The 72,089-nt window shown below is 51.2% G+C and overlaps 1 protein-coding gene across 1 annotated transcript; it reads left to right on the plus strand.

The window, feature by feature from the left end:
- Positions 1-3,295: 3,295 nt before the first annotated feature.
- On the plus strand, positions 3,296-59,853 carry LOC142280597 (uncharacterized). Its single transcript, XM_075332757.1, has 5 exons — positions 3,296-3,380; positions 26,566-26,892; positions 46,212-46,559; positions 58,657-58,707; positions 59,271-59,853. Exons 1-5 carry the CDS (start codon positions 3,332-3,334, stop codon positions 59,390-59,392), a joined length of 897 nt encoding a protein of 298 aa, XP_075188872.1. The 5' UTR covers positions 3,296-3,331; the 3' UTR covers positions 59,393-59,853.
- The last annotated feature ends 12,236 nt before the right edge of the window (positions 59,854-72,089 follow it).

Here is a 72,089-nt window from a genome sequence, read left to right on the forward strand (position 1 = left end):
GCTGGTGCCCAAACACCGAATTACACCATCACCACCCACAGCAAGTTAGGAGGGGTGGGCTCCATGTACAGTAACTGTAAAGGGGGAATAGAAGCATAATGGAAAGATACTGCAGACTGGGGCCTAGTGACAACCCACAAGCCTGCGCGACACACATTCACATACGCTGGGGGGTGAGATACACTGGGCCTGAGATATGCTGAGAGGTGTGAGTTACATTTGGATATGAGTTATTTTGGGGTGTGGGTCATGTTGATGTGTTGGTTAGGTTGGGGTGGGGGTTACTTTGGGTGTGAGTTATTTAGGGATGTAGGTTAGGTTAAAGTTTGGGTTACATTGGGGTGAAGGTTATTTTGGGGTGTGAGTTGCATTGGGGGTGTGGGTAATGTTGGATTAGGGGTTATGTTGGGGTGTGGGTTAAGCTGGAGTGTGGGATATTGGTGTGTAGGTTATGTTAGGGTGTGGGTTATGTTGGGGTGTGGGTTATGTTGGTGTGTGGGTTATGTTGGGGTGTGGGTTATGTTGGGGTGTGGGTTATGTTGGAGTGTGGGTTATGTTGGGGTGTGGGTTATGTTGGGGTGTGGGTTATGTTGGGGTGTGGGTTATGTTGGAGTGTGGGTTATGTTGGAGTGTGGGTTATGTTGGAGTGGGGGTAATGGAGTGTGGGTTTTGTTGGAGTGTGGGTTATGTTGGAGTGTGGGTAATGGAATGTGGGTTATGTTGGAGTGTGGGTTATGTTGGAGTGTGGGTTATGTTGGGATATGAGTTATGTTGGAGTGGGGGTAATGGAGTGTGGGTTATGTTGGAGTGGGGGTAATGGAGTGTGGGTTATGTTAGAGTGTGGGTAATGGAATGTGGGTTATGTTGGAGTGTGGGTTATGTTGGAGTGTGGGTTATGTTGGGATATGAGTTATGTTGGAGTGGGGGTAATGGAGTGTGGGTTATGTTGGAGTGTGGGTAATGGAGTGTGGGTTATGTTGGAGTGTGGGTAATGGAATGTGGGTTATGTTGGAGTGTGGGTTATGTTGGGATATGAGTTATGTTGGAGTGGGGGTAATGGAGTGTGGGTTATGTTGGAGTGTGGGTTATGTTGGAGTGTGGGTAATGGAATGTGGGTTATGTTGGAGTGTGGGTTATGTTGGAGTGTGGGTTATGTTGGAGTGGGGGTAATGGAGTGTGGGTTATGTTGGAGTGGGGGTAATGGAGTGTGGGTTATGTTGGAGTGTGGGTAATGGAATGTGGGTTATGTTGGAGTGTGGGTTATGTTGGAGTGTGGGTTATGTTGGGATATGAGTTATGTTGGAGTGGGGGTAATGGAGTGTGGGTTATGTTGGAGTGTGGGTAATGGAGTGTAGGTTATGTTGGAGTGTGGATTATGTTGGAGTGTGGGTAATGGAATGTGGGTTATGTTGGAGTGTGGGTTATGTTGGAGTGTGGGTAATGGAATGTGGGTTATGTTGGAGTGTGGGTTATGTTGGAGTGTGGGTAATGGAATGTGGGTTATGTTGGAGTGTGGGTTATGTTGGAGTGTGGGTAATGGAATGTGGGTTATGTTGGAGTGTGGGTTATGTTGGGATATGAGTTATGTTGGAGTGGGGGTAATGGAGTGTGGGTTATGTTGGAGTGTGGGTTATGTTGGAGTGTGGGTAATGGAATGTGGGTTATGTTGGAGTGTGGGTTATGTTGGAGTGTGGGTTATGTTGGAGTGGGGGTAATGGAGTGTGGGTTATGTTGGAGTGGGGGTAATGGAGTGTGGGTTATGTTGGAGTGTGGGTAATGGAATGTGGGTTATGTTGGAGTGTGGGTTATGTTGGAGTGTGGGTTATGTTGGGATATGAGTTATGTTGGAGTGGGGGTAATGGAGTGTGGGTTATGTTGGAGTGTGGGTAATGGAGTGTAGGTTATGTTGGAGTGTGGATTATGTTGGAGTGTGGGTAATGGAATGTGGGTTATGTTGGAGTGTGGGTTATGTTGGAGTGTGGGTAATGGAATGTGGGTTATGTTGGAGTGTGGGTTATGTTGGAGTGTGGGTAATGGAATGTGGGTTATGTTGGAGTGTGGGTTATGTTGGAGTGTGGGTAATGGAATGTGGGTTATGTTGGAGTGTGGGTTATGTTGGAGTGTGGGTAATGGAATGTGGGTTATGTTGGAGTGTGGGTTATGTTGGAGTGTGGGTTATGTGGGAGTGTGGGTTATGTGTGAGTGTGGGTTATGTTGGGGTGTGGGTTATGTTGGAGTGTGGGTTATGTTGGAGTGGGGGTAATGGAATGTGGGTTATGTTGGAGTGTGGGTTATGTTGGAGTGTGGGTTATGTTGGAGTGTGGGTTATGTTGGAGTGTGGGTTATGTTGGGATATGGGTAATGGAGTGTGGGTAATGGGATTTGGGTTATATTGGGGTTTGGGTTAGGTTGAAGTGTGGGTTATGTTAGGTTAGGTTGGGGTGTGGGTCATTTGTGGTGTGGGCCATGTTGGGATGTGGCTTAGGTTAGGTTGTGGGTTACGTTGGGGTATAGGTTATGTTGGGGTTTTGGTCATGTTGGGGTATGAGTTACATTGGGGTGTGCGTTATATTGGGGTGTGGGTTATGTAGGGGTGTGGAACATGTTGAGGTGTGGGTTACATTTAGGTGTGGAATATGTTGGGTTTTTTTGTGATGTTGGGGTTTGGGTTATGTTGGGATGTTGGTTATGTTGGGTTGTGGGTTATGTTGGATTGTGGATTACGTTGTGGTGTGGGTGATGTTGAGGTGTGGGTTACGTTGGGTTGTGAGTTACGTTGTGGTGTGGGTGATGTTGAAGTTTGGGTTATGTTGGGTTGTGGGTTACGTTGTGGTGTGGGTTACATTGGGATATCGGTTACATTGGGGGGTGTTACGGACCTGCAGATTTTCCCTGCAGTTTGCATATTGAGTTCTGGATAGGATTTTTTGATCTCTCCTCCACACGCCGTGCAGAAAATCTGCAGCCATCACTGAGCGACTCTGCTGGATGCCGATATCTACAGCTCGTCTTCTCCACAAATGTCTCCATTTATGGTGGACACCAGCAGACTTTCTGTGCGGCTTTGGTGCAGAGCCCAGTGCTGTCGTGTTTGGATGTACCCTCAGGAGCCGTCATGGACCCCACTCACTGCAGAGTTTCCGGACCCCCAGGTATGAGAGTACGGTCCTTCACATGAGTGATTTTAAGAGCTGTGAACATTTCACACCTGAACTTCTAAGAAAGCAAAAAAGATTCTGAAGAAAATCACAAAAACCACGTCCACCGGAAGTGCCGGACTCTTCCTCTTGTGTGCAGCAGACACCACAACGAGTCAGATCAGCACTGATAGATGATGAAAGCCGTCCTGCTCCACGTGTGCCTCATCACCGGGGCCAGCGGTGAGTAGATTATAATAAGAATGTTTATATTTCTATGGCGCCAACATATTCCGCAGCGCTGTACAATTCAGAGGGGACATGTACAGACAACATGAGACAATACAAAATTCAGATACCAGGTAACAGTCTATGAGGGAATAGGGGGGCTCAAAGGTGGATGTGGGGAAGCTTGTCATAGATGGTCCAGCCATCGATTTAAGAGGGGATTCACACCCAGCTGCATGGACCCTTCACCAGCCAGAATTTATACAGGTACAGAGTGTAAAAAATACATGGAGAGGAAGGAACCAGAAGATCCAGGGGACGAGAACTGGAAGGAAATGTTATGAAGGGCAGAAAGGGACTGGATTAGATCAGGGTAGTGAGGTGATAGGCCGGTCTAAAGAAATGCGTTTTTAGGGCCCGCTTAAAGGTGTGGATGTTGGGAATTAATCGGACTTCTCTTGGTAGTGAGTTCCAGAGCATAGGCGCAGCTCGTGAGAAATCTTGAAGACGGGAGTGGGAGGTTCGAATTGTTGAGGATGTCAGTCTAAAGCGGGCTTTACACGCTACGATTTCGCTGCAGCGATCTCGTTGGGGTCACGGATTTTGTGACCCACATCCGGCCGCTGTAGCGATCTCGTTGTGTGTGACTCCTAGGAGCGATTTTGGATCGTTGCAAAAACGTCCAAAATCGCTCCTCGTTGACATGGGGGTCCACTGCCAGTTATCGCTGCTGTCGCTGGGGCGAAGTTGATCCTCGTCCCTGCGGCAGCACGCATCGCTACGTGTGACGCCGCAGGAACGAGGATCATCTCCTTACCTGCCTCCGGCCACAATGCGGAAGGAAGGAGGTGGGCGGGATGTTACGTCCCACTCATCTCCGCCCCTCCGATTACATTGGGCGGTCGCTTAGTGACGTCACTGTGACGCCAAACGGACTGCACCCTTAGAAAGGAGGCGGTTCGCCGGTCACAGCGACGTCGAAGGACAGGTAAGTGTGTGTGATGGGTGTGCACGATTTTGTGCGCGACGGACAGCAATATGCCCGTCGCGCACAAACGATGGGGGTGGGTCGCATGCTAGCGATATCGGGCCGGATATCGCAGCATGTAAAGCCACCCTTAGGTCATTAGCAGAAATATATATATACACATATATATATATATATATATATATATATTTTTATTTATTAGTTATATGGCACTCATGTAGCACCCAGGGGTATGGGGTACTCAGTTCCGGGCAGTGTCTCTATTGGGGATGTCACGGTGGTGGCCGTTACCCAGTTCCGTGCCCTGGGCCCTTTTTGTAATGGGGATATTTAAAGGGGATTGGTGAATAAAGTTTATTCGTGACGCCACTTGCGGTGTTGCGGCCAAGTGTAGGGAGCCGCCGCTGCAGAATGTCTCTACTGAGGTTGGTGGTATTGGCGGCTAGTATGGTAGTCCCTCCGCAAGTAGGGTATTGCCCCAGCGGGTGTATGGTGCAATGAAAGTCGGAAGAAGGGAGTCCATACAGGTATTCAGTGCAACTGGTTTACTCGTCCCAGTCTGGATCTCTGGTACCTTCTTCCGCTGCACCTGTCTCTGGTAAGTGGGTCCCCGTGGTATAGAATAACTGGGGGTCCCAAGGCTGAGGTTTGTCCACTTCTGTCCGCCTGACAGTAGTGTGAACCCTGTGGGGTTGGAGTCTCTGGTGCTGTCCCCGGTTCTCCCTTTGCTACTGAGTCTTCGGATTCTTTAGGGTCCCCTTTGCTGTGCAGGTGTTAACTGGTCGGCTTGAAGCTCTTTCCTGTACTAGGGTCCTGTACCCCGTCGGTGCGTAGTTCCGGGAGTACTCCATCATACTTCACCGGCAACTACCTCTCCTGGGTACCAGGTCACCGTTAACTCAAGACAGGACGTTGCTCAGTAACCGCCTCCACCTTCACCAGACTAAAGGGGGCTTTACAGGCAGCGACATCGCTAGCGATATCACTGCCGATTGCACCCGCCCCCGTCGTTTGTGCGTCACGGGCATATCGCTGCCCGTGGCGCACAATATCGTTAGTCCCCGTCACACGTACTTACCTGCCTAGCGACGTCGCTGTGGCCGGCAAACTGCCTCCTTTATAAGGGAGCGGTTCATGCGGCGTCACACGGCAGCCGTCCAATAGAAGCGGAGGGGCAGAAAGCAGCCGAAAGAAAGTGACGCCCACCTCGTTGCCGGAGGACGCAGGTACAGTGTTTTTCATCGTTCTTGCGGTGTCACACGTAGCGATGTGTGCTGCCTCAGGAACGACAAACAACCTGCGTCCTGCAACAGCAACGATATTTGGGATTAGAACGACGTGTCAACGATAAACGATAAGGTGAGTATTTTTGATCGTTAACAGTCGCTCGTACGTTTCACATGCAACGACGTCACTAACGAGGCCGGATGTGCGTCACGAATTCCATAACCCCAACGACATCTCGTTAGCTATGTCGTTGTGTGTAAAGTGGCCTTTAGACTGACTTCTGACTACTCTTCACAGTCCGCCGCTCCCACTTGGTCAACTAGTGGATTGGAGTGGCTCCACCTCTAGGCGGCCATCCATTGGTCCCACCCTAGCTGGGTACCATTCTATGGGATATTTGTTGGGGAAAACTGGGATTACCTGGGTTTTTGGTGTTACTGGCACTGGGGTTCTGGGACCCTAAGGGGGTAGGCCCTGCATCCTGGTGGGAATGCAGAACCTTGTAGTACCTTGATGGGTTCAGGGGTGCTACACTCACATATACCATAGAGCTGTGCTCCTGTTTTGTCACTGTGTGCAGTGCGCCCATCTCTGCCGGGTGCCGATGTCGTGCTGAGCCGCCTGTGATCAGGACAACCATCAATGGCTGCCACCTGCCTGCCTGCCTCCAAAGCTCCTTTCTCTGGCTGTAAAGCGTCGTCGGCCGGGGGGTGTCGCGTACATGCAAGTTCAGCTAGAGAGAGGAGCACCAGAGCAGGAGGAGCCTCTGTATGTGTGACGCCCTGGACTAGTCAGGTCGTCCCAGGTAGTCACACACAACACCACACCCCCTCCCGATTAGGTAACACCAGTCAAACAAAAACCCTTGTCACCACCCTCCAGGTTTGAATTCTACACCAGGGGGTTGGGCCAGGCGGTTGGCTCCGCCCACCGAGGAGTTCACTGGCTTGGAGGCGGGAAAACACTGGAGTCTAGCTCAGGTTCTAGAGGAGTGAAGTTCAAGGACCGAGGTAGAGCAGACAAGTTCATGGGCAGTCCTGTGTCCAGGCTGCCAAGAGACTACCAGGTGGCTGGGTCAGGGCCCAGTCACCATTGGCAAGGAGGCAGACAGTGGTGGCCGCCTGCAGGAGACCGAGAAAACAACCGGTGGAACCGTAAGGGGCCGGGACAGGGTAGTGGCCCGCCGGAACCGAACCGGGGAGCCAACTGGATACCGGAGCACCAGGCGGGGTACTCAGACCCAGTACAAAGCCCTGAACCGACAGGGCCGAGTCGAATCAACTGATTGCGGACTGGACTTTAGGACCTATCCCACACAAGTCCCTTTAGAAGACAACAGCCCAACCATACAGGGCAGAGCCACCGCCAAGGCATAGAGACCCAAAGGGCCAGTGTCTGCGGGCAAACGGGCTCCTATGGCATATACCAGTCGGGGAGCGGACTACCGGTGACTAGGCATAGGAGTCAAACATTTACACACAGAGGTGCAGGAGAAAGGCGGAAACCACCTACCTATACCGGGAGAAGCTGCAGACGGCTGCGGGCCCTGTTCATCACTCCGTTTGGTTTACCAGAGACTCCAGTGTCTTGTGTCAGAGTGAGTACACCAGTGCCATCAGGCACCGCACCGCACTGCACCGCAACACTCCACCCTGCACCCCGGCCCTCGCCTATCGGGCCCTGGGACCAACACCCCCCTACCCACGGAGGGGTCAACACCTAGCTGCGCCATTACATCGCTCCCGGGAACCCCCATACCTTCACCGCAGCGGTGGTGTCTACAATCACCACAACCCGTGGGTGGCGTCACGAACTATCATCCCAAACCAAACATCCAAATCCCCGCATGTAGCGCCAACTCCCTTGCAGAGCGACGTGACCCCGGGTCCGTGAGAGGCTCGAGCCACCACCCGCAGTACGAGCATGGATCCAAGCGGCTCGGCGGTCGCAGCCGAGCCCGCGGGGCGGTACATATGTGCCGCCCCCGTGCCAGCAGCCGGGCTGCTCGGATCCGGATCCGCAGTGTGGCTTGAGGGATTCTACCGGACCCGGGGGTCGGGTGGACACTTCAAATAAAAGGGGACGTATTTGTACGGGACTTGCCGTAAACTGTCTGTGACGCCACCCACGGTGTGTGGTGAAGTGTGGCACCACCGCTGCTGTTGTGGGGCTCCCGGGGGCGATGGGATGGCAGCTGGATGTTAACCCCTCCGTGGAAACCCCGGGGCCCAGTGTCTCTTATGCCGAGGATGGTGATTGCAGGGGCCGGCCTAAGTAAACTAAGGTCCCTGGTGGCCGGCCGCCGTGGTCGGGTGTATCTGGTCTCACACCCGGGCTGATGGTCTGTGTCACTTTCCTCTGCACTCTATGTTTTGTGTGGTGGACTTCCCGGTGTGAAACACGGGAGTCCGCTCCCGGGCCTTTGGTTGGGAGCCGTGCCCGCTGGCCCGTGGGATCTACCGGGCCCTGGCGGATGCCCTATCCCCCGTGGTGGGCTATTGTCTGCTTTTGGGACTTTGGTTGGGACAGGACCTATAATCCTGCCCTCAATTGGTTAATTAGCTAGGCCGTTGGTTCCGGTCCTGGCTTCAGGGTTCAAGTACCCCCACAGTGCACAGTTTCCAGGTCGGTTCTCCGGTGTCGGTACCGGCGGGCTCCAACCCTGCCCTGGTCCACCTCGGATCTCCGGCAGCCGTCTTCCCGTCTCCTGTTAGACACGGACCATCGTCTGCCACCTAGCCAGCACGCCGGGGCTTCAACCCCGACGCCTTTCCTTTCTGAACTTGAGCTTCACCTCCTCACTACGCCACTCCTCTCCTCCTGAACTTCAGACTTCGACTCTCTGAACTGAACTCAACTCAACTGACTCTTTTCCCGCCCCGGGTTCTCCAGGCCCCTAGGTGGGCACACACACTGCACACAAACACACAGCACACATACACACACACACAAACACACAGCACACATACACACACACACACCACACATACACACACACACACATATATACACATACTGCACATACACACACACTGCACATACACACTGCACACACACACACACACTGCACATACACACACTGCACACATACACACACCACACATACACACTGCACACACACTGCACACACACTGCACACACACTGCATATACACACTGCACACATACACACACTGCACACACACACACTGCACACACACTGAACACACAGACACACACACTGCACGCGCACACTGCACACACACACACACTGCACACACACTACACACACTGCACACACTGCACACACACGCATACACACTGCACACACACTGCATACATACACACACCCACTGCACACATACTGCACACACAGACACTGCACACACACTGCATACACACACATACATACACACACTGCGCACAAACACAGACATACACATACACACACACTCTGCACACACACACTGCACACACACTGCATACACACATACACACACACTCTGCACACATACACACTGCACACACACACTGCACACACACTGCGTGCGCACACTGCACACACTGCATACACACATACACACACTGCACACACATACACACTACACACACTGCACACACACACATACAGACACACACACACACACTACATACACACACACCCACTGCACACAGACACTGCACACACACTGCATACACACACATACACACACACTCTGCACACACACTGCATACACACACACACACACTGCGCACACACACACATACAGTTCAAACACATACAAACATACACTGCATACACACAGACACTGCACATATACACACACTGCACACACACACACACTGCACACACACACACACACACTGCATACACATACACACACACACACTGCACACATACACGCACACACACTGCACACATACACACACACACTGCACACACACACACTGCATACACACACATACACACTGCACACACACACACACACACACACACACATACACACACATACATACACACTGCACACACACACTGCACACACACACACACTGTATACACATACATACACACACTACACACACACACACACTGCATACACAGATATACACACACACACACACACTGCACACACACACACACACACACACTGCACACACACACACACACACACTGCATACACACACACACACACACACACTGCACACACACACACACACTGCACACACACACTGCACACACACACACACACACACACACACACACTGCATACACACACACACACTGCATACACACACACACACACACACACACCTGTCTCCTCTTCAGCTTTCCATTCCTGCACTGACATTTGGTCACATGATGTGATGTCACACAGGTCCTTGTGACTGGGTCCTTCTCTGATATCACACAATCAACAGAGCGAGAGATAAGTGAAAAATCCAAAGAACATTTAATCCAAGCAATCCAGAATGACCATCAAATAAATAATCCACCACACAGAGGATAAAAATAGTCCAGCAATGGGATAAATGTCCCGGGGATCAGTCACACTCCTAAAGCAGTCCGTTTCCAGGAAAATCAGGGTTTCTCAATGGCTCTCTGGGGTGCTGCCTGTAGCCGCAGCTTCTTCCCCAGAGGATCAATCTTACTGTTTCTCTCTTGTCATTCCCAGAATGAATAATCTCAGGTAAACAGAGAGTTTGGTTGTATTCCAGGCCCCCTTCCCCCACACCTAGGGACAGAAACACTGCAGGGGGGTATTAACCCTGCAGACAGGACAAATAATACATAGAATGGACAGAGCATTATGCCTAAAATACAAACCTACACAAAATTATACACAACCCACAATATCCCACCAGCACAGTCCTCTTGCAGTGTTATTATCAGGATATAAATCCTGGGCCCCTAGGAGAATGGGAGCCCTTTGAAGTTTCCCAATTTGTTCTCCCGTCCCTCTAATGCCAGTCCTGTGTACCAGCCTCCTCTTCAGCTCCTTTAGACTCCAGCAATTAGGAGACCTTTGGACTTATATTTCAAGTATACTCAAAAAATCCTGTAAAATCATGCTAGGGCTAATCTTCGGGGAAACACAGTAAGTGAACTCCAAAGGTAACAAGGGCATGTCATGTACGGTGCGGAGACCTGTATAACAAATAGGGCGATTCCAGTAACGCTGCATGTACCGGTCACTACACGCAAGGTGCTACTGGGTGCGGAAGGGTGTGGGAAATGATGACAGGAGTAGAGGCGGACATACCATTGTACAACCTGTCCTGCCACACAGGGGCCCAAGAGAGGAAGGGGCCACCTCCAAAGAAGCCAACATCCATAAGAGAAAACAATGATCCTCACATCTCAAAGAACTGCTGTGAGCCTATGTAATAGCATAGCTTAGGAGCCGGAGGAGTGTAGACCCGTGTCAACAGGCGGCAGATGTGCCCCAACGCACATTTCACTGCCTGCAACTGGCAGCTTTTCAAGGGGGACAATTGTGTCTCAACTGCACCACAAAGAGGGTTTAAATAGCCCATAAGAGCAGGTGCAAACATTGTGCACTGGCCGCTCACAGCAGCTCTCTGAGATGTGAAGATCATTGTTTTCTCTTATGGATGTCAGCAGTGCTGTGGACACTGAATGTGAGTGGCTCCTTCTGCTCCACACTATTAGGCGCACCATGTTTTTATGCTTTTAGTGTTTTGTATTTTTTGTGAATTTTTCTTAACCTTAATACAAAGGATTTTTTTCTACGACGTCTTTGGTGCTTACACTTCAGTTTCTCCTATTATAATATTGAATAGAAGACGCCTGATTCCGGGGAGAAGTTAGGAAAGGAGAACAGGGAGGAGTGAGGTTAGTGACAGTCTAAAGGAGCGCGAGTTACAGTATGTGTAAAACTAGAACTGCTGGGAAATAAATCGAGCAATCCGGGGTATAGAATATCACCACCACCATCATCAGCAGCAGCAGCAGCAGCAGGGAGGCACACGACGTGCATCGCCACTCTACACTTCCAACCACCAGAATGTCGCATCCTCACCGCAGAAACATCAGCAGCAGCAGCAGCAGCAGCAGGGAGGCACACAGCGTGCATCACCACTCTACACTTCCAACCACCAGAACGTCGCATCCTCACCGCAAAAACATCAGCAGCAGCAGCAGCAGGGAGGCACACAGCGTGCATCGCCACTCTACACTTCCAACCACCAGAACGTCGCATCCTCACCGCAGAAACATCATCAGCAGCAGCAGCAGGGAGGCACACTACGTGCATCACCAATCTACACTTCCAACCACCAGAACGTCGCGTCCTCACCGCAGAAACATTAGCAGCAGCAACAGCAGCAGCAGCAGGGAGGCACACTACGTGCATCACCAATCTACACTTCCAACCACCAGAACGTCGCGTCCTCACCGCAGAAACATTAGCAGCAGCAGCAGCAGGGAGGCACACAGCGTGCATCACCACTCTACACTTCCAACCACCAGAACGTCGCGTCCCCACTGCAGAAACATTAGCAGCAGCAGCAGCAGGGCGGCACATGACGTGCATCACCACTCTACACTTCCACCCACCAGAATGTCGCGTCCTCACCACAGAAACATCAGCAGCAGCAGCAGGGAGTCACGCAGCGTGCATCACCACTCTACATTTCCAACCACCAGAACGTCGCATCCTCACCGCAGAAACATTAGCAGCGGCAGCAGAAGGGAGGCACACAGCGTGCATCACCACTCTACACTTCCAACCACCAGAATGTCGTGTCCTCACCACAGAAACATCAGCAGCAGCAGGGAGGCACACAGCGTGCATCACCACTCTACACTTCCAACCACCAGAACGTCGCGTCCTCACTGCAGAAACATTAGCAGCAGCAGCAGGGAGGCACACAGCGTGCATCACCACTCTACACTTCCAACCACCAGAATGTCGCGTCCTCACTGCAGAAACATTAGCAGCAGCAGCAGCAGGGAGGCACACGGCGTGCATCACCACTCTACACTTCCAACCACCAGAACATCGCGTCCTCACCGCAGAAACATCAGCAGCAGCAGCAGGGAGGCACACGATGTGCATCACCAATCTACACTTCCAACCACCAGAACATCGCGTCCTCACCGCAGAAACATTAGCAGCAGCAGCAGGGAGGCACACGATGTGCATCACCAATCTACACTTCCAACCACCAGAACGTCGCGTCCTCACTGCAGAAACATCATCAGCAGCAGCAGCAGGGAGGCACACAGCGTGCATCACCCCTCTACACTTCCAACCACCAGAATGTCGTGTCCTCACCGCAGAAACATCATCAGCAGCAGGGAGGCACACAGCGTGCATCACCACTCTACACTTCCAACCACCAGAACATCGCGTCCTCACCGCAGAAACATTAGCAGCAGCAGCAGGGAGGCACACGACGTGCATCACCACTCTACACTTCCAACCACCAGAACATCGCGTCCTCACCGCAGAAACATTAGCAGCAGCAGGGAAGCACACGACGCGCATCACCACTCTACACTTCCAACCACCAGAACATCGCGTCCTCACCGCAGAAACATTAGCAGCAGCAGGGAAGCACACGACGCGCATCACCACTCTACACTTCCAACCACCAGAACGTCACGTCCTCACCGCAGAAACATCAGCAGCAGCAGCAGGGAGGCACACAGCGTGCATCACCCCTCTACACTTCCAACCACCAGAACGTCGCGTCCTCACTGCAGAAACATCATCAGCAGCAGCAGCAGGGAGGCACACAACGTGCATCACCACTCTACACTTCCAACCACCAGAACGTCGCGTCCTCACCGCAGAAACATCAGCAGCAGCAGCAGCAGGGAGGCACACAGCGTGCATCACCACTCTACACTTCCAACCACCAGAACGTCGCGTCCTCACCGCAGAAACATTAGCAGCAGCAGGGAGGCACACAGCGTGCATCACCACTCTACACTTCCAACCACCAGAACGTCGCGTCCTCACCGCAGAAACATTAGCAGCAGCAGCGTAAGTGACAGTGTAGCGCCCAGGGAAGGGGTTACTCGGTCCCGGGCAGAATATACCGTTAGGGATGTCACTTTGGTGGCCATTGCCCGTTTCCGTGCCCTGGGCCCCTTTTTGTAAGGGGGGTATATTTACAAGGGCAAAATAGAGTTAATGTCATGTGACGCCACCTTCAGGTTGCGGTTAAGGATGGAGAACCTCTGATGCAAAATGTGGAAACTCCCAGAGCTGGTGCTGATTGCAGCAATGGTGTTAGGCCCTCCGCAGGTAGGGCCGTGCCTGGGAGATGAAGAGGGATAATATTGGAGACCACACCAAGTTGTCTTTGACAGTCTCTACTCACTCAGGCCCTTGGAGTATCAGTGCCAATGTAGTGACCCAGGTTGCTCTGTCCCCAACACTCTCTGTTGGTTGGGTCCCCGTAGCGTGGAGCTTTTGGGGCCCGACTGTCCTTTTTGGGGTACAGTCTCCTTCTCCGTATGGCGGGCAGTGCAGACCCTGTGGGGAGGTAAGTGTCCGAACCCTGATCCTAGTTTACTGCTGATGCCCCCGGATTATTTGGTTCGGTGAAGTCTGTGAAGGTGTCCTCACCGGACAGGTATTTATCAAACCGTGTAGAACTGGCACCTGATCTAAGGCCCTGTGCCCCGTGCGTGCTCCGGTCCCAGCGGTATCTCCGGGGCCCGACCTGGCGACCTCTCTCCTGTGCCCCCGGGTCACCGCTGCACGGACCCAGCTCAGGCCCATCCGCAAACCTCTCCTGTGTGCCACTCTCTCTTCTCTCTGACTGACTGCTGACTCCTCCCAGTAGGCTGGCTAATCCCAGGGACTCTTTGCTTTCCATGGCGACCATCCCCTTATATGGTTAACCCTCTATGCCCAGTGTGGAGTGGATAACTAGGATTTTGGTCGTGCTTTGGTGGTATCGGCACTAATACTCCAGGTCCCAGGGATAGGTCCTGCATGCCCAAGAGGATGCAGTTCCCTGTAGTGCCCTGAGGGTCTCAGGGGCGCTACATTCCCCCTTGGTTAAACACAGCTAAAATGCTAATAATCATATAGGGCTGGACACCTAATAATTCACCGATTATGCTGAGCATACCAGTGGCCATCGAGGACTGGATCATAACTGAACTACTTACTACCAGGGACTATACTGACTATTTTCTAGATTCATTTTACAACACTGATCACCAGGGACAGGATATTAATCACCCAGAACTGGAGATGATGTTACCACTGACCACCAGGGACAGGATAGTGACCTCGCAGGACTGAAGATGACGTTACCACTGACCACCAGGGACAGGATAGTGACCTCCCAGGACTGGAGATGATGTTACCACTGTAACCAGGGACCTCACAGTATATGCAGCCATGTCACTATACAGGGGTTGCTGTTATATGTGGGGGTCCTTCCTTTACGGCTGATGTCGGAGCTTTGGGTCTCTTCGCTTTGGACCCTTGATGACGCCTGTGAGCCGTTCTATGGAAAGTAAATGTCCGTCTTCACCAGCGCAGAGATCTTGTTGTTCGGAGGTGTTTGGGGTGTGAGGCAGGATGTGGTCACAGCGGAGGAGGCACTGAGGTCTCTGGTCACTCCGATGACGACAGTGTCGGAGGGGGCGACAGAATCTGGACTCTGCGCCTGCAGCCGGGAGACGTCAGTTTATGCTGTCACTCTATTGCATTTCACAGTAGATTGGTGGGGGCCGCCCCATTATAGTGTCCTCCACCCACCAGGCGTCACACTTCCCAAAAGTGATGAGAGTGAAAAGCTGCAACATTTTGTGTAAATTTGGTGTAAGACAAAGTAGGTGATTTTAAACTACCTCATATCTCCCCCAAAGTCCAGGAGGATGATGCAGTAGTATTCCTCCAGAGCTGCGCTCGCTTCCATCTGTTCTCTCCCTCAATCTGAAACTGAATCTCTCCTATACTGAACTCCTTGTGTTTCCCCCTCTGCTAACCTTCCTAAAGGTTTTGTTCTAGTTGTGGGACGTATGTATGAGCCTCAAATTAATATCTGCAAACTAGACCATACCAGCCATGCCATGTTTACTATCTATGATCTGCTAAAATCATGATAGGAAATATGACGGCAATATCTTCCGCAGGGGACGCTCAGAGGCGGAGATATGAGGAAAGTGGCAATTCCATAACTCTCTGGAACCTGAAGCCATGTCCCCTGTCTGGACCTGTCAGCGGTAACCAGAGAGGGATCTGTGGGGGGGACATAAAAGTGCCACATTATAATCTGGGACAATGCCTAGAGGAATACATGCTGTGTATAGGATCGTCTGCATTCTTCTGAGGTGCCTCTCCCCTATATCTGAGCCATAGCCGTGATCGGGTGAAGTCATTTTCTTTCATTTTTTTCCCGTTTTTTTTATTGGATTGTCTATGTGTGTTTTACTGTCTTGTATATTTTATAAACACTGCCTATTCTTTTGGATTAAATATATGAAATTTAATAGCTTTGTTCCTCTTGCAGTATATAAACCGAGAGCCTGAATACACCTTATGCTATTGTCGCGGGCGGAGGAGGGGACGCTGCGCTCTCCCACTGCTCGGGTCCGGCTGCCGCTGCGGCCGCTGCTGCTGCTCGGTGGTGGCTCGAGCGGTGGGCCGGATCCCGGGGACTCGAGCGGCGCTCCTCGCCCGTGAGTGAAAAGGGGATTTGATTGTGGGGATTTATTGTCCGTGACGCCACCCACGCTTGTGGTGATTGTAGGGACACCACCGCTGCTCTAGACGGGGATCCCGGGAGCGGTGACTGGGAGCAGCTTTGTTGTTATTTCTCCCCTCCGTGGGTAGGGGGTTGGTTGTCCCGGGGCCCGGTGATGGGGTAGGGCTGGATGGCAGGCGGGTTGCGGGGCCTGGTGAGGTGCAGGGTTGCAGGAGCAGTGCTGTGCCGCGCGGCACGGGGGTACTCACTCAGCCTGAGACGATGACACAGTTCTCGGTAAAACACACGGCTGGATGGACGGGTCCCCCAGACGGCTGTGGTTGTTTCTTCCCCGTAGGTTAGTGATGACTGTCTCTCCCTGCACCTATGTTCTATGTTGATTCCGATGGGTTCCCACCGGTAACCCGCTCCCCGACTTGGATGTGGGCCGGAGGAGCCCCTTTTGCCCGCAGGCGCTGGCTCTGGGAAACGGTTGCCCTTGGCGGTGGCGGTGTCTCCCCTTCACGGTTGGACGGTTGCCTTCTGTTGGGACTTGACTGTTTGGAAACCCAGGGGGTCCCCTTCACTAACGGATTTAGCAAATTCACGGCGACTCCTAGCCTTGCCGGGGTCTGAAAAGCCCCTGCCAATGGTGCTGGCTTCTCCTTGTGTACCGGTCCGGTACCGCCGGGCCACCGCCCGTCCACGGTCCTTATGTCAAACCCCGATAGGCCACTCCTGCAGACGGTCACCACCGTCTGCCAACCTTGCTGCTCCGTCCGGGCCACACACCCGGACTCACTTCAGTCTGCTCTTTTGCCACTTCACTACTGCTCACTTTCTCTCCTTCCACTTTCACTGTCAAAACTCAACTCTTCACTCCTTCACTTCCCTAGCTTAACTGAACTTCCTTTTCCTGCCTCCAGGACTGTGAACTCCTCGGTGGGCGGAGACCAACCTCCTGGCTCCGCCCCCTGGTGTGGACATCAGTCCCTGGAGGAAGGCAACAAGGGTTTTGTGTCTGGCTTAGATGTGCCTAACCGGGGTGTAGGGTGTGGTGGTGTAGTTACCTGTGGCCCCTGGCTTGTCCAGGGCGCCACATTCCCCCTTAGCAAAATGCAGACCATCCGCGGGCTGCCCGTCCATCACCGGTTTTATTTTCACCAACTGAAAAAGACATAAATAACGGTAAGAGACATACAATTATAATAACATCTTCCCACATCGGGAGGTACTCTTACTTAAACGTTGCAACGGTAAACGGTTACGGCTTCCACTCTCTCCCACCCAAGCAACCTGACCTAACCTGCCCCTAAGCAAACAGGCAGCACCCCTTGACCCCAGTCCTGCACAAGTTGCCCGAGCAGGTTCTGTCCTTTTCAGGGGACCCACGTCCATGGGGAGCCCCTGAAACCCCAAGAGGATTGCCACCGGTTCCGGTGGTGGCTGGACCCCAGCCTACTCCACTGCGGGCCCTTCCTCCAATCTGCCTCTCCGGAGGCGGCAACGGTGGGAGCTGTAACAAAATAATTATTTACAGGCCACAAGTTTGTGGTTGCCCTGCAAGTTCTCAGGCATGTTGATAGTAGTTCCTATGTAAAGTGGTGAAGGGGGTCCCAACGGGGACCAGTTGCCGGCTACGACCGGTTCCAAATCAAGGTGAACAATCAGGTGACTTCATCGGTTTCATTCACTTATCATCTTTTGCAAAACTTTCCAAACTTTAACACACACTGGTGGTCCCAACGGGGACGGTGACAACGGTGCTCCGCTGCCATCACTCGGATTCCTCGGCGTCACCTGAGGGAGGGGGTGCGGTGCTCACACGGGCCTCCTGGCTGCCCCTCAGCTTCGCATCCAGCGCAAACCACCCCCTCTCCCCACAGTGCCGGGTGTACTGAACCAAGTCGCCCGGCATCAGATTACGACCGGGGTGCTCCTCTGGCAGGTGAGCATTAACATCCCGCCGGGCTATGAAAACTTCGGCCTCCAGGCCCGGTTCGTATATGAAACCAAAGCCCCAGCGGACATCAAATCGCCTCACCTGCCCTTCATACAGGGGGCCCTGGACTCGAAAGGTCGCCTGCCTCAGGTTCTCCTTCTCTCTGATTGTGCGGGCCACCAGTTCCGCCTTCTTCTTCTCCCTCTCCGCGATCTCCGAGCCCAACGGTGTAGGCTCCCTGTCCCAATATGGTGCTGCTGCGAGCTCCGGCGCACGCGTCGGGCCCCGCGAGACCTTCTGGACGCTGCCCACTGCTGGTGATCTGGGCGGAAGGTCCCGCGGTGACTTGGCCTGGGACGCCGCCTTGCAGCGACAACCCGGCGCAACCTCAGCCGAGGTGTGGGGGATGGGCACAGGGGCCCTCTTCCGCTGGGCCTTCGGCATGGAGCGGCCTGTCGGCTCCGGCTTGGGGGAAGTCTCTGTAGGTGCCTCCGGTTCAGGCTTCGGGGCTTTCCACGGCAGCACATCCGGTCGGCTACGAGCTCCGGCTACAGGTCGGTCCGCCTGGGCGGACATGCTGGGTATAGCTACCGGTTGCGGTGGTAGCGGGCCTAGTGGCGGGGTCACGGCAGCCGGGACGGATGGCGAAGGAGGCAGTAGGGCGAGGGGGTTCAGACCGGGTCCCGCAGCCGCGATGACCGACCCTTTTGGGGTACCGGGGCGTGGGTCACTCACCCTCCCTTCCGCTACTTCCTCCTCGCGTCTCCGCACGGTCGCTATGACCTCCGTCATGTCGGTCTCCCACTCCTCTAAGAGGAGCTGCATCTTAACCTGCAGCCTCTGGTAGAGCTGCGCGGTCCGGATCTCCACCCACGTCGCGGTTCCAGGCGCGGGGGCTACGGTGCTACGGAACGGCATATACATCTTGCTGGCGGCCTCTCCCAGGAACAAGATGGCCGCAGGGTCCTGGCGTCCCCGATTTTATAGCCACGCTCACATGCGGCCAGCCGCCATTCCGTCTCCCTTAGCCTCTTTTCGGCTCCTCCTCTACAGGGGCGGGGTTTTGGCCTTCGCGCCTCCACTACTCGAGGAGACGCTCGAGCGGGAACTTTTCGCGCCAAAGATGGCGGCTTCTGAAATTTTTCGGCCGGACACCTCTGGCGGTCACACAAGGCGCACTTCCACCAGTCGGTAGAACAGTAGGATCCTGTTCGTGACGCCAAGTTGTCGCGGGCGGAGGAGGGGACGCTGCGCTCTCCCACTGCTCGGGTCCGACGGCCGCTGCTGCTGCGGCCGCTGCTGCTGCTCGGTGGTGGCTCGAGTGGTGGGCCAGATCCCGGGGACTCGAGCGGCGCTCCTCGCCCGTGAGTGAAAAGGGGATTTGATTGTGGGGGTTTATTGTCCATGACGCCACCCACGGTTGAGATGATTTTGGTGACACCACCGCTGCTCTAGACGGGGATCCCGGGAGCGGTGACTGGGAGCAGCTTTGTTGTCATTTCTCCCCTCCGTGGGTAGGGGGTTGGTTGTCCCGGGGCCCGGTGATGGGGTAGGGCTGGATGGCAGGCGGGTTGCGGGGCCTGGTGAGGTGCAGGGTCACAGGGGCAGCGCTGTGCCGCACGGCACGGGGGTACTCACTCAGCCTGAGACGATGACACAGTTCTCGGTAAAACACACGGCTGGATGGACGGGTCCCCCAGACGGCTACGGTTGTTTCTTCTCCGTAGGTTAGTGATGACTGTCTCTCCCTGCACCTATGTTCTATGTTGATTCCGATGGGTTCCCACCGGTAACCCGCTCCCCGACTTGGATGTGGGCCGGAGGAGCCCCTTTTGCCCGCAGGCGCTGGCCCTGGGAAACGGTTGCCCTTGGCGGTGGCGGTGTCTCCCCTTCACGGTTGGACGGTTGCCTTCTGTCGGGACTTGACTGTTTGGAAACCCAGGGGGTTCCCTTTCACTAACGGATTTGGCAAATTCACGGCGACTCCTAGCCTTGCCGGGGTCCGAAAAGCCCCTGCCAATGGTGCTGGCTTCTCCTTGTGTACCGGTCCGATACCGCCGGGCCACCGCCCGTCCACGGTCCTTACGGCAAACTCCAATAGGCCACTCCTGCAGACGGTCACCACCGTCTGCCAACCTTGCTGCTCTGTCCGGGCCACACACCCGGACTCACTTCAGTCTGCTCTTTTGCCACTTCACTACTCCTCACTTTCCCTCCTTCCACTTTCACTGTCAAAACTCAACTCTTCACTCCTTCACTTCCCTAGCTTAACTGAACTTCCTTTTCCTGCCTCCAGGACTGTGAACTCCTCGGTGGGCGGAGACCAACCACCTGGCTCCTCCCCCTGGTGTGGACATCAGCCCCTGGAGGAAGGCAACAAGGGTTTTGTGTCTGGCTTAGATGTGCCTAACCAGGGTGTAGGGTGTGGTGGTGTAGTTACCTGTGGCCCCTGGCTTGTCCAGGGTGCCACAGTATCAGTAACGGGTGTCCAGTCTACCTAGAAACGATTGGTGGTGGCAGCGAGCATTACTACACCGGATCACAGATATTGTAACGCTCGCCACTGCAGATGGTAAAGTGGTGACCCACTCGACCACAGGGAACCCCGAGCCTACTCTTTTATGTGGGAGGGGCTTGGCTAAGTAGCACCTAGATGCTACTCCCAGGGCAGGGACTGGGACTGTGGCAGCTGACCCCTAGGGCAACGACAGAGACAGGAGCAGACAGGCTGGGGCAAGTGGCATAACCAGGATGGAACAGCAGTCACTGACGTGGCTAGGACCACTGGGCAGCTAAGGCAGGAGGCACGCCGGGGTGGATAGGCACAGTCTCTGTTGTGGTGTAAGTCCCTCGGGTAGCTGAGGCTCGAGGCATGGCCAGGTGGTATAGGCACAGTCTATAGCGTAGTAAGCCACTGGAGTGGTTGAGGCTCAAGACACAGCCAGGTGGTATAGGCACCGTCTATAGCGTAGTAAGCCACCGGAGTGGTTGAGGCTCGAGGCACGGCCAGGTGGTATAGGCACAGTCTATAGTGTAGTAAGCCACTGGAGTGGTTGAGGCTCGAGGCACGGCCAGGTGTTATAGGCACAGTCTATAGCGTAGTAAGCCACCGGAGTGGTTGATGCTCGAGGCACGGCCAGGGCAGACAGGCACAGTCACTGGTGTAGTGTAAGCCACTGGGGTAGCTGGGCTCGAGGCATGGCCGAAATGGACAAGCACAGTCTCTGGTGTGGTACAAGCCACGAGGATAGCCTGGAGGAAATAGCACACTGCTGGGCACAGCAGACAAGGGAACCTGCCAACTAGCTGGATAGGGTACATGAACTCTAGCTAACTAACCACGTTGATCAGGCAACTCCAATAGTGGGAGCTGGCCTTATGTACCCAGTGCCTTTCAGCGATCTGCTGAGAGGCACTTCCTGGGAGCAATGCGCTGGCCCTTTAAGAAAGAAGCAGTGGCAAGCATGCACACGCCACGGGAACACTCCCGAATCTACACCGCATGCACAGGCCTCAGAAGGAAGCAGGGAGCGCAGACGTGGAGGAGGAAGACGCCGGGAAACATGTGCACGGTGGCCTCAGTGGTGAGTGCTACGCAGGGAGCACAGGGATGCCAGCACTACAGATATGGCTCAGATACAGGAGAGGCACTGCAGAAGAATGTGGATAATCCTATACACAGCATGTATTCCTCTAAGTATTGGCCAAGGTTATAATGTGGCATTTGCTTTTATTCACTATGTGAAGCCCACAGAACCCTCCCCCACACACCACCACCCTCTGATGACCTCTGACAGGGCCGGACAGGGCATGTGGCTTCAGGATCCAATTATGGAATTGTAATTTTCCTCATAACTCTGCCTCTGAGCACCCATGCGGAAGATATTGCCATCATATTTCCTATCATGATTTTAGCAGATCATAGATAGTAAACATGAAGTGTCTCGTATGTTCTAGTTGGCAGATATTAATTTGGGGCTCATATGTATGTCCCACAACTAAAACAAAATATGTCTTACGAGTGCCCCGAAATCCTGAGGCCGGAGGTATGCCTGCTGTATTCATGTGACTTATGTACCGCTCAATATTAATAACTTTTCATACCTACTGAATCGACTGCGAGAACGGTTTTCAGCCCAGTATCTGTATTTGTGAAGTAAGCTACTACTTCACCCTCATATACATATAGATAAACTACTAGTCCTCTCTACTGTGCTGCACCTCTCTACATCTCCTCATCTCTATTTATTACCTACCACTCATGTCCACAGCTCTGCACCGTTCTACATCTCCTCATCTTTATCAGCTACCCGTCCTCTCCACAGTTCTGCACCACTCTACATCTCCTCATCTCTATTTATTACCTACCACTCATGTCCACAGCTCTGCACCGTTCTACATCTCCTCATCTTTATCAGCTACCCGTCCTCTCCACAGTTCTGCACCTCTCTACATCTCCTCATCTCTATTTATTACCTACCCCTCAACTCCACAGCTCTGCACCATTCTACATCTCCTCATCTTTATCAGCTACCCGTCCTCTCCACAGCTCTGCACCACTCTACATCTCCTCCTGATCTTTATCAGCTACCCGTCCTCTCCACATTTCTGCACCACTCTACATCTCCTCCTCATCTTTATCAGCTACCCGTCCTCTCCACAGTTCTGCACCACTCTACATCTCCTCATCTCTATTTATTACCTACCCCTCAACTCCACAGCTCTGCACCATTCTACATCTCCTCATCTTTATCAGCTACCCGTCCTCTCCACAGCTCTGCACCACTCTACATCTCCTCCTCATCTTTATCAGCTACCCGTCCTCTCCACAGTTCTGCACCACTCTACATCTCCTCCTCATCTTTATCAGCTACCCATCCTCTCCACAGTTCTGCACCACTCTACATCTCCTCCTCATCTTTATTAGCTACCCGTCCTCTCCACAGTTCTGCACCACCCTTCATCTCCTCCCTCATCTCTCTCTATTACCTACCCGTCCTCTCCACAGTTCTGCACCACTCTACATCTCCTCCTCATCTTTATTAGCTACCCATCCTCTCCACAGTTCTGCACCACTCTACATCTCCTCCTCATCTTTATCAGCTACCCGTCCTCTCCACAGTGCTGCAACACCCTACATCTCCTCCCTCATCTTTGTCTATCACCTACCTGTCTTCTCCACAGTACTGCACCGCCCTACATCTCCTCCTCATCTTTATCAGCTACCTGTCCTCTCCACAGTTCTGCACCATTCTACATCTCTACTTACAGCAAGATGGAATTGCAGCTGTATATTGCTCAGGCCAAAAGACTACTACTCCAGCAGGATACAGCTAAACCCCCACTAAGTGGAGGCATCACAGGTGCAGGAGGAGCAAATCACACATACTTCCAAAACATGGAGGAGACGATTGCTGGATGGTAAAACTGCACACTGATGGCTTGCATAGGTTTTTGACTGTGCGTCTGCTAGTGTGAACAGTGCTCTATGCAAGCCATTAGTGTGCAGTTTTACCATCCAGCAATTGCCTTCTCCATATTTGGAAGTGAGTGTGATTGGCTCCTCCTGCACCTGTGATGCCTCCACTTAGTGGGGGTTTAGCTGTATCCTGCTGGAGTAGTAGTAGTCTTTTGGCCTGAGCAATATACAGCTGCAATTCCATCTTGCTGTAAGTAATGATATTCTTTTTTGCTTTTTTATACCATTCTACATCTCCTCACCTTTATCAGCTACCCATCTCCTCCACAGTGCTGCACCACCCTACATCTCCTCCCTCATCTCTATCACCTACCCGTCCTCTCCACAGTTCTGCACCACCCTACATCTCCTTCTCATCTCTGTCCATCACCTACTTGTTCTCTCCACAGTTCTGCACCACCCTTCATCTCCTCCCTCATCTCTGTCTACAACCTACTCGTCCTCTCCACAGTTCTGCACCGCCCTACATCTTCTTCTCATCTCTGTCCATCACCTACTTGTTCTCTCCACAGTTCTGCACCACCCTTCATCTCCTCCCTCATCTCTGTCTACAACCTACTCGTCCTCTCCACAGTTCTGCACCGCCCTACATCTTCTTCTCATCTCTGTCCATCACCTACTTGTTCTCTCCACAGTTCTGCACCACCCTTCATCTCCTCCCTCATCTCTGTCTACAACCTACTCGTCCTCTCCACAGTTCTGCACCGCCCTACATCTTCTTCTCATCTCTGTCTATCACCTACCTGTCCTCTTCACAGTGCTGCACCACCCTACATCTCCTCCCTCATCTATGTCTATCATCTACCCGTCCTCTCCACAGTTCTGCATCACCCTATATCTCCTCATCTCTGTCTATCACCAACCTGTCCTCTCCACAGTTCTGCACCACCCTACATCTCCTCCCTCATCTCTGTCTATCACCTACTCGTCCTCTCCACAGTTCTGCACTGCCCTACATCTCCTTCTCATCTGTGTCTATCACCTACCTGTCCTCTCCCCTTCACATTGCTGCACCACCCTACATCTCCTCCCTCATCTCTGTACATCACCTACCCGTCCTCTCCACAGTGCTGCACCGCTCTACATATCCTCCCTCATCTCTGTACATCACATACCCATCCTCTCCACAGTGCTTCACCGCCCTACATCTCCTACCTCATCTCTGTACATCACCTACCCGTCCTCTCCACAGTGCTGCACCACCCTACATCTCCTCCCTCATCTCTGTACATCACCTACCCATCCTCTCCACAGTTCTGCACCACCCTACATCTCCTCCCTCATCTCTGTCTATCACCTACCTGTCCTCTCCACAGTTCTGCACCATCCTACATCTCCTTCTCATTTCTGTCTATCACCTACCCGTGCTCTCCACAGTTCTACACTGGCCTACATCTCCTGCTCATCTCTGTCCATCACCTACCTGTCCTCTCCACAATTCAGCACCGCCCTACATCTCCTCCTCATCTCTGTGCATCACCTACCCGTCCTCTCCACAGTTCTACACCACCTTACATCTCCTTCTCATCTCTGTCCCCACCTACCTGTCCTCTTCACAGTTCTGCACCTCCCTACATCTCCTCCCTCATCTCTATCATCTACTCATCCTCTTCACAGTTCTGCACCACCCTACATCTCCTCCCTCATCTCTGTCTATCACCTACCTGTCCTCTCCACAGTTCTGCACCGTCCTACATCTCCTTCTCATTTCTGTCTATCACCTACCTGTGCTCTCCACAGTTCTACACCAGCCTACATCTCCTCATCTCTGTCCATCACCTACCTGTCCTCTCCACAATTCTGCACCGCCCTACATCTCCTCCCTCATCTCTGTCCATCACCTACGCGTCCTCTCCACAGTTCTGCACCTCCATATATCTCATCCCTCATCTCTGTCTATCCCCTACCTGTCCTCTCCACAGCTCTGCACCCCCATATATCTCATCCCTCATCTCTGTCTATCACCTACCTGTCCTCTCCACAGCTCTGCACCGTCCTACATCTCCTTCTCATTTCTGTCTATCACCTACCTGTGCTCTCCACAGTTCTGCACCGTCCTACATCTCCTTCTCATTTCTGTCTATCACCTACCTGTGCTCTCCACAGTTCTACACCAGCCTACATCTCCTCATCTCTGTCCATCACCTACCTGTCCTCTCCACAATTCTGCACCGCCCTACATCTCCTCCCTCATCTCTGTCCATCACCTACCCGTCCTCTCCACAGTTCTGCACCTCCCTACATCTCCTCCTCATCTCTGTCTGTCTCGTACCTGTCCTCACGATAGTATTGCACCACCCTACATCTCCTCATCTCTGCCTAAGACTTTCATCCTCTATAATCTGAATCTTACACCTACATCTTTAGGACTTCTCTCGTGCTGCATCAGTGACCTGGAATGCACTTCTTTACCAGACCCCCATATTTTTAAGCGTGCTCTACAAACACATCTCTGTTCCCCCTCCCTCACTTTTCCTCAGATTATGCTCCATCTTGTTCATCTGTCTCCACACCCTCCTGCACCAGTCGCTCCTGGTACCTGTATAGACAGATCCTGGCCGATGGCTCCTGCAGCTGTATATGAAGACTCCTATTTAATATAGCCATGTCGGGACTGTACACGATGAACATGATCTACCTATTGTGTCCCACGTTTCCTTATAGATTGTAGCCTGTGGGCCGGACCCTCGCTCCTCCTGTAACTGGCGGTCTATGTGTTACTGTGTAATGTCTGTACATGCCCTGCTTGTTATAAAGTGCAGTGGAATATGATGGTGCTATAGAAGTCACATTATTCTTGTTGGCTCCATTATGGCGTCCTCTCCGGTATCTCTATATTGTAAGCCCTTGCTGCGGTTGTTGTCAGCTGTGGTTTGTCTGCTTCTGATTTGGGCCTCCTTCCCTTCCAGCCCTCATCCACAATGTGTCTGCCGCCGGTGGTGAGACCATAGTGCTTCCCCAGTACACGAATCTCCAGTACACCGGCGGCTCTCTGTGTAACCAGATTGTCTGGACATTCAAGGCTGAGGGCGGATTCCTCCAACAACTGGCGAAAGTGAGCGAATATTGTAACAGACAAGACTGTAACGAGACGAGACCGCACTGCTCGCTGTCCGGCAATGGCAGCCTGCAGCTGTACGGTGTGAAGCCCGGCGACCACGGTCAGTACAAGGTCACCACTTACAGCGTGAGAAGAGAGAAGAGCTCGGAGGACACCTTCAACCTCCAGGTCTTGGGTGAGTGCGACCTACTTCATCATTTGTGATATTGTTGATGCCACTTTGCATTTTTTGTCTTGTCACCTTAGCTGTTGTTTTTTACACCAAATTCATGAATGACACACATTAAAAAAAAATGTCTTTCTCGCTGTGATGAGCTGTTATTTCCACTCAATATCATCAAAAAATGCAAAAAGTTTCATTAAAATTTTGGTGTACTAAAAAAACACCCCAGGGGGGCTGCAGTGGGGTAGCGCCAAATCCTGAGCTTTGGTTTTAGCTCAAATACTGTATGTGCCAAAGTCGCCATTCATGAATCGGATAAAAAGATTTGGAATTTCTAAACTACAAAGCAGAAGAGAAAGCAGCAGGCACATAAAGAAGACGTCAAAAAGGCGAAAATAGCAATTAGGTGAAAACCAAAAAAAGGAGCAAAACACATGAAAGTAGAGAAAAAACAGCTACAGAGGCAACAGTGAATCAGAGCCAGTGAGATTACTCCGGATTACGCACGCAGGGTCTAATCCTTCCGACCATCCGTGACTCATCTGCACCAGAAGTCGGAGGGTCAGAGGTAAATCCTCGATGTGAGAACTGAGCCACACACACACATTGTCACATCTTAGCGACCTATTGATAGCTCTAATGGGCTCTTTGTACACATGAACCCCCGACACTGGCAGCTCATGTGCCCCCCGACACTGGCAGCTCATGTGCCCCCCGACACCAGCAGCTTATGTGCCCCCCGACACTGGCAGCTCATGTGCCCCCGACACCAGCAGCTTATGTGCCCCCGACACCAGCAGCTCATGTGTCCCCGACACCAGCAGCTCATGTGCTCCCGACACCAGCAGCTTATGTGCCCCCGACACCAGCAGCTTATGTGCCCCCGACACCGGCAGCTCATGTGCCCCCCGACACCGGCAGCTCATGTGCCCCCCCGACACCGGCAGCTCATGTGCCCCCGACACCAGCAGCTCATGTGCCCCCGACACCAGCAGCTCATGTGCCCCCAACACCAGCAGCTCATGTGCCCCCCGACACCAGCAGCTTATGTGCCCCCCGACACTGGCAGCTCATGTGCCCCCGACACCAGCAGCTTATGTGCCCCCGACACCAGCAGCTCATGTGTCCCCGACACCAGCAGCTCATGTGCTCCCGACACCAGCAGCTTATGTGCCCCCGACACCAGCAGCTCATGTGCCCCCCGACACCAGCAGCTCATGTGCCCCCCGGCACCAGCAGCTCATGTGCCCCCCGACACCAGCAGCTCATGTGCCCCCCGACACCAGCAGCTCATGTGCCCCCTGCAGAGCGACATATGATTTAGGCAGCCAATGACTCAAGCCCTCGTGTCTGAACGTTGTGGATGGTTTCTGAGCTCTGATTGGCTGCTGGAACATAAACACAATAAGTTAAGAAAATACAGCAAATAATAACTGCTCACCTGCTATATATGCTGGCTGGATTCTTCCACCTATGCCAGCTATAGTTTATCTTAGTTGGTCTGGTGAGGTGTTGTGATGCAGATTATTTGGTATTTGTTATACGTGTTCCTGAGTAGAGTTCTGTATTTTAACCCTTGTAGCCTTTTTATTGTTACCTTCTTACCCTTGCTTTACTCCTCCTGTGTCTCCCATTGTCTATTCCTGTGTTTGTGCAGTGTGTCCACGTTTAGGTTTTCCCTTGTCTGTTTTTATCTATTTTCCATCATACTACTGGCTTGTCATTCCATGGTAGGAGGGGGATATCAGAGAAGCATTTGTAAGGAGCATAACTCGGGCATCTCCACCATCAGGAGTAACCCTGAGGTTAGGCATAGTTTAAGGTTCCCTAGAGTTAAGGACTGTATTGGAGCCCCTGTCCCCTGCTATCACCAAAGTAATGCTATGGTTCCCGCACTAAGGCAAATTAAATTATTCCTCTTTCTTCTTCGTGACACCAGAATTCACAGGTCAACATGTTTCCTTGTGTTCCCTGCCCCTTACCACAGACAGTGATTACATACAAAGGCTGCTCCTTGAGTGGTACCCTCTTACCATGTTTCCAGTTAGATTCTTTCTCTCACAAGGTCCTCTTTCACAACTGGTCACCACTGGAGTCACTCCTGTCAAAAACTGCTCTCAAATAGGTTGCACCCACTAGCTCATCTGATAAATTTCTGTCACCACTAACGTTTGTTTCTGTGCATGCTCCCTGGTACTCTCCAGCAGCTCCGTACGCTTGTCCCTAAGCTTGTCCCTACGCTTGTCCCTACGCTTGTCTCTACGCTTGTGTGGCGCCCTGGACAAGCCAGGACGTCACAGGTACTACAACACACCCCACACCCCGGCTAGGCACATCTAGGTCAAACACAAATCCTTGTTGCCTCCCTCCAGGGGCTGATGTCCACACCAGAGGGTGGGCCAGGCGATTGACCCCGCCCACCGAGGAGTTCACAGTCCTGGAGGCGGGAAAAGGAAGGGGAGTTTTCAGATTAGTTTTGGAGAGTGAAGTGGCAGTAGAGGAGACTGACCGTGTCCGGGTGCGTGGCCCGGGCACATACAGCAAGGTTGGCAGACGGTGGTGACCGTCTGCAGGAGAGGCTGATTGGAGTGACCCGTAAGGACCGGGGACGGGTGGTGGCCCGCCAGTGCCGGATCGGGGAGTGAAGAGAAGCCAGCCCCATTCGGCAGGGCCTACGGACCACGACCAGGCTAGGAGTCGCCGTAAAACTGGTCAAATCCGTTAGCGAAGGGAACCTCCGGGGTTTCCCAGCAGTCAAAACCCAATTGAAGGCAACAGCTCACACCGTGAAGGGAAACACAGTCACCGCCAAGGCTACAGTTCCCAGGGCCAGAGCCTGCGGGCAAAAGGGGCTCCCTCAGCATCCATCCAAGCTGGGGAGCGGGTTACCGGTGGGAACCCATTGGAACCATAAACACAACACAGGTGCAGGGAAAGGCAGTCACCACCAACCTACTGGGAGAACTACCGCAGCCGTCTGTGGGACCCGTCCATCCAGCCGTTTGTTTGACCAGAGACTCCGTGTAAATTACTGGCTGAGTGAGTACCACCGTGCCGTGCGGCACTGCGCTGGCCCCGCGACCCTGCACCTCACCAGGCCCCGTAACCCGCCTGCCATCCCTAACACCCTCACCGGGCCCCGGGACAACCAACCCCCCTACCCACGGAGGGGAGAAACAACATCCAAGCTGCTCCCTGTCATCGCTCCCGGGATCCCCGTCCAGAGCAGCAGTGGTGTCACAACCTCACCACAACCGTGGGTGGCGTCACGGAAAATATCCCTAAACCAAACCACCCCCCCTTTCACTCACGGGCGAGGAGCGCCGCTCGAGTCCCCGGGATCCGGCCCACCGCTCGAGCCACCGACCGAGCGAGCAGCAGCCGGACCCGAGCAGTGGGTGAGCGCAGCATCCCCTCCTCCGCCCGCGACACTTGTCTCTACACTTGTCCCTATGCTTGTCCCTACATGTTATGATCCAGAACCTTGGAAGACCACAATAAATCATTGGTAAAAGGTGACAAGAGCATTGGCAACTAATCTGGCCGCCATCCCCTTACTAACCATCAACACTAGAAGTAGCCGAGGGGTGAACTAACATCCTGTGCACCGCGAACCCAGCCGGAGAACTAACTATCCTAAAGGAAGGAAAGATGAATAACTCTCTGCCTCAGAAAATAGATAAAGAATAGCAAGCCCCCCACATTCAAAGACTGCGGTGATATAGGAAAACACAATACACAGGTAGATGATAGGATTAGAAAAAGGTGAGGCCCTACTGACTAAATAGGAAAGGACAGGAAAGGGGCTGATGGTGGCCAGAGAAAAACCCTACAAAAATCCAAAAACCTGATAGTACAAAAAGGCCCTCAGATCGCTAGATCTGAACTCCGTCCTATACCAGGCGCTCTTGTCATACCAATGAGCAGAAAGCAGGGATCATTACACATTCAAGAAGCAACAAACACATGGACTTATAGGAGCAATACTCCAAACATAGCTGCAGGGAGCTTCCCAGCTAAGCAACTGAGAGGGAAGATCCCTGCATGCAAATAAACTGAAAACAACCACAGCAAATGACAAACTCAGATAAGAGCAAAAAGAACCAAACAACAAATAAAAAGCCAAGCACTTATCTGGGGTAGATGTGATCTGGAGCAGGATGAAGCAGGCTGGTGAACAAAGAACAACTGACATCCGGCATAGCCTGCCAGCAGACCAGGGTTTAAATAGGCAGAGAGTTAGCAATGGAAACGCCCATTGCTCAACACACCTGGTCCCTGACCAAACCATTCCTGGCCACAAGAGGGAGCCTCACAGCAGCAAAAGCATAACTGACATTCACAACACCTACACTTGTCTCTACACTTGTCTCTACACTTGTCTCTACACTTGCCCCTACACTTGCCCCTACACGTGTCCCTACACTTGTCCCTACACTTGTCCCTACACTTGTCTCTACACTTGTCCCTACACTTGTCCCTACCCTTGTCCCTACACTTGTCTTTACACTTGTCCTACACTTGTCCCTACACTTGTCCCTACCCTTGTCCCTACACTTGTCTCTACACTTGTCTCTACACTTGTCTCTACACTTGTCTCTACACTTGTACCTAAACTTGTCCCCACACTTGTTCCCACACTTGTCTCTACACTTGTCCCCACACTTGTCCCTACACTTGTCCCCACACTTGTCCCTACAATTGTCCCTACACATGTCCCTACACTTGTCTCTACACTTGTCTCTACACTTGTCTACACACTTGTCTACACACTTGTCTCTACACTTGTCCCTACACTTGACCCTACACTTGTCCCTACACTTGTCTCTACGCTTGTCTCTACGCTTGTCCCTACGCTTGTCCCTACGCTTGACTCTACGCTTGTCCCTACACTTGTCCCCACACTTGTCCCCACACTTGTCCCCACACTTGTCCCTACACTTGTCCCTACACTTGTCCCCACACTTGTCCCCACACTTGTCCCTACACTTGTCTCTACCCTTGTCCCTACACTTGTCCCTACACTTGTCTCTACACTTGTCTCTACACTTGTCCCTACACTTGTCCCTACACTTGTCTCTACACTTGTTCCCACACTTGTCCCCACGCTTGTCTCTACGCTTGTCTCTACGCTTGTCCCTACGCTTGTCTCTACGCTTGTCTCTACGCTTGTCCCTACGCTTGTCTCTACGCTTGTCCCTACACTTGTTTCTACACTTGTCCCTACACTTGTCCCTACACTTGTCCCTACACTTGTCTCTACCCTTGTCCCTACCCTTGTCTCTACACTTGTCTCTACACTTGTCTCTACACTTGTCCCTACACTTGTCTCTACACTTGTCTCTACACTTGTCTCTACACTTGTCCCTACACTTGTCTCTACACTTGTCTCTACACTTGTCCTTACACTTGTCTCTACACTTGTCTCTACACTTGTCTCTTCACTTGTCCCTACACTTGTCCCTACACTTGTCTCTACACTTGTCCCTACACTTGTCTCTACACTTGTCCCTACACTTGTCCCTACACTTGTCCCTACACTTGTCTCTACACTTGTCCCTACACTTGTCTCTACACTTGTCCCTACACTTGTCCCTACACTTGTCTCTACACTTGTCCCTACACTTGTCCCTACACTTGTCCCTATACTTGTCTCTACACTTGTCCCTATACTTGTCTCTACGCTTGTCCCTACACTTGACCCAAAATTGTCCCCACACTTGTCCCCACACTTGTCCCCACACTTGTCCCTACACTTGTCCCCACACTTGTCTCTATACTTGTCTCTATACTTGTCTCCACACTTGTCCCCACACTTGTCCCTACACTTGTTCCCACACTTGTCCCTACACTTGACCCTACACTTGTCTCTACGCTTGTCCCTACGTTTGTCCCTACGCTTGTCTCTACGCTTGTCCCTACACTTGTCTCTACACTTGTCTCTACACTTGTACCTAAACTTGTCCCCACACTTGTCTCTACACTTGTCTCTACACTTGTCCCTACACTTGTCCCTACCCTTGTCCCTACACTTGTCTTTACACTTGTCCTACACTTGTCCCTACACTTGTCTCTACACTTGTCTCTACGCTTGTCCCCACACTTGTCCCTACACTTGTCCCCACACTAGTCCCCAGACTTGTCTCTACACTTGTCCCCACATTTGTCCCTACACTTGTCCCCACACTTGTCTCTACACTTGTCTCTACACTTGTCCCCACACTTGTTCCCACACTTGTTCCCACACTTGTCTCTACACTTGTCTCTACATTTGTCCCCACACTTCTTTCCACACTTGTCCCTACACTTGTCTCTACACTTGTCTACACACTTGTCTCTACACTTGTCTCTACACTTGTCCCTACACTTGACCCTACACTTGTCCCTACACTTGTCTCTACACTTGTCTCTACACTTGTCCCTACGCTTGTCTCTACGCTTGTCCCTACAATTGTCCCCACACTTGTCCCCACACTTGTCCCCACACTTGTCCCTACACTTGTCCCTACGCTTGTCTCTACGCTTGTCTCTACGCTTGTCCCTACACTTGTCCCCACACTTGTCCCCACACTTGTCCCTACACTTGTCCCTACGCTTGTCTCTATGCTTGTCTCTACGCTTGTCCCCACACTTGTCCCTACATTTGTTCCCACACTTGTCCCTACACTTGTTCCCACACTTGTCCCTACACTTGTTCCCACACTTGTCCCTACACTTGTTCCCACGCTTGTCTCTACGCTTGTCCCTACGCTTGTCCCTACGCTTGTCCCCATACTTGTCCCCACACTTGTCCCCACACTTGTCCCCACACTTGTCCCCACACTTGTCTCCACACTTGTCTCTATACTTGTCTCCACACTTGTCCCCACACTTGTCCCTACACTTGTTCCCACACTTGTCCCTACACTTGACCCTACACTTGTCTCTACGCTTGTCCCTACGCTTGTCCCTACGCTTGTCTCTACGCTTGTCCCTACACTTGTCTCTACACTTGTCTCTACACTTGTACCTAAACTTGTCCCCACACTTGTCTCTACACTTGTCTCTACACTTGTCCCTACACTTGTACCTACACTTGTCCCTACACTTGTCTCTACACTTGTCCCCACACTTGTCTCTACACATGTACCTAAACTTGTCCCCACACTTGTCTCTACACTTGTCCCCACACTTGTCCCTACACGTGTCCCCACACTTGCCCCCACACTTGTCCCTACACTTGTCCCCACACTTGTCTCTACACTTGTCTCTACACTTGTCCCTACACTTGTCTCTACACTTGTCCCTACACTTGTCTCTACACTTGTCCCTACACTTGTCCCTACACTTGTCCCTACACTTGTCTCTACACTTGTCTCTACACTTGTTCCCACACTTGTCCCTACACTTGTCTCTACACTTGTCTCTACACTTGTCCCTACACATGTCCCTACAATTGTCCCTACACTTGTCTCTACACTTGTCCCTACACTTGTCTCTACACTTGTCTCTACACTTGTCCCTACAATTGTCCCTACACTTGTCCCTACACTTGTCTCTACACTTGTCCCTACACTTGTCTCTACACTTGTCCCTACCCTTGTCTCTACCCTTGTCCCTACCCTTGTCCCTACACTTGTCCCTACACTTGTCCCTACACTTGTCTCTACACTTGTCTCTACACTTGTCCCTACCCTTGTCCCTACACTTGTCTCTACACTTGTCTCTACACTTGTCCCTACCCTTGTCTCTACCCTTGTCCCTACACTTGTCTCTACACTTGTCCCCACACTTGTTCCCACACTTGTTCCCACACTTGTCTCTACACTTGTCTCTACATTTGTCCCCACACTTCTTCCCACACTTGTCCCTACACTTGTCTCTACACTTGTCTCTACACTTGTCTACACACTTGTCTCTACACTTGTCTCTACACTTGTCCCTACACTTGACCCTACACTTGTCCCTACACTTGTCTCTACACTTGTCTCTACACTTGTCCCTACGCTTGTCTCTACGCTTGTCCCTACACTTGTCCCCACACTTGTCCCCACACTTGTCCCCACACTTGTCCCTACACTTGTCCCTACGCTTGTCTCTACGCTTGTCTCTACGCTTGTCCCTACACTTGTCCCCACACTTGTCCCCACACTTGTCCCCACACTTGTCCCTACACTTGTCCCTACGCTTGTCTCTATGCTTGTCTCTACGCTTGTCCCCACACTTGTCCCTACACTTGTTCCCACACTTGTCCCTACACTTGTTCCCACACTTGTCCCTACACTTGTTCCCACACTTGTCCCTACACTTGTTCCCACGCTTGTCTCTACGCTTGTCCCTACACTTGTCCCCATACTTGTCCCCACACTTGTCCCCACACTTGTCCCCACACTTGTCCCCACACTTGTCTCCACACTTGTCTCTATACTTGTCTCCACACTTGTCCCCACACTTGTCCCTACACTTGTTCCCACACTTGTCCCTACACTTGACCCTACACTTGTCTCTACGCTTGTCCCTACGCTTGTCCCTACGCTTGTCTCTACGCTTGTCCCTACACTTGTCTCTACACTTGTCTCTACACTTGTACCTAAACTTGTCCCCACACTTGTCTCTACACTTGTCTCTACACTTGTCCCTACACTTGTACCTACACTTGTCCCTACACTTGTCTCTACACTTGTCCCCACACTTGTCTCTACACATGTACCTAAACTTGTCCCCACACTTGTCTCTACACTTGTCCCCACACTTGTCCCTACACTTGTCCCCACACTTGTCCCCACACTTGTCCCTACACTTGTCCCCACACTTGTCTCTACACTTGTCTCTACACTTGTCCCTACACTTGTCTCTACACTTGTCCCTACACTTGTCTCTACACTTGTCCCTACACTTGTCCCTACACTTGTCTCTACACTTGTCTCTACACTTGTTCCCACACTTGTCCCTACACTTGTCTCTACACTTGTCTCTACACTTGTCCCTACACATGTCCCTACAATTGTCCCTACACTTGTCTCTACACTTGTCCCTACACTTGTCTCTACACTTGTCTCTACACTTGTCTCTACAGTTGTCCCTACAATTGTCCCTACACTTGTCCCTACACTTGTCTCTACACTTGTCCCTACACTTGTCTCTACACTTGTCCCTACCCTTGTCTCTACCCTTGTCCCTACCCTTGTCCCTACCCTTGTCCCTACACTTGTCCCTACACTTGTCTCTACACTTGTCTCTACACTTGTCCCTACCCTTGTCTCTACCCTTGTCCCTACACTTGTCTCTACACTTGTCTCTACACTTGTCCCTACCCTTGTCTCTACCCTTGTCCCTACACTTGTCTCTACACTTGTCCCTACACTTGTCTCTACACTTGTCCTTACACTTGTCTCTACACTTGCCCCTACACTTGTCTCTACACTTGTCCCTACACTTGTCTCTACACTTGTCTCTACACTTGTCTCTACACTTGTCCCTACACTTGTCTCTACACTTGTCCCTACACTTGTCTCTACACTTGTCCCTACACTTGTCTCTACACTTGTCCCTACACTTGTCTCTACACTTGTCTCTACACTTGTCCTTACACATGTCCCTACACATGTCCCTACACTTGTCTCTACACTTGTCTCTACACTTGTCCCTACACTTGTCTCTACACTTGTCTCTACACTTGTCTCTACACTTGTCCCTACACATGTCCCTACACTTGTCTCTATACTTGTCTCTACACTTGTCTCTACACTTGTCTCTACACTTGTCCCTACACTTGTCTCTACACTTGTCTCTACACTTGCCCTACACTTGTCCCTACACTTGTCCCTACACTTGTCCCTACCCTTGTCTCTACCCTTGTCCCTACACTTGTCCCTACACTTGTCCCTACACTTGTCTCTACACTTGTCTCTACACTTGCCCTACACTTGTCCCTATGCTTGTCTCTACACTTGTCTTTACACTTGTCTCTACACTTGCCCTACACTTGTCCCTACACTTGTCTCTACACTTGTCCCTACACTTGTCCCTACACTTGTCTCTACACTTGTCCCTACACTTGTCTCTACACTTGTCCCTACACTTGTCCCTACACTTGTCCCTACACTTGTCTCTACCCTTGTCCCTACACTTGTCCCTACACTTGTCTCTACACTTGTCTCTACACTTGTCTCTACACTTGTCCCTACACTTGTCTCTACACTTGCCCCTACACTTGTCGCTACACTTGTCCCTACACTTGTCTCTACACTTGTCCCTACACTTGTCCCTACACTTGTCTCTACACTTGTCTCTACACTTGTCCCTACACTTGTCTCTACACTTGTCCCTATACTTGTCTCTACACTTGTCCCTACACTTGTCTCTACACTTGTCCCTACACCTGTCTCTACACTTGTCTCTACACTTGTCTCTACACTTGTCCCTACACTTGTCCCTACACTTGTCTCTACACTTGTCCCTACACTTGTCCCTATACTTGTCTCTACACTTGTCTCTACACTTGTCCCTACACTTGTCTCTACACTTGTCCCTACACTTGTCCCTATACTTGTCTCTACACTTGTCTTTACACTTGTCCCTACACTTGTCCCTACACTTGTCTCTACACTTGTCCCTACACTTGTCCCTATACTTGTCTCTACACTTGTCTCTACACTTGTCTCTACGCTTGTCCATACACTTGTCCCCATACTTGTCCCCACACTTTTCCCCACACTTGTCCCCACACTTGTCCCTACACTTGTCCCCACACTTGTCTCTATACTTGTCTCTATACTTGTCTCCACACTTGTCCCCACACTTGTCCCTACACTTGTTCCCACACTTGTCCCTACACTTGACCCTACACTTGTCTCTACGATTGTCCCTACGCTTGTCCCTACGCTTGTCTCTACGCTTGTCCCTACACTTGTCTCTACACTTGTCTCTACACTTGTACCTAAACTTGTCCCCACACTTGTCTCTACACTTGTCTCTACACTTGTCCCTACACTTGTACCTACACTTGTCCCTACACTTGTCTCTACACTTGTCCCCACACTTGTCTCTACACATGTACCTAAACTTGTCCCCACACTTGTTCCCACACTTGTCTCTACGCCTGTCTCTACACTTGTCCCTACGCTTGTCCCCACACTTGTCCCCACACTTGTCCCTACACTTGTCCCCACACTTGTCTCTACACTTGTCTCTACACTTGTCCCTACACTTGTCTCTACACTTGTCCCTACACTTGTCTCTACACTTGTCCCTACACTTGTCCCTACACTTGTCTCTACACTTGTCCCTACACTTGTCTCTACACTTGTCTCTACACTTGTTCCCACACTTGTCCCTACACTTGTCTCTACACTTGTCTCTACACTTGTCCCTACACATGTCCCTACAATTGTCCCTACACTTGTCCCTACACTTGTCTCTACACTTGTCTCTACACTTGTCTCTACACTTGTCCCTACACTTGTCCCTACACATGTCCCTACAATTGTCCCTACACTTGTCCCTACACTTGTCTCTACACTTGTCTCTACACTTGTCCCTACACTTGTCTCTACACTTGTCTCTACACTTGTCCTTACCCTTGTCTCTACCCTTGTCCCTACCCTTGTCCCTACACTTGTCCCTACACTTGTCCCTACACTTGTCTCTACACTTGTCTCTACACTTGTACCTACATGTCCCTACAATTGTCCCTACACTTGTCCCTACACTTGTCTCTACACTTGTCTCTACACTTGTCCTTACCCTTGTCTCTACCCTTGTCCCTACCCTTGTACCTAAACTTGTCCCCACACTTGTCTCTACACTTGTCTCTACACTTGTCCCTACACTTGTACCTACACTTGTCCCTACACTTGTCTCTACACTTGTCCCCACACTTGTCTCTACACATGTACCTAAACTTGTCCCCACACTTGTCTCTACACTTGTCCCCACACTTGTCCCTACACTTGTCCCCACACTTGTCCCCACACTTGTCCCTACACTTGTCCCCACACTTGTCTCTACACTTGTCTCTACACTTGTCCCTACACTTGTCTCTACACTTGTCCCTACACTTGTCTCTACACTTGTCCCTACACTTGTCCCTACACTTGTCCCTACACTTGTCTCTACACTTGTCTCTACACTTGTTCCCACACTTGTCCCTACACTTGTCTCTACACTTGTCTCTACACTTGTCCCTACACATGTCCCTACAATTGTCCCTACACTTGTCTCTACACTTGTCCCTACACTTGTCTCTACACTTGTCTCTACACTTGTCTCTACAGTTGTCCCTACACATGTCCCTACAATTGTCCCTACACTTGTCCCTACACTTGTCTCTACACTTGTCCCTACACTTGTCTCTACACTTGTCCCTACCCTTGTCTCTACCCTTGTCCCTACCCTTGTCCCTACCCTTGTCCCTACACTTGTCCCTACACTTGTCTCTACACTTGTCTCTACACTTGTCCCTACCCTTGTCTCTACCCTTGTCCCTACACTTGTCTCTACACTTGTCTCTACAGTTGTCCCTACACATGTCCCTACAATTGTCCCTACACTTGTCCCTACACTTGTCTCTACACTTGTCCCTACACTTGTCTCTACACTTGTCCCTACCCTTGTCTCTACCCTTGTCCCTACCCTTGTCCCTACCCTTGTCCCTACACTTGTCCCTACACTTGTCTATACACTTGTCTCTACACTTGTCCCTACCCTTGTCCCTACACTTGTCTCTACACTTGTCTCTACACTTGTCCCTACCCTTGTCTCTACACTTGTCCCTACACTTGTCTCTACACTTGTCCCTACACTTGTCTCTACACTTGCCCCTACACTTGTCTCTACACTTGTCCCTACACTTGTCTCTACACTTGTCTCTACACTTGTCTCTACACTTGACCCTACACTTGTCTCTACACTTGTCCCTACACTTGTCTCTACACTTGTCCCTACACTTGTCTCTACACTTGTCCCTACACTTGTCTCTACACTTGTCCCTACACTTGTCTCTACACTTGTCCTTACACATGTCCCTACACATGTCCCTACACTTGTCTCTACACTTGTCTCTACACTTGTCCCTACACTTGTCTCTACACTTGTCTCTACACTTGTCTCTACACTTGTCCCTACACATGTCCCTACACTTGTCTCTATACTTGTCTCTACACTTGTCTCTACACTTGTCTCTACACTTGTCCCTACACTTGTCTCTACACTTGTCTCTACTCTTGCCCTACACTTGTCCCTACACTTGTCCCTACACTTGTCCCTACCCTTGTCTCTACCCTTGTCCCTACACTTGTCCCTACACTTTTCCCTACACTTGTCTCTACACTTGTCTCTACACTTGCCCTACACTTGTCCCTATGCTTGTCTCTACACTTGTCTTTACACTTGTCTCTACACTTGCCCTACACTTGTCCCTACACTTGTCTCTACACTTGTCCCTACACTTGTCTCTACACTTGTCCCTACAATTGTCTCTACACTTGTCCCTACACTTGTCCCTACACTTGTCCCTACACTTGTCTCTACCCTTGTCCCTACACTTGTCCCTACACTTGTCTCTACACTTGTCTCTACACTTGTCTCTACACTTGTCCCTACACTTGTCTCTACACTTGCCCCTACACTTGTCGCTACACTTGTCCCTACACTTGTCTCTACACTTGTCCCTACACTTGTCCCTACACTTGTCTCTACACTTGTTTCTACACTTGTCCCTACACTTGTCTCTACACTTGTCCCTATACTTGTCTCTACACTTGTCCCTACACTTGTCTCTACACTTGTCCCTACACCTGTCTCTACACTTGTCTCTACACTTGTCCCTACACTTGTCCCTACACTTGTCTCTACACTTGTCCCTACACTTGTCCCTATACTTGTCTCTACACTTGTCTCTACACTTGTCCCTACACTTGTCTCTACACTTGTCCCTACACTTGTCCCTATACTTGTCTCTACACTTGTCTTTACACTTGTCCCTACACTTGTCCCTACACTTGTCTCTACACTTGTCCCTACACTTGTCCCTATACTTGTCTCTACACTTGTCTCTACACTTGTCTCTACGCTTGTCCCTACACTTGTCCCCATACTTGTCCCCACACTTGTCCCCACACTTGTCCCCACACTTGTCCCTACACTTGTCCCCACACTTGTCTCTATACTTGTCTCTATACTTGTCTCCACACTTGTCCCCACACTTGTCCCTACACTTGACCCTACACTTGTCTCTACGATTGTCCCTACGCTTGTCCCTACGCTTGTCTCTACGCTTGTCCCTACACTTGTCTCTACACTTGTCTCTACACTTGTACCTAAACTTGTCCCCACACTTGTCTCTACACTTGTCTCTACACTTGTCCCTACACTTGTACCTACACTTGTCCCTACACTTGTCTCTACACTTGTCCCCACACTTGTCTCTACACATGTACCTAAACTTGTCCCCACACTTGTTCCCACACTTGTCTCTACGCCTGTCTCTACACTTGTCCCTACGCTTGTCCCCACACTTGTCCCCACACTTGTCCCTACACTTGTCCCCACACTTGTCTCTACACTTGTCTCTACACTTGTCCCTACACTTGTCTCTACACTTGTCCCTACACTTGTCTCTACACTTGTCCCTACACTTGTCCCTACACTTGTCTCTACACTTGTCCCTACACTTGTCTCTACACTTGTCTCTACACTTGTTCCCACACTTGTCCCTACACTTGTCTCTACACTTGTCTCTACACTTGTCCCTACACATGTCCCTACAATTGTCCCTACACTTGTCCCTACACTTGTCTCTACACTTGTCTCTACACTTGTCTCTACACTTGTCCCTACACATGTCCCTACAATTGTCCCTACACTTGTCCCTACACTTGTCTCTACACTTGTCTCTACACTTGTCCCTACACTTGTCTCTACACTTGTCTCTACACTTGTCCTTACCCTTGTCTCTACCCTTGTCCCTACCCTTGTCCCTACACTTGTCCCTACACTTGTCCCTACACTTGTCTCTACACTTGTCTCTACACTTGTCCCTACCCTTGTCTCTACCCTTGTCCCTACACTTGTCTCTACACTTGTCTCTACACTTGTCCCTACACTTGTCTCTACACTTGTCCCTACACTTGTCTCTACACTTGTCCCTACCCTTGTCTCTACCCTTGTCCCTACACTTGTCTCTACACTTGTCTCTACACTTGTCCCTACACTTGTCTCTACACTTGTCCCTACACTTGTCTCTACACTTGCCCCTACACTTGTCTCTACACTTGTCCCTACACTTGTCTCAACACTTGTCTCTACACTTGTCTCTACACTTGTCCCTACACTTGTCTCTACACTTGTCCCTACACTTGTCTCTACACTTGTCCCTACACTTGTCCCTATACTTGTTTCTACACTTGTCCCTACACTTGTCTCTACACTTGTCCCTACACTTGTCTCTACACTTGTCTCTACACTTGTCCTTACACATGTCCCTACACATGTCCCTACACTTGTCTCTACACTTGTCTCTACACTTGTCTCTACACTTGTCCCGACACTTGTCTCTACACTTGTCTCTACACTTGTCCCTACACATGTCCCTACACTTGTCTCTATACTTGTCCCTACACTTGTCTCTACACTTGTCTCTACACTTGTCCCTACACTTGTCTCTACACTTGTCTCTACACTTGCCCTACACTTGTCCCTACACTTGTCCCTACACTTGTCTCTACACTTGTACCTACCCTTGTCTCTACCCTTGTCCCTACACTTGTCTCTACACTTGTCCCTACACTTGTCCCTACACTTGTCCCTACACTTGTCTCTACACTTGTCTCTACACTTGCCCTACACTTGTCCCTACGCTTGTCTCTACACTTGTCTTTACATTTGTCTCTACACTTGCCCTACACTTGTCCCTACACTTGTCTCTACACTTGTCTCTACACTTGTCCCTACACTTGTCTCTACACTTGTCCCTACACTTGTCCCTACACTTGTCTCTACCCTTGTCCCTACACTTGTTTCTACACTTGTCTCTACACTTGTCCCTACACTTGTCTCTACACTTGTCTCTACACTTGTCCCTACACTTGTCTCTACACTTGCCCCTACACTTGTCTCTTCACTTGTTCCTACACTTGTCCCTACACTTGTCTCTACACTTGTCCCTACACTTGTCCCTACACTTGTCTCTACACTTGTCTCTACACTTGTCTCTACACTTGTCCCTACACTTGTCTCTACACTTGTCCCTATACGTGTCTCTACACTTGTCCCTACACTTGTCTCTACACTTGTCCCTACACTTGTCTCTTCACTTGTCCCTACACTTGTCTCTACACTTGTCTCTACACTTGTCTCTACACTTGTCCCTACACTTGTCTTTACACTTGTCTCTACACTTGTCTCTACACTTGTCTCTACACTTGTCCCTACACTTGTCCCTACACTTGTCTCTACACTTGTCTCTACACTTGTCCCTACACTTGTCTCTACACTTGTCCCTACACTTGTCTCTACACTTGTCCCTACACTTGTCTCTACACTTGTCTCTACACTTGTCCCTACACTTGTCCCTACACTTGTCTCTACACTTGTCTGCTGCTATCAGGTGTTCTTCCCACACTGAGCACTACACGCTGAGCTCAAAACAGGAACTCCATCTTCCCCTCTGTGCCCCACTTCACCCCCAGGTGCGCCGGCTCTGCAGTTAACCCTGTTATTTCTGTTAGAAAAATCAAAACCCTCACTCTGTGCTCTACAGGAGTGGACACGAAACAGTGACATCTTGTGACCCGTTGCATTACTGCGGCTGGAAAAGGAACACATACGTTTCAATAGCTTAACAGTAAAAATCCGTATCACACATTAACATAAACGCCATTAATGTCTTCGGGGGGGGGGGTGGGGGAGCTGCTGGAGAGTACCAGGGAGCATGCACAGAAACAAACGTTAGTGGTGACAGAAATTTATCAGATGAGCTAGTGGGTGCAACCTATTTGAGAGCAGTTTTTGACAGGAGTGACTCCAGTGGTGACCAGTTGTGAAAGAGGACCTTGTGAGAGAAAGAATCTAACTGGAAACATGGTAAGAGGGTACCACTCAAGGAGCAGCCTTTGTATGTAATCACTGTCTGTGGTAAGGGGCAGGGAACACAAGGAAACATGTTGACCCATGAATTCTGGTGTCACGAAGAAGAAAGAGGAATAATTTAATTTGCCTTAGTGCGGGAAGCGGGAACCATAGCATTACTGTGGTGATAGCAGGGGACAGGGGCTCCAATGCAGTCCTTAACTCTAGGGAACCTTAAACTATGCCTAACCTCAGCTGTTCGCTACGGCAGCTATCACAAGATATCGCATCTGCGACGGGGCGGAGACTATAGCGCTCGGCATCGCTAGCATCGGCTAGCGATGTCGCAACGTGCAAAGTACCCCTAAGGTCGGCTTTGCACGTTGCGACATTGCACGTGCGATGTCGATGGGGTCAAATCGAAAGTGACGCACATCCGGCGTCGCAGTCGATATCGCAACGTGTAAATCCTTTTTGATACAATGAACGAGCGCAAAAGCGCCGTTATCGTATCATCGCTGCAGCCTCCGACATTTCCATAATGCCGATGCAGCGACAGGTGCGATGTTGTTCCTCGCTCCTGCGGCAGCGCACATCGCTGTGTATGAAGCCGCAGGAGCGAGGATCATCACCTTAACTGCCGCCGGCTGCAATGAGAAGGACGGAGGTGGGCGGGATGTTTACATCCTGCTCATCTCCGCCCCTCCACTTCAATTGGCCGCCTGCCGTGTGACGTCGCTGTGACGCCGCACGACCTGCCCCCTTAGGAAGGAGGCGGGTCGCCGGCCATAGGGACGTCGCACGGCAGGTATGTGCATGTGAAGCTGCCGTAGCGATAATAATCGCTACGGCAGCTTTCACTAGATATTGCACTTGCGACGGGGGCGGGACTATCGCTGCAGCATCGGTAACACATTGTTACCGATGTCGCAGCGTGCAAAGCCCACCTAAGACTTTGCACTGTGAGGCATTGTATGACGGAAGGAGACGGTGGAGTCCTGTGTGGATGAGCGGAGTCTCCTGATCTGGACGCCTCACTGCACATCATTATATTATGTTATGTTCTCTGTGCAGAGCATCTCACAGACCTGGAGATGCTCTGCGGCACTCACAGATCTAGCAGCCTGGTCACTATACTGGAGTCCAGCTTGGTTCGGGGAGGTGCTGATGGCTCAGCTGTTCCACCTTCTGGGTAATTACTTGGCTTCATTACTCCGCATGCTCCTCCAGAACTCTGCCAGTTGTTTTATTTTCTGGCTCCGTTGCTGCCAGCGCCTGTCTCCTGGTTATAGTGACTGATTTTGGTACTTGACCCAGGAGTGACCCCTGACTTGCCCCTGTCTACTCTCCTCTGACTTCTCCATTTCTGTCTGACCCCTGCCTTGCCCCTGTCTACTCCTCTCTGATCTCTCCATTTCCGTCTGACCCCTGACTTTCCCCTGTCTACTCCTCTCTGATCTCTCCATTTCCGTCTGACCCCTGACTTTCCCCTGTCTACTCCTCTCTGATCTCTCCATTTCTGTCTGACCCCTGACTTTCCCCTGTCTACTGCTCTCTGATCTCTCCATTTCCGTCTGACCCGACTTGCCCCTGTCTACTGCTCTCTGATCTCTCCGTTTCCGTCTGACCCCTGACTTGCCCCTGTCTACTCCTCTCTGATCTCTCCATTTCCGTCTGACCCCTGACTTGCCCGTCTACTGCTCTCTGATCTCTCCGTTTCCGTCTGACCCCTGACTTGCCCCTGTCTACTGCTCTCTGATCTCTCCGTTTCCGTCTGACCCCTGACTTTCCCCTGTCTACTCCTCTCTGATCTCTCCATTTCTGTCTGACCCCTGACTTTCCCCTGTCTACTCCTCTCTGATCTCTCCATTTCTGTCTGACCCCTGACTTTCCTCTGTCTACTGCTCTCTGATTTCTCAGTTTCCGTCTGACCCCTGACTTGCCCGTCTACTGCTCTCTGACTTTTCTGTTCATGTCTAGCTCCTGACCCCGGATTTCTCTCCTGACTACTGTTGTCTGCCCCTTGCGTTCATACTTTCTCTCCTGGTCACCTAACCTCCTGCTTGTCTTATGACCTCTCTCCTGTCTGCTCCCTGTGTTTCTCCGTGTCCTCTCGGTTCTGACCCCGGCCTACCTGACTTCCCTCAGCCTCTAGGTTTCCCCAGTGCCTCTTAGTGTACAGCCTTATTACTGCATCTCTCACTCCTCTGTAAGAGGGACGTTATAGTTATACTGTGGCTGTAATGGAAGATAAGGAACTCACTGAATGTTCTCCGTTCTTACAGTACTGGACCCCGGGGCCGGTGACCACACAGATTTATACACCCGCCCGGGCTCCGATGTTCTCCTACCTACCAGATATAACCTGACCACAGGTGACGATCCCGAGAAGTGTGATGAGTTTATCTGGATATACACAGGACTACCAGAATCGGCCCTGATCGCCAGGAGTAAAAGATGTGAGATGACAGAATCCAGAGGATTCCAGAGGATCTCTAACTATAACATCTCCCGGGACGGACATCTAACCCTGATCAAAATTACCAGGAACAACCACGGGAACTATACAATCGGTGTGTACAACTCCAGAGGACAGAGGACATTCTCACATAACTATGCTCTATATGTACAAGGTAAGTGTGGGGTGTATTAAGTAAGGTGTATGTATAATGTGCAGGGTGTACTAACTAGGATGTATGTATAATGAGCGAGGTGTACGTGTAGTGTGTAATGAGCGAGGTGTACGTGTAGTGTAGGGTGTAATGAGCGGGGTGTACGTGTAGTGTAGAGTGTAATGAGCGGGGTGTACGTGTAGTGTAGTGTGTAATGAGCGGGGTGTACGTGTAGTGTAGGGTGTAATGAGCGGGGTGTACGTGTAGTGTAGGGTGTAATGAGCGGGGTGTACGTGTAGTGTAGGATGTAATGAGCGGGTGTACGTGTAGTGTAGGGTGTAATGAGCGGGGTGTATGTGTAGTGTAGGGTGTAATGAGCGGGGAGTACGTGTAGTGTAGGGTGTAATGAGCTGGGTGTATGTGTAGTGTAGGGTGTAATGAGCGGGGTGTATGTGTAGTGTAGGGTGTAATGAGCGGGGTGTATGTGTACTGTAGGGTGTAATGAGCGGGGTGTACGTGTAGTGTAGGGTGTAATGAGCGGGGTGTACGTGTAGTGTAGGGTGTAATGAGCGGGGTGTATGTGTACTGTAGGGTGTAATGAGCGGGGTGTACGTGTAGTGTAGGGTGTAATGAGCGAGGTGTACGTGTAGTGTAGGGTGTAATGAGCAGGTATACGCGTAGTGTGTAATGAGCGGGGTGTACGTGTAGTGTAGGGTGTAATGAGCGGGGTGTAGTGTAGGGTGTAATGAGCGGGGTGTACATGTAGTGTAGGGTGTAATGAGCGGGGTGTACGTGTAGTGTAGGGTGTAATGAGCGGGGTGTACGTGTAGTGTAGGGTGTAATGAGCGAGGTGTACATGTAGTGTAGGGTGTAATGAATGGGGTGTACGTGTAGTGTAGGGTGTAATGAGCGGGGTGTATGTGTAGTGTAGGGTGTAATGAGCGGGGTGTGCATGTAGTGTAGGGTGTAATGTGTGGGGTGTACGTGTAGTGTAGGGTGTAATGAGCGGGGTGTACGTGTAGTGTAGGGTGTAATGAGCGGGGTGTACGTGTAGTGTAGGGTGTAATGAGCGGGGTGCACGTGTACACGTGAGGAGCGGCGAGCGTCCGGAGGTGGACTCACTGGACCGTGCCCCGGACTCCCCTGAGAAGGCGACCAGCAGCGAACCCCTATACAGGGACTGTGCGGCGCCTCCCCAGAAGGCCTAGAAGCACGGCAGCAGGAACTGGTGTAGGAGTCTCTGTACGGCCAGGCGTAGCTCGGGTACGACGTCCGCAGCAGGCAGAACACGGGTGTGGCACCAGAGATGATCACAGCAGGTGGCACAGAGACGTCCACTGCGGGTAAGGCCGGTGACGTCCACTGCGGGTAAGGCCGGTGACGTCCACTACGGGTATGGCCGGTGACGTCCACTGCGGGTATGGCCGGTGACGTCCACTGCGGGTATGGCCGGTGACGTCCACAGCCGGAGGGTACAGATGGCACTACGGTGAGATAGAGTATTAGTAACGGGCAGGAACACATGGATAAACGTAGTACAGAGGGGCCTGAACACTAGCAGGGCTCTAATAGAAGCGTTGCTCGGGCGCCTGTTGTCGGGGGAGGTGAACCTAAATAGTCTTTAGGTAACAGGTGGCACTTCCAGAAAATGAGGCACTGCTGCTTTAAGAAAGGGGGCGTGGCCTCGCGTGCAGCCTAGAGTTGCTCACTGCAGAATTGTGTGTGGACGGGAGACAGGAAGAAACTGCAGCAGCTCCAGGAAGAGGACGCCTGACCCGGGAGTGAGCAGAGCCTACAGAGCCATGGTAAGAGGAAGCACGTCGCTGCCGGGGGCTGGGACCGGCAGTGCACGTGGGGGCCATGCTGGGGCTGGGCAGATGTGAGGGAGAGCGCCCCCCTCGGGATCTGGCAGGACCAGGCGCTACAGTACCGCCCCCTGAAGCCCCCCACTCTTCAGGAAGCTCCGGAGGAGACGAGGAGCATCCACGTTCTCAGCAGGTACCCACGTCTTTTCCTCAGGACCGAACCCCTTCCAGTCCACTAGATAGTAGGTTTTACCTCGGACCTCCTTAGCCGCAAGGATGGCTTATACCTCGTATATGTCGTCATCGCAGACAGGAGGAGGCGAAGTACCAGGATCACTGTGGAAATGGCCCAGGACCACCGGCTTGAGGAGGGACACATGGAAGGAGTTCGGGATGCGAAGTGTAGACGGCAGCTTCAACTTGTAGGACACATCATTGATCCGTCGGAGGACTTCAAAGGGACCAATAAAGCGGGGACCCAGCTTGTAGGATGGCATCTTCAGGCAGACGTACTTGGATGAGAGCCAGACTTTATCTCCGGGCACAAAGGAACATCCAGACGTTTCTTGTCAGCGTGTGTCTTCATGCGGACAGAGGAACGTTCCAGAGCCGACTTGGTCTCAGCCCAGACGGCGGAGAAGGACCTCACGAGGTCATCAGCTGCAGGGTTGCCTGAAGAACATGTCACAGGGCACGGCACTTTGGGTCGCTGTCCATACACCACCTGGAACGGGGATTTAGCAGAGGACTCACTTTCATGATTGTTATAGGAGAACTCGGCCCATGGAAGCAGTTTGACCCAGTTGCTATGGTGTTCGTCCACGAAGTAGCGGAGATAGTCAAGACTTGGTTAATGCGCTCCACTTGCCCATTGGACTGAGGGTGGTAGGCAGAAGAAAAGTCCAATTGAACATCCATCATTTTGCAGACTGCTCTCCAAAACCGAGCGGTGAACTGGACCCCTCTGTCAGAGACGATATGTAGAGGCAAGCCGTGAAGCCGGAAGATGTGTAGAATGAATAGTTCAGCAAGAACCGGAGCAGACGGTAGCCCGGTGAGTGGTGTGAAGTGGGTCATCTTGGAGAACCGGTCCACCACCACCCAGATGACTATGCAGCCAGACGATTTTGGCAGGTCCGTGATGAAATCCATGCCGATATGTTGCTATGGAGCGGATGGTATGGGTAAGGGAAGCAAAGGGCCTGCTGGAAGAGTCTTCGGGACCTTGTTCCGGGCACAGGAGGAACAGGATGAAACAAAGTCCTGGACGTCTTGATGTAGCCCTGGCCACCAGTAATACCGGGATATCAATTGCAGAGATTTCTTTTGACCCACATGACCTGCTATTCGGGAAGAGTGTCCCCACCGGAGTACACGTTCCCTATCGACCTCAGCAACAAACGTTTTACCGGGAGGAAGGTGGTGCATGTCAATTGTTGCCGCCATTAGCTTGGAAGTTTCAATGATGTGCCGGGGTTCATCCTCCTGATCCACTAACAGGAATGATCGAGACAGCGCATCGGCCTTCAGATTCTTCTCGGCTGGACGAAAGTGCAGAACAAAATCAAAGCGGGCGAAGAACAAAGACCATCGGGCCTGTCGGGGGTTTAAGGCTGCTTTACACCAGACAATCTATCGTGCGATAGATCGTCGGGGTCACGGTTTTTGTGACGCACATCCGGCATCGCTGGCGATGCCGGCCTGTGTGACACCTCCTAGCGACGCAGTATCGCTCACAAATCGTGAGTCGTGTACTGCTCGCTAGGTTCCATAATATCGTTTAATTTAGTTGATCATCGTTTCCGTGGTAGCACACGCCGCTCCGTGTGACACCACGGGAACGATGAGCAGCTCACCTGCCTCCCGCGGCCGCCGCCGGCTCTATGTGGAAGGAAGGAGGTGGGCGGGATGTTTACATACTGCTCATCTCCGCCCCTCCGCTTCTATTGGCCGGCGGCCGTGTGACGTCGCTGTGACGCCAAACGTCCCTCCCACTCCAGGAAGTGGACGTTCGCCGCCCACAGCGAGGTCGCACGAGAGGTAAGTATGTGTGACGGGGGTTACTGACTTTGTGCGCCACGGGCAGCGATTTGCCCGTGACGCAAAAAGGACGGGGGCGGGTACGATCGATTGTCAAATCGCACAATCGGTCGTACCATGTAAAGCAGTCTTTAGCCTTTGGGCTGTCTGGAGATATGCCAGGTTCTTGTGGTCGGTATAGATGGTAACTGCATGCAATGACCCTTCCAGCAGATATCGCCATTCCTCCAGGGCCAACTTGATTGCCAGCAACTCACGGTCTCCAATAGAGTAGTTTCGTTCCGCTGGGGAGAAAGCCTTAGAAAAGAAGCCACAGGTTACTGTCTTACCCTCTGACATTTTCTGTGTAAGGACCGCACCGGCTCCGGATGAGGAGGCGTCTACCTCAAGGATAAACAGCTTGTCAGTGTCGGGTCGGTGTAAGGCTGGAGCAGAAGCGAAGGCTCGTTTAAGGGACAGGAAGGAGTCTTCAGCTTCCGGGGTCCACTTCTTTGGGTTCTCCCCTTTGCGAGTGAGAGAGGATATGGGGCGTACCAAGGACGAGAAATGTGGGATGAACTGCCGGTAATAGTTGGCGAATCCCAGGAATCGCTGGATAGCTTTCAACCCTACCGGACGGGGCCACTTCAGTACGGCTGACAACTTATCTGGATCCATCTTCAGACCGGTATCAGAGACTATGTGGCCAAGGAAGGGTAGCGAGGTCTGCTCAAACAGGCGTAAAGGCGATTCTCCCTCAATCTCCGCAGGACAAGACGGACATGTCTTCGATGGGTATGCAAGTCCGGAGAGAAGATAAGGATGTCGTCCAAATACACGACTACACAGGTGTAGAGAATATCACGGAAGACGTCGTTCACTAACTCCTGGAAGATTCTCCCTCAATCTCCGCAGGACAAGACGGACATGTCTTCGATGGTTATGCAAGTCCGGAGAGAAGATAAGGATGTCGTCCAAATACACGACTACACAGGTGTAGAGAATATTACGGAAGAGGTCGTTCACGAACTCCTGGAAGACCGCCGGAGTGTTACTGAGCCCGAAGGGCATCACTCGGTATTCATAGTGCCCGTCACGAGTGTTGAACGCGGTCTTCCATTCGTCTCCCAACCGAATGCGGACCAGATTGTACGCACCCTGGAGATCTAATTTGGAAAAGATCTTGGCACCTCGGAAGCGGTCCAACAATTCCGGTATAAGGGGTAGTGGATACCTGTTTTTTACCGTGATCTTATTCAATCTGCGGTAGTCAATGCAAGGCCGTAGACCCCCATCCTTTTTTCCCACGAAGAAGAAACCCGCTCCGGCGGGAGAGGAGGATTTTCGGATGAAGCCTCGTGCTAAATTCTCCTTTATGTATTCAGACATGGCTTGGGTCTCTTCTCGCGACAGTGGGTAGATGCGCCCACGAGTAGGGGTTGTCCCGGGGAGCAGGTCGATGGGACAATCGTAGGGTCTGTGTGGCGGCAACGTCTTGGCTTCCTTTTTGTCAAAGACATCGGCAAAGAACCAATAGGCGGGAGGTAACCCGGGAAGGCTGACCGGTTCGACTGGTGGGTGCGGAGGATGCACTGGTTTCAGGCAGTTATTGTGGCAAGTAGCACCCCATTACAGGATGTCTCCGGAATCCCAGTCCAGCACTGGCTTGTGTGACCGAAGCCAGGGTATTCCCAGAAGTAGAGCATGTGCCATGCCAGGGAGTACGTGGAAGGCGATTGTCTCATAGTGCAGCAACCCCACTTGCATTTCACAGTTCTCCGTGATGTGAAGCGGTTTTCCATCTACCGAAGCAAGACTGATGGGGGTAGTAAGACGTCGGACAGGAATCCGATGTAGATCCACCACAGACTGTTGGATAAAGTTCCCGGCAGAGCCTGAATCCAAGAATGCATTTTCTGACAACCGGATGGAACCGCAGGACAGGGATACGGGTACATGGAGAAAAAGAGAGGGCTTAGCATGACCTAGAGTGGCCTCTCCAACGGACCCTAGGCTTAGTAGTTTCCCGGCTTTACTGGACAGTCCTGAATCAGATGTTTGGCACTTCCGCAGTAGAAGCACTCTCCTGCCGTTCTCAGATTCCTCTGCCGCAGTCTGGACTTAGTGACGCGATCGACCTCCATGGGCTCGGGCGGAGCAGAAGGCCTGGTGGAAGGAAGCGACATTGGCCGTTGGAAGGTGGGTGCAAGACGCGGGGTTCTTCTCGCCCGGGCGACTTCTCGGGCACGCTCTTGGAAGCGGAGATCGATACGGGTAGCCAGAGAGATCAGCTCTTCCAGGGTGGTAGGAACATCCCGGCCGGCCAGTTCATCCTTAATTTTTCCGGATAATCCTTCCCAGAAGGCAGCTACCTAAGCGTCATTGTTCCACTTGAGTTCCGAAGACAGGGTGCGAAACTTGATTGCATACTGCCCCACTGTGAGATTCCCCTGGCGGATTCTCATAAGCGAAGAGGCTGTAGATGAGAGACGGCCTGGCTCATCGAACACCTTACGGAAGGTATCCAAAAAGACGGACAGGACTTGAATGGTCAGGTCATTCCTCTCCCAGAGCGGATTCATCCAAGCCAGAGCCCGACCAGTCAGATGAGACATGATGAATGCTATCTTCGAGCGATCAGTCGCTCGCTGCAGAGGCGACAGCTCAAAGTGCAGGGAGCATTGGTTTACGAAACCGCGACACAAACTGGGATCACCTCCATACATGGGTGGGGAGGCCAGGCGGTAAGGAGACATGCATGTCGACAAACCCGTAGAGTCAGTGGTTGTTGAGGAGGCCGGGTTCTGCAGAGCGTATAGACGGGAATCCACGGACGCCATATATTCGGCCATGCGTCTCTGGGCCTCATGCTGGCGGGATAGCTCCTTCTGTAATTCAACTAGTTGGGAACCATCAGAGGATCCGGAGGTTTGCATGGATGCCAGACAGGATTCCACGGACTTCATGTGAGCCACTAATCTTGCTTGGGTCTCGTGTTGGCGTGAGAGCTCCTGTTGCAAGTCGGTCAGGGGGTTAGCCTTGATCCCGGCGGAGTCCATGGCCCGAGCAAACTGTTACGCTCACCGAGGAGCAGCGAGCGTCCGGAGGTGGACTCACTGGACTGTGCCCCGGACTCCCCTGAGAAGGCGACCAGCAGCGAACCCCTATACAAGGACTGTGCGGTGCCTCCCCAGAAGGCCTAGAAGCACGGCAGCCAGGAACCGATGTAGGAGTCTCTGTACGGCCAGGCGTAGCTCGGGTACGACGTCCGCAGCAGGCAGAACATGGGTGTGGCACCGGAGATGATCACAGCAGGTGGCACAGAGACGTTCACTGCGGGTAAGGCCGGTGACGTCCACTGCGGGTATGGCCGGTGACGTCCACTGTGGGTATGGCCGGTGACGTCCACTGCGGGTATGGCCGGTGACGTCCACTGTGGGCATGGCCGGTGACGTACACTGCGGGTATTGCCGGTGACGTCCACAGCCGGAGGGTACAGATGGCACTACGGTGAGATAGAGTATTAGTAACGGGCAGGAACACATGGATAAACGTAGTACAAAGGGGCCTGAACACTAGCAGGGCTCTAATAGAAGCATTGCTCACGCGCCTAATGCCGGGGGAGGTGAACCTAAATAGTCTTTAGGTAACAGGTGGCCTCTGAGGTCACTTCCAGAAAATGAGGCACTGCTGCTTTAAGAAAGGAGGCGTGGCCTCGCGTGCAGCCTAGAGTTGCTCACTGCAGAACTGTGTGTGAACGGGAGACAAGAAGAAACTGCAGCAGCTCCAGGAAGAGGACGCGTGACCCGGGAGTGAGCAGAGCCTACAGAGCCATGATAAGAGGAAGCACGTCGCTGCCGGGGGCTGGGACCGGGAGTGCATGTGGGGGGCCATGCTGGGGCTGGGCAGATGTGAGGGAGAGCGCCTCCCTCGGGATCTGGCGGGACCAGGCGCTACAACATGTAGTGTAGGGTGTAATGAGCGATATGTACGTGTGTTGGCCAGGGATAGGGGGTACTCAGATCCGGGCCAAGGGGTCGCTTCTGAAGGTATCACGGTGGCGTGACCCGGTCTGTGATCCCAGGCACCACAACAAAAGGGTGATTATATACAGGGGAGATTTGGTAGTCTATGTTCCGTGACGCCACCCGTGATGTGCAGTGAGGTAATGGAGCACCGCTGCTGCCAGTCTCAGGATCCCAGGGATGGTAATGGGCAGCAAGTTGGTGATTTTCCCTCCATAGGTAAGGTGTTGATGTCTCGGGACCCCGGTGTGATGGATTGGGGAGTAACGGGTGCAGTCCACGGCTTGGACCGGGTGGTGCAAGAGTACTCACAGTATAAGGCAATAACTGACACAAGAATTAAACAAGTTGCTGGTAACTGGTGCCCATGGCTGCTGTGAGGACGAGTCCCACACCCGTGTGTGAAATTCGGGTGTTTTTCTCCTGCCTGGTGTCTGTGTCTGCTCCGTACACAGGAAGCGGCTGGACGATTCCTGAGGCCTTCACTGCCACTTCTCCTAGCCCCACACAGGGGCTGCTTCCAGCCCTCTCTCCTCCTGCAGACTGACTGAAACTACACTCTGCTCTCCCCAAGCTCCTCTCTCCCCCTCCCATTTTCCTGAGGAGGGGGCGAGTGGGGCCTGATTGGCTGGTGTGTATTGGTGTGGGAAACTCCCCAAGGGAGAGTGAGCTCTGCACCATAAAGATGTATGCAGACCTCTGTGACACCCTGGTTTTGCCAGGGGGGCACACTCCCAATACAGACCATCTGCGGGCTGTCCAGCTACCTGCAGTTATTAAACGGGAAAAAGGAAAAGTTAAACATTACAAACATGCATCTTTCCACATCGGGACGTATGTTTGCTCAAACTGTGAAGTGTTAACTCTGCTGCCGACGCAGCTTCCCAGGTAACTTTCCCACAGTCCAGCACAGGGCAGCACGGGTCCCCAATGCCACGTCCACTCACGATGACACTGTCCAGAAAGACCCCGTCTTCCACTGCCTGCAGTGCGGGTACGGTGAGCCGGGCTCTGCAGCAGAAACTGTCCTCACTCCTCACAACACCCTGCCGTCCTCCACCAGGAGCTCCGACCCCTGATGGCGCCCACCGAGGCTCCGACCCCGGCGGCGTTCAACAAGTCGGGCAGGGTCTGGCTCCTTCCACCCGACGTACCGGATGGCGTCCCGCGGGGAACTCAGGGACGTTCAAAAAAGGAACACGGGTTTTTGTAGCAGCGGGTCCTTTAAAACTTTTAAAATGTTCAACTTTTAACTGTCAACTTGCGGGTAGCCGTCCATGTTCCGCTACCGCTGCTGCTGCCGCCGCTTCCAGTACGGGGGACGGGTTCTGTGCTCCGCCTCCTGCTCAGGAGCCAGGCCCACTTGGTTACCCTCGGCGCCGGCTACAACCGGCCTCGCTAACTGCCGAGGGCCCCATCGCTCAGTGGCCTGCTCCTCCTCTCTGCAGGTGCACTCCGGCTGCTCCACAGCCGGGATGGGGTACCTGGGAGCGGCTGGCGCCGCATCGGGGGCAGACTTCCGGTCGGGTGTCGCCTCTGTTGCGGCCGGGCGGACTGCCGGAGCCGACGTCATATCTGTTGCTGTTGCAGCCGGGTGGACTGCCGGGGATGACGTCATTGGGGTTGCGGCTCGCTTTTCCAGGAACGGGATTAGGCAAAGTCCTGGCGTCCCTGCCTTTACAGTCCTGGTTACATGAACTGCAGTCCCTTCCTGCTGCTCCCCCTTGGTACTCGGGAGCAGTCCTTCTAGCAACTTTTAAAGTCTCTCTTTCGCTTCTGGTCCTCCGGAGCTTCACTTCCGCCTGCGTTCTCAGGGGGCGGAGCCTCTTTTTTGCGCCTACCACTCGGGGAAGAAGGCGCCAAGCTGTTGTTTTTGGTGCCTAAAATGGCGGCTAAAATGGCGGACTTCGGGACTTTTCCTCAGCGGGACGCCGCTGACGGACGGGACAAGGCGCACTTCCACCGGCAAGTGGATGGGTTCAATCCTGTTCGTGACGCCAATTTGTATCGCCCAGGGATAGGGGGTACTCAGATCCGGGCTAAGGGGTCGCTTCTGAAGGTATCACGGTGGTGTGACCCAGTCGGGCAGGGTGTTGATGTCCTGGGACCCCGGTGTTATGGATTGGGAAGTAACGGGTGCAGTCCACGGCTTGGACCGGGTGGTGCAGGAGTACTCACAGTATAAGGCAATAACTGACACGAGTCCAAGAATTAACCAAGTTGCTGGTTACTGGTGCCCACAGCTGCTGTGAGGACGAGTCCCACGCCCGTTTGTGTAATTCGGGTGTTTTTCTCCTGCCTGGTGTCTGCGTCTGTGTCTGCTCCGTACACAGGAAGCGGCTGGCCTATTCCTGAGGCCCTCACTGCCACTTCTCCTAGCCCCACGCAGGGGCTGCTTCCAGCCCTCTCTCCTCCTGCAGACTGACTGAAACTACACTCTGCTCTCCCCAAGCTCCTCTCTCCCCCTCCTGTTTGCCTGAGGAGGGGGCGGGTGGGGCCTGATTGGCTGATGTGTATTGGTGTGGGAAACTCCCCAAGGGAGAGTGAGCTCTGCACCATAAAGATGTATGCAGACCTTTGTGATACCCTGGTTTTGCCAGGGCGGCACCTACGTGTAGTGTAGGGGGTAATGAGGGGGGTGTATGTGTAGTGTAGGGTGTAATGAGCGGGGTGTACGTATAGTGTAGGGTGTAATGAGGGGGGTGTACGTGTAGTATAGGGTGTAATGAGCGGGGTGTACATGTAGAGTAGGGTGTAATGAGTGGGGTGTACATGTAGTGTAGGGTGTAATGAGTGGGGTGTAGGTGGAGTGTAGGGTGTAATGAGCGGGGTGTACGTGTAGTGTAGGGTGTAATGAGCGGGGTGTAGATGTAGAGTAGGGTGTAAGAGTGAGGTGTACATGTAGTGTAGGGTGTAATGAGCGGAGTGTATGTGTAGTGTAGGGTGTAATGAGCGGGGTGTACGTGTAGTGTAGGGTGTAATGAGCGGGGTGTACGTGTAGTGTAGGGTGTAATGAGCGGGGTGTACGTGTAGTGTAGGGTGTAATGAGCGGTGTCTACGTGTAGTGTAGGGTGAAATGAGGGGCTGTACCTGTAGTGTAGGGTGTAATGAACAGGGTGTACGTGTAGTGTAGGGTGTAATGAGCGGGGTGTACGTGTAGTGTAGGGTGTAATGAGCGGGGTGTACGTGTAGTGTAGGGTGTAATGAGCAGGGTGTACGTGTAGTGTAGGGTGTAATGAGCGGGGTGTACGTGTAGTGTAGGGTGTAATGAGCGGTGTCTACGTGTAGTGTAGGGTGAAATGAGGGGCTGTACCTGTAGTGTAGGGTGTAATGAACAGGGTGTACGTGTAGTGTAGGGTGTAATGAGCGGGGTGTACGTGTAGTGTAGGGTGTAATGAGCGGGGTGTACGTGTAGTGTAGGGTGTAATGAGCGGGGTGTGCGTGTAGTGTAGGGTGTAATGAGCAGGGTGTACATATAGTGTAGGGTGTAATGAGCGGGGTGTACGTGTAGTGTAGGGTGTAATGAGCGGGGTGTACGTGTAGTGTAGGGTGTAATGAGCGGGGTGTATGTATAGTGTAGGGTGTAATGAGGGGGGTGTACGTGTGTGTAGTGTAGGGTGTAATGAGCGGGGTGTATGTATAGTGTAGGGTGTAATGAGCGGGGTGTACATATAGTGTAGGGTGTAATGAGCGGGGTGTACGTGTAGTGTAGGGTGTAATGAGCGGGGTGTACGTGTAGTGTAGGGTGTAATGAGCGGGGTGTATGTGTAGTGTAGGGTGTAATGAGCGGGGTGTATGTATAGTGTAGGGTGTAATGAGGGGGGTGTACGTGTGTGTAGTGTAGGGTGTAATGAGCGGGGTGTATGTATAGTGTAGGGTGTAATGAGCGGGGTGTACGTGTAGTGCAGGGTATAAAGAGCAGGGTGTATGTATAGTGTAGGGTGTAATGAGCGGGTGTATGTGTAGTGTAGGGTGTAATGAGGGGGGTGTAGTGTAGGGTGGAATGAGGGGGGTGTAGATGTAGTGTAGGGTGTATTTAGTGGGTGTATGTGTAGTGTAGGGTGTGATGAGGGGGGTGTAGGTGTAGTGTAGGGTCTATTTAGTGGGTGTATGTATAGTGTAGGGTGTAATGAGCGGGGTGTTCGTGTAGTGTAGAGTGTATTTAGCGGGTGTTATGTGTAATATACCGCCATTGTGCTGGTTACAGCTGTGTGTTCGTTGCCATGATCTGTGTTACTAGCAATTATTGTTTTGTTTTTTGTACCTCAGGAGTCTCCGCTGATGATGAAGATTCAAGGAGAAGGAATACACTTTCAGGAGGTAGAGGACCTGTGAGACATTTGTGATGTCACCATATGAACGTGTCCTGGGTGAGAGGCGGTATTGTCAGTGTCATGAGGAAAGTCAGGGCAAGATCATAAGGACAGAACCATCTGCAGAATCAGCAGGCAATGAAAGGGTTAAATAGTCCCGAGTCAAGTCCAAGCATTAATCTGAAGAGTTACCCTGCAGATGGTAGATGAGGGGCCGGGAGGGTGCACTCGGGGCAGGAAACACAAGAACTGGCATCAGAGGGGTTACACAGGGCCCTGTGCTCCCCATTGGGCGCTAAGTGGGGTTGGTCTTGGAGACCACGGGCTGGAAAGTGTGACGTAATCTGGATACTTAGGAGGGAAGACTGCTCTGACCAGGCGCAGGCAGCGGATACAGCCGGGGCTGGAGCGGCAGAGTCCCGGGTACAGGAGTGTCCAGTAGGGTGTGATCAGAGGAGGCAGCAGGCAGATGGTGGAGGAGGCCGTGTTTGGGTGGATTCCTCTCTTATTGCTGGTGATATTTTCAGTTACACGTCTTCCTGATCTCCTGAATTTCTCTCCGTCCTGTAGGTTTTCTCCCGTGGTCTCCGCACGTCTTCACGCACGGGGCGGTGTGCGTCCTCTTCTCTCTGCTGCTGCTGGGTCTCCTCACTGACCTCTGGAAAATAAAGAAACGCTCTAAAAGCGGATGATGAAGAAAGAGGCGTCACGGAGAGGAGACGTCAAACCGCGCCTGGCGCCAATATAACGCACTGCGGCGCTGACAAGCTACACATCTTCTGACTGCTAATGTAGTTATTACATGAGGCCACTGTTAGGGCACCGCACTTCTGTCCCAGCCTCATCCTCTTCTATAGGATTCTGTTCTGCTTGTGATGTTATAATATGGAAAGGTCTGGAATGATTACCCTGCAAAATATCGCCACATAGTGCCAAAATATTACTGACCTGTTCATCCCACAAAGTAATGACATATGGTGCTAAATACGGAACATATCAGGACGACGTCTACAAGGAGCTTGTACGTCTCCCCGTGTTTCCTGCCACACTCCAAAGTCTGAATGTAGATTGTTAGCTCCGATGGGGACAGTGATGACGTCTGTAAACTGCTGTGGTAATAATGGCGCTGTATAAGTGAGTAAAATATATAACAATAGTATCAAAGTCTTACTGTCATATATATCATAGAGAGCAATGCCAAATACACCGTGTGCAGAATTATTAGGCAAGGTGTATTTTAGAGGATGTTTTTTATTATTGAGCACATAGTTGTGGATCAATCACCCAAAAGACTCATAAATATCAAAGCTTAATATTTTGGCAGTTGGAGGGGTTAATATTTTGGCAGTTGGAGGGGTTAATATTTTGGCAGTTGGAGGGGTTTAGATTCGGCTTCTTAGGAGGATCTGTTTGTGCAGGTGACTATTACTGTGCAGAATTATTAGGCAACTTAATAAAAACCAAATCTATTCCCATCACTTGTTTATTGTCACCAGGAAACCAATATAACTGCACAACATATAGAAATAAACATTTCTGACATAAACAAAACCCCAAAAATGAGTGCCCAATATATATATATATCACCCCCTTTCTTTCTGATGACCCTCAGCAGCCTCCATCCATAGATTCTGTCATTGCTTGATCTGTTTACCATCAACATTGCGTGCAGCAGCCACCGCAGCCTCCAGACTCCGCAGCCTCCAGACTCCGCAGCCTCCAGACTCCGCAGCCTCCAGACTCCACAGCCTCCAGACTCCACAGCCTCCAGACACCGCAGCCTCCAGCCACCGCTGCCTCCAGCCACCGCAGCCTCCAGGCACCGCAGCCTCCAGCCACCGCAGCCTCCAGCCACCGCAGCCTCCAGACACTGCTTCCAGAGGTGGACTGTTTTCCCTCCCTGTAGATCTCACATTTTATGAGGGACCACAGGTTCTCTATGAGGTTCAGATCAGGTGAACAAGGGGGCCATGTCATTATTTTTTCATCTCTTAGACATTTACTGGCCAGCCACGCTGTGGAGTAGTTGGATGCATGTGATGGAGCATTGTCCTGCATGAAAATCGTGTTTTTCTTGAACGATACAGACTTCTTCCTGTACCACTACTTGAAGAAGTTGTCTTCCAGAAACTGGCAGTAGGTCTGGGAGTTGAGCTTCACTCCATCCTCAACCTGAAAAGGTCCCACAAGTTGATCTTTGATGATCCCAGCCCATACCAGTGCCCACCTCCACCTTGCTGGCGTCTGAGCCGGAGTGGAGCTCTCTGCCCTTTACTGATCCAGCCTCTGGCCCATCCATCTGCCCATCAAGAGTCACTCTCATTTCATCAGTCCATAAAACCTGTGAAGAATCAGTCTTCAGATATGTCTTGGCCCAGTCTTGAGGTTTTATCTTCTGTTTCTTGGTCAGAGGTGGTGATTTTCAGCCTTCCTTACCTTGGCCTGTCCCTGAGTATGGCGCACCTTGTGCTTTGTGATACTCCAGGAACGTTGCAGCTCTGAAACTGGTGGCAAATGGCATCTTGGCAGCTTCACGCTTGATTTTCCTCAATTCATGGGCAGTTATTTTGCGCCTTTTTTGCCCAGCACGCTTCTTGCGACCCTGTTTGGTATTTGCCATGAAACGCTTGATTGTTCGGTGATCACGCTGCAAAAGTTTGGCAATTTCCAGACTGCTGCATCCCTCTGCAAGACATCTCACAATTGTGGACTTTTCAGAGCCTGTCAAATCTCTCTTCTGACCCATTTTGCCAAAGGAAAGGAAGTTGCCTAATAATTAAGCACCCCTTATATCGGGTGTTGATGTCATTACACCGCACCCCTCCTCATTACAGAGATGCACATCATCTGATTTACTTAATTGGTAGTTGGCTCTCAAGCCTATACATCGTGGAGTAGGACAACATGTATAAAAAGTATCATGTGATCACAATACTCATTTGCCTAATAATTCTGCACAGTGTACAGGGCAAATACAGAGGAGTTGAGACGGGGTATCCGACAGAGCAGTGAGGGACGCCAGGCCAAGGAACAATCCAAAGGGCTTTATTGGAACCACAAAGATAAAGCTCCAAAGATGAATATATATCCTTAAAGTCTGCAAGGAGTCCACAACAAAAAAACAGATCCAGGGGCACCGCCCGGTATTCCCATGCCAGGGAAAATATGGCAATGGTCCTTTATGAGTGAACAACAAAACACAATCCCACGTGGCCACCGATCTCCAGTCTGTAACAGTCCATACACAGGCTCTAGGATCCAGCCTCAGCTTTCAATCCTAATGCTTCTCCAGCGGAGATCCAACTAACTGACCTAACATGGGTCTCATTGTTCTTCTCTCCTGGGATCAGCCCCTTAGGTGGGCACACCTCCCCCTAGACATTTGATACATGAAAGGACTTTAGAAGTCCTGGCTCTGTTCTGTTTACCAAGTTGTGGATTGGAGAAGTCCCATGCTGAGAAGAACAAACGATCTCCCAGCAGAAGCAGTACTAAGGAGGGACAGACTATTACACCATGAGCACAGGCGGGGGAGGGACACGCTGTTACAACCTCGTACCCCCTCAATTTGTGTATGGACTAGTGTCCTCAACAGGTCGCTTGTCAAGTACACGTAAACATGGTGGACCTGACTCAGGGCTCCTCCTGCCTGGACAATCCGTCTGCATTTTGGGTGTTGGCTCCAGTTTGTATCCTCCTTCATTTAAACTCTGCTTCCTGCACCCACAAATTGTCATTGTATGGGCGGCTTTGCACGTTGCGACATCGCACGTGCGATGTCGATGGGGTCAAATCGAAAGTGACGCACATCCGGCGTCGCAGTCGATATCGCAACGTGTAAATCCTTTTTGATACAATGAACGAGCGCAAAAGCGCCGTTATCGTATCATCGCTGCAGCCTCCGACATTTCCATAATGCCGGTGCAGCGACAGGTGCGATGTTGTTCCTCGCTCCTGCGGCAGCGCACATCGCTGTGTATGAAGCCGCAGGAGCGAGGATCATCACCTTACCTGCCGCCGGCTGCAATGAGAAGGACGGAGGTGGGCGGGATGTTTACATCCTGCTCATCTCCGCCCCTCCACTTCAATTGGCCGCCTGCCGTGTGACGTCGCTGTGACGCCGCACGACCCGCCCCCTTAGGAAGGAGGCGGGTCGCCGGCCAGAGGGACGTCGCACGGCAGGTATGTGCATGTGAAGCTGCCGTAGTGATAATAATCGCTACGGCAGCTTTCACTAGATATTGCACTTGCGACGGGGGCGGGACTATCGCTGCAGCATCGGTAACACATTGTTACCGATGTCGCAGCGTGCAAAGCCCGCCTATATCTCCCACATCATTGCCTAGGAGAATGTCTTCAGGAAGGCCGCTCATCACACGGATTATGCATTGTTTTGCCCCAAAGCCATAATCCAGGGTCACACTCGCTATTGGAATATATCTTTGAGTACCTCCAGCCAATTCAATGGCAATTCCTGGACCCTTTTGAATTGCTTCTGGTTGAATTACTTGGGGATCTGCTATGGTGAGAAAAGCCCAAGTGTCACTAAAGCCAACAACTTTTTGGCCATCCAGCACGACCTCCTGTAGATGTTTATGCTGAAGATCATAAGAACTTGTGGCTGTGGCTCGCACCCCATAGACTCCTGGTAGGGAAGTCAACATATCAGGGTCACTTGGCAAATCATCAGAGAGTGAATCCAGCTCTTCTCCTGCTGAGGGTGTCTGTAGATAATGGACAGGCAAAGGTGGTCTGCAGCTGTTCTGCCTCCGAACACCTGGACAGTGAGCTTGCAGATGACCAGGCTGCCCACATCGATAGCATCTGCGCTGCGTCTCACTCCTTCCAGTTTGCCTTCTGGAGAAGTAAGTAGGAGATCTTGGTGACTGATAGGAAGGTGCAGGTGCTGGAGGTGGTTGTTGATTTGGAGGATGACTCCACTGGATAGATGGCATGTGGCCCGCAGATGCCCAGGATGCCCACAGCTATAACATCTTCGCTCTTCTACTTTCTCTCCTCGTTGCATTCCAGAAAATGTGGTAGAAACAACTGTAGGCAATTACACATGGGTATCCACATGAGGAGGTGGTGATCTAGGAGGTCGAGGAACATTGGGCACTGAAGGACAGGACAAGGAACCTCTGGTGTTGGGGAGCTGGTCATTTTTGCTCCCTCTGCTAGCAGCTTCTTCCACTGAGGCTTGATGGTGAGCACCTCATCATCTAGAGCAGCAGCTTGTTCCACTGTCTCTGGTCTCCTCTCGCGCACCCATTCCCGGATCTCAGTAGGGCACTTGGCATAAAACTGTTCTTTTAGGATGACCTGGACGAACGTCTCCCAAGTTAAGGCCCCCTCTCCCTCCAGCCAGCGATGGTATACTTGTTTCAGTCTGTGGGCATACATCTTGAAAGACACTTCCCCATCACAGGCTAACGTACGGAACTGAGTCCTATAAGTATCTGGGGTCACGGTATAATGTTCTAGAATGGTCTGTTTTATCTCCCCATACTCACAATTCCACTGAGGGTCCATAGCTCTATAGGTGTCGGCAGCTCCACCCTCCAAGAGGCCCACCAGGTGTCTGACTCGCTCTCTTTCTGGGACTTCCATTAATCGGCACTGATACTCAAAGTCCTGGAAGAAGCCCTCAATGTCGCCTGCAGCTTCATTAAATGGCTTAAAGTCCTTCTGGGACACTCTGGAGAATTCCCTCATAGTGGGTGCTGTGGGCACAGTCTGTCTGGAGCCTCTAGCTGCTTCCACAGCAAATCTCCTCTCCTTAGCTCCGCGAATAGCATCCCTCTTATCTTCTATGGTGGCCTCATCTCCAAGCAGGGCCATCTCCTCCTCGTACCACACGACCCACTGACTTTTTTGGGTATTTACCTCCAGCTCCCGTCTTTCCTGTCCTTGCTGTGGAAATCCTTCCTCGGTGCCATCTTGCAGGCAAGCGTCTTCCAAAGCCTCAATTAGTTGCTCCTTGGAGAGTCCTTTGTAGTCGACTCCTGGGCCTTTGTTTTTAGGCTCCACACAGTCCAGTTCCTGTATCCTGAGGTTTTTGTTCCAGATGTTGATGGGCCGTTGTCCCCCATTGCTCTGCTCTGATCCCACTGCTGCCAACCAGTTTGTGAAGGGGTATGCGACAGAGCAGTGAGGGACACCAAGCCATGGAACAATCCAAAGGGCTTTATTGCAACTACAAAGATAAAGCACCAAACATGAATATAAATCCTTAAAGTCTGCAAGGAGTCCACAACAAAATAACAGATCCAGGGGCACCACCCGGTATTCTGATGCCAGGGAAAATATGGCAATGGTCCTTATGAGTGAACAACAAAACACAATCCCACGTGGCCACCGATCTACAGTCTGTAACAGTCCATACACAGATACTAGGATTTAGCCTCAGCTATCAATCCTAATGCTTCTCCAGCCGAGATCCAACTAACTGACCTAACATGGGTTTCATTGTTCTTCTCTCCTGGGATCAGCCCCTTAGGTGGGCACACCTCCCCCTGGACATTTGATACATGAATGGACTTTAGACGTCCTGGCTCTGTTCTTTTACCAAGTTGTGGATTGGAGAAGTCCCATGCTGAGAAGAACAAACAATCTCCCAGCAGAAGCAGTACAAAGGAGGGACAGACTATTACACCATGAGCACAGGCGGGGGAGGGACACACTGTTACAGGAGTCACCATAAGTTGCAAATACAGAGCAGTTACCACAATGTGCAAATACAGAGGAGTCACCAAAAGGTGCAAATATAGAGGAGTCACCACCACAAGGTGCAAACCATTCATCAGCCCGAAAATAAGAAGGCTGGATTAGACTTTAGAAAAATACAGAAGCCGCCCAGTTCTGGAAAAGCGGTAGACGACGGATGAGACTAAAATCAACCTGGAGCAGAATGATGGAAGAAGAAAGTCTGGAGAAGGCTTGGACCAGCTCCTGATCAAGAGCACAGCACGTCCTCTGTAACACATAGCGGAGGCAGTGTGATGGCCTGGCATGCAGGGTATTACGCTCACCGCCGGGGATAAGGTGGCAAGCGCATCCATACGGTGAGGTGGACCCACTGGACCACTGGGGGAAACCCAGACCCACCCAGACAAGGGAAGGTCGGCTTCCAGGCACTGTGGCAGCTGAGTCGGGGGTAGGTGACTGCAGGACAGGCGACAGATCACAATTCAGATAGGACTGGCATGGGAACACAGTACAGTTCAGGCAGGGTAGACAGTTCAGGAACAGATCAGGATCAGGCTGGTCCCGGGATACAGGAACAGACTAGGAACTCGGGCAAGAGGCAAATACTGGAAGTCATCAGGCATGGCTGCAGACATCGGGCAGAGGTCATCACACACCGAACATCGGGTATGGCTCCAGACATCGGACAGAGGTCATCAGACACCAGACATCAGGTATGGCTCCAGACATCGGGCAGAGATCATCACACACTGGACATCGGGTATAGCTCCAGACATCGGGCAGAGGTCATCACACACTGAACATCGGGTATGGCTCCAGACATCGAGCAGAGATCATCACACACTGGACATCAGGTATAGCTCCAGACATCGGGCAGAGGTCATCACACACCGGACATCGGGTATGGCTCCAGACATCGGGCAGAGGTCATCACACACTGGACGTCGGGTATGGCTCCAGACATCGGGCAGAGGTCATCACACACCGGACATCGGGTATGGCTCCAGACATCGGGCAGAGGTCATCACACACTGGACGTCGGGTATGGCTCCAGACATCGGGCAGAGGTCATCACACACTGGACATCGGGTATGGCTCCAGACATCGGGCAGAGGTCATCGGACATCGGGTATGGCTCCAGACATCAGGCAGAAGCCATCAGACACCAGACATCGGGCAGAGGTTACCATTAAAACCATGTTAGGGTTACTTTTATTTTTGAATCCTGGAGGTTGTTCCATGTAAATATCTTATGTTAAATCGCCATTCAAAAATGCTGTCTTTACGTCCAGATGCTTCAACTCCATTTGTTTCATTACTGCAAACAAAGTTCTTATTGTAGTATGTTTGACAACTGGAGCAAATGTTTCATCATAGTTTTCTCCATAGTTTTGAGAATAACCTTTAGCTACGAGTCTTGCTCGGTATCGTTCAGCTGTGGCATCTGTTTGGTATTTTACTTTAAATACCCATTTACATTCTATAGCTTTTCTTCCTTCTGGTAATTCTGTCAGTGTCCATGTCTTTGAGTCATGCATGGATTTCATTTCTGTTTCTGTGGCTTTAATCCATTTATTAGCTTCTTCTTCAGGAAGTCAAGATATGACTTCCCAAGAGGTAGGCTCATAAATTTTGCTTGTACTTGCCTTGTATGAAAGACGTATTGGTGGTTTTCCCTTGTTTTTTCTTATTGAACGTCTCGGTTCTATGTCTGTATGTAGTTGTATTTCTTCACTTTAGTATTCTGTTCTTTATCAATTTCAACTTCTTTTTCAGTAGAATCATTTGTTTGCCCTTTCCTTCTTTGGTATTCATCTATGAGTCTGGTCTTCACAAACTCTAATGTAATGTCTGCTTCAGGTCTTGTCTAAAGTGCATTTACTAAAGCAGTGTATGAATCCGGTAAACTGCACAATAATATTGCTGCTACATGGCTTTCCTTAATATCTTCACCAAATGATCTCAGCTGTGATATCACTTCCATCATAGAGAATATATGCTCCTGCATGTCATTGTCTGCACTCAGTCTCATGCTGTAAAACTTTCTTAGCAGAAATAACTTGTGATTTAAGCTGGGTCTTTCATGTAGCTTTCCATAAAGCTTCCCACATTCCCTTTGCTGTATCCTCATTCCTTATGTGGATTAATTGAGAATCTTCCATTAATAGGCTGATAGTAGCTCTTGCTTGTCTATTTTTCTTATCCCATGTCTGATTATCATTGGGTCTATCTGTAGTGATTATTTCCCAGAAATCATTTTTAGACAATAACATCTCCACTTTGAACTTCCATAACTGATAGTTCTCATTAGTCAGCTTAGCTACTGTCAGTTTTAACTCTGTGCTATTCATCATCTTTAACTTATCTTACTTGTTTGGAGAAAATTGTTCTGAAGAATTCTTCTGTATTCACCGGGTCTTGCTGGGAGTTCTGGGGTCCAGGGTGTCTGGTGTTTGGGTGTCTGGTGTCTGGGTGTCTGGGGTCCTGGGTGACTGGTGTCCTGGGTGACTGGGCCTATAACTTGTTGCACAACTTCTAGCCTCCAGTCTCAGAAGAAACTTCACTGAGCAGATTATATGGGATAAACAAGCTTTTACTTCTCAGAACATGAGGTAAATGTGCACCGTCATTCAGAACTGCATAAAGAAGGAAACAATACAGGAAGTACAAGGACCTTTACAGTGAGAAAAGTAACACCACATCGCCATCTACTGTTAGATCAGCATAAAGTCCTCCTTTACACAAACAAGTCCACAACTGTTGCATATACCAACACTGTGGACACGGAATGTGATACAGGTAAGATGGTACATTACAGCGATAAATCTGTAGACATTGTGATGTGGAGTCAGGCTCATTCAAGTGTAATGCCAGGGCGGAGTATGGCCGGATCGTAACATCAGCATATCACAATGTAAATCCACAGAAATATGGAGTGCATGAAACACGTACCCATAATGTGTGACAGAGAGCCCTGGGTATCAGCAGAATCGTATTAGAAAATTATATGGAGGGGCCTGAGGTGAGGGTGATTAATAGGTTATGCAAGTCAATAATGGACATTGGGGGGGATATACTTTTCCCTTCTCTTGGTCCTACCTCACAATGGGGCTTTAAGCACCCTAGGTGTGTGGTGCCCCCATTCCATGACGGCTCGCCCTCTCTGCTCCTATCTACCTTACAGGAGACCCACCACCAGTCTCCAAATGTGCAGGGTGCAATCAGCACATAGATGCCAGACACAACACGAGAAAATATTATATTATTTTTGGGCGACTCACAGAACAGATACAATTCAATCCTCCGATTATATTGATATTGCCCAGATTAGGACTCCATATCTAATACCTCGGGGCCAGTGCCAGCAATAGCCCCATTTTTTTTGATAAACTGAAAAAATACAATCCTAATATTAGTAATATGTCCCAGAAGTGGGGATCTCTGATATGAATAAATACTCCGCAATATATATAGATGACCCACAGTAATAGGTATTATGATTGGTATATTATAACATAGAATATCACCATGGATGGCAATAGGACACCCTACTGTGTGTTGGTAGTCCTCCTGGTTGGTAGTCCTCCTGGTTGGTAGTTCTCCTGGTTGGTAGTCCTCCTGGTTGGTAGTCCTCCTGGTTGGTACTCCTCCTGGTTGGTAGTTCTCCTGGTTGGTAGTCCTCCTGGTTGGTAGTTCTCCTGGTTGGTAGTCCTCCTGGTTGGTAGTCCTCCTGGTTGGTAGTTCTCCTGGTTGGTACTCCTCCTGGTTGGTACTCCTCCTGGTTGGTCCTCCTCCTGGTTGGTAGTTCTCTTGGTTGGTAGTCCTCCTGGTTGGTAGTCCTCCTGGTTGGTAGTCCTCCTGGTTGGTAGTTCTCCTGGTTGGTAGTCCTCCTGGTTGCTAGTCCTCCTGGTTTGTAGTCCTCTGTACCTGTAACTCTCCATTGAATTATGTAGGAAAAACAAAGAGACAGTGCAGAGTGCGTATCAGCGAGCATTTGGGTGACATTAGACACAAGCGGGACACTTCCTTGGCACGCCATGTTATACAAGTACATCAGGGGATATAAGATCTATATCCTTCCAGGCGACTGAGGTCGTACCTAAAGGGGGCTTTACACACTACGACATCGCTAATGTGTTGTCGTTGGGGTCACGGACTTTGTGACGCACATCCGGCCACATTAGCGATGCCGTTGCGTGTGACACCTATGAGCGATTTTGCATCGTCGCAAAAACGTGCAAAATCACTCATCGGTGACATGGGGGTCCATTCTCAAATATCGTTACTGCAGCAGTAATGAAGTTGTTCCTCGTTCCTGCGGCAGCACACATCGCTCCGTGTGACGCCGCAGTAACGAGGAAGCTCTCCTTACCTGCCTCCCGGCCGCTATGCAGAAGGAAGAAGGTGGGCAGGATGTTACGTCCCGCTCATCTCCACCCCTCCGCTTCTATTGGGCGGCGGTTCAGTGACGCAGCTGTGACGTCGCTGTGACGCTGAACAAACCGCCCCCTTAGAAATGAGGCGGTTCGCCGGTCACAGCGACATCGCTAGGCAGGTAAGTAGTGTGACGGCTCTGGGCGATGTTGTGCGCCACGGGCAGCGATTTGCCCGTGTCGCACAACAGATGGGGCGGGTACCCACACTAGCAATATCGGGACCGATATCACAGTGTGTAAAGCGGCCTTAAGTCTATTAGACGAGGGGACTGGAATAGGAGGATTCTCCAAAGGGAGGCGAGAGGTGGACCTTCTATTCAATACAGTAAGTCCTAATGAACTGAATGAGCAGCGGAGTTTCCATAGCTTTATGTATCGGTGGAATCCTCTCTTCACCCTCATCCGAATTTACAGTCATGGCCAAAAGTTTTGAGAATGACACCACAATGCTATTTTCACATGATCTGTTGTCCTCTGGTTTTTAATTGTGTTTGTTTGATGTTTACATCACATACAGAAATATAATTGCAATCATATTATGAGACCAGAAGGTTCTATTGACAGTTAGAATGAGTTAATGCAGCAAGTCAATATTTGCAGTGTTGCCCCTTCTTCTTCAGGACCTCTGCAATTCTCCCGGGCATGCTGTCAATCATCTTCTGGAGCAAATCCTGACTGATAGCTGTCCATTCTTGCATAAGCAATGCTTGCATTTTGCCAGAATTTGTTGGTTTTTGTTTGTCCACCCGTCTCTTGATGATTGCCCACAAGTTCTCAATGGGATTAAGATCTGGGGAGTTTCCAGGCCATGGACCCAAAATCTCTATGTTTTGTTCCATGAGCCATTTAGTGATCACTTTTGCTTTATGGCAAGGTGCTCCATCATGCTGGAAAAGGCATTGTTGGGCGCCAAACTGCTCTTGGACAGTTGGGAGAAGTTGCTCTTGGAGGACATTCTGGTACCATTCTTTATTCATGGCTGTGTTTTTAGGCCAGACTGTGAGTGGTGCGATTCCCTTGGCTGAGAAGCAACCCCACACATGAATGGTTTCCGGATGCTTAACAGTTGGCATGAGACAAGACTGGTGATAGCGCTCACCTCTTCTTCTCCTAATAAGCTGTTTTCCAGATGTCCCAAACAATCGAAAAGGGGATTCATCTGAGAAAATGACTTTCCCCCAGTCCTCAGCAGTCCACTCCCTGTACCTTCTGCAGAATATCAGTCGGTCCCTGATGTTTTTTCTGGAGAGAAGTGGCTTCTTTGCTGCCCTCCTTGAAACCAGGCCTTGCTCAAGCAGTCTCCTCCTCACAGTGCGTGCAGAAGCTCTCACAGCAGCCTGCTGCCATTGCTGCGCTAGCTCGCCACTGCTGGTAGTCCCATCCCGCAGCTGAAACAGTTTTAAGATACGGTCCTGGCGTTTGCTGGTCCTTCTTGGGCGCCCTGGAGCCTTTTTGGCTACAATGGAAGCTCTCTCCTTGAAGTTCTTGATGATGCGATAGATTGGTGACTGAGGTGCAATCTTTGTAGCTGCGATACTCTTCCCTGTTAGGCCATTTTTGTGCAGAGCAATGATGGCTGCACGTGTTTCTTTAGAGATAACCATGGTTAACTGAAGAGAAACAATGATACCAAGCACCAGCCTCCTTTTAAAGTGTCCAGTGGTGTCATTCTTACTTAATCATGACTGATTGATCGCCAGCCCTGTCCTCATCAACACCCACACCTGTGTTAATGGAACAATCACTAAAACAATGTTAGCTGCTCCTTTTAAGGCAGGAATGCAATGATGCTGAAATGTGTTTTGGGGGTTAAAGTTCATTTTCTTAGCCAATATTGACTTTGCAAGTAATTGCTGTTAAGCTGATCACTCTTTATGACATTCTGGAGTATGTGCAAATTGCCATTAGAAACACTGAAGAAGTAGACTTTGTAAAAATTAATATTTGTAGCATTCTCAAAACTTTTGGCCATGACTGTAGGTGTCTGATTATATTTTATTCAGCCCTTATTCTGCCAATCTTTTGGCCTTATTTCCCATTGGTGGATTTCTTAATGAATATTAGGAATTGTAACGGTATTTTCTGACAATTCCTTAACATGGGTTCATTTATATATAATGTTTTGGGGTTCTCCAATCCAGATATACTTATGTCTTACCTATTTTTATACATCCTGATATTTATTTTCTATATATTGGGTCCCTATGGCTGAACCACCTATAGAGAATGGAGTTAGCTTTAACGC

The sequence above is a fragment of the Anomaloglossus baeobatrachus genome, chromosome 2 (genome assembly GCF_048569485.1).
Source record: "Anomaloglossus baeobatrachus isolate aAnoBae1 chromosome 2, aAnoBae1.hap1, whole genome shotgun sequence".
In the NCBI taxonomy this organism is placed as follows: domain Eukaryota; kingdom Metazoa; phylum Chordata; class Amphibia; order Anura; family Aromobatidae; genus Anomaloglossus; species Anomaloglossus baeobatrachus.

Coding starts and splice junctions, on each gene's coding strand:
- LOC142280597 (XM_075332757.1), top strand. CDS start 3,332: ATGATGAAAGCCGTCCTGCTCCACGTGTGCCTCATCACCGGGGCCAGC. Junction 26,893..46,211: donor CTTCAACCTCCAGGTCTTGG/GTGAGTGCGACC, acceptor CCGTTCTTACAG/TACTGGACCCCGGGGCCGGT. Junction 58,708..59,270: donor AAGGAATACACTTTCAGGAG/GTAGAGGACCTG, acceptor TCCGTCCTGTAG/GTTTTCTCCCGTGGTCTCCG.